The 67,818-nt window shown below is 42.0% G+C and overlaps 1 protein-coding gene across 2 annotated transcripts; it reads left to right on the top strand.

Annotated features, from left to right (window-relative positions):
• The first annotated feature begins 20,935 nt into the window (after nucleotides 1-20,935).
• Nucleotides 20,936-43,131, top strand: ENPP4 (ectonucleotide pyrophosphatase/phosphodiesterase 4). Of its 2 annotated transcripts, none has more exons than XM_063442056.1 (4): nucleotides 20,936-20,946; nucleotides 33,729-34,574; nucleotides 41,415-41,585; nucleotides 42,111-43,131. In XM_063442056.1, exons 2-4 carry the CDS (start codon nucleotides 33,746-33,748, stop codon nucleotides 42,470-42,472), a joined length of 1,362 nt encoding a protein of 453 aa, XP_063298126.1. In that variant the 5' UTR covers nucleotides 20,936-20,946; nucleotides 33,729-33,745; the 3' UTR covers nucleotides 42,473-43,131. The 2 variants fall into 2 exon arrangements, with proteins under 2 accessions (XP_063298126.1, XP_063298125.1); XM_063442055.1 differs by lacking the exon at nucleotides 20,936-20,946 and adding an exon at nucleotides 21,048-21,057.
• Nucleotides 43,132-67,818: the final 24,687 nt, after the last annotated feature.

Here is a 67,818-nt window from a genome sequence, read left to right as displayed (position 1 = left end):
CACATACTACTGACTGCACAAAAACTAATAGCTAGATCATGGAAATCTACCACACCCCCTTTGATTCCACACCTCGTCCAAGAACTAGACAAACAGATGTCCTACGAAACACAGTTTGGTAAACTTTCTCCCCATTCACGTCATGTCCAGGGGACATGGGAAAAATGGCGCAAATGGAGAGGGGTTAGCTCATCCAAACAGGGAAGTACTACGTTAGACGTAGTCTAAGACGAGACACAAGACACCTAAATGCAGAAGCACTGAACCAGTGCGCTACACTCACCAAAACAAACAAATAGGCGAAATTTTTGTAGGGAGAGTGGAGTACTTCCCAAGAGAATAGAAGTGAGACAAAGAAAGGCAGGGGGATACCAGCAGGTTGCGATGAATGGGTAGACAGGCTCCTGCGGGTAGATTGTGTAGAATGTGTACAAGGTAGCACCGAAGTTCTCAACTCCTCAGTATGTACGAACTATGTATATGTTATGATAAAGGTATAAACCATTGTATTGTGTTGTATTATCCCCCTCCCCCCCCCCCCCCTCTTCCCTTCTGTACCCTCCCCCATCCCATTTGGCTGGAAAAAACAATAAAATACAAATTACAAAAAAAAAATTTGGGGCACTACGTGTGAAGTCTAATGTGCCACCAGATAGGAGTGGTGTGTTAAGTAGTCCCCCTCATCAGGCCTTTTTTAGTTGAATGTATCGCCCACTGTCAGTCCCTTCGGGATCCATCCCTCATTCATCTTAATAAAGGTGAGGTAATCTAGAGTTTTTTGACCTAGGTGACTTCTCTTCTCAGTGACAATACCTCCTGCTGCACTGAAGGTCCTTTCTGACAGGACACTTGAAGCGGGGCAGGCCAGAATTTCTATCGCAAATTGGGATAGCTCAGGCCACAGGTCAAGCCTGCACAACCAGTAGTCAAGGGGTTCATCGCTCCTCAGAGTGTCGATATCTGCAGTTAAGGCGAGGTAGTCTGCTACCTGTCGGTCGAGTCGTTCTCTGAGGGTGGACCCCGAAGGGCTGTGGCGATGCTTAGGACTTAAAAAGCTCTGCATGTCCTCCATCAACAACACGTCTGTAAAGCGTCCTGTCCTTGCCGGCGTGGTCGTGGGAGGAGGAGGATGACTTCCACCTCTTCCCCTGTTAGATTCCCGTTGTGCTGTGACATCACCCTTATACGCTGTGTAAAGCATACTTTTTAATTTATTTTGGAACTGCTGCATCCTTTCTGACTTGCGGTAATTTGGTAACATTTCAGGCACTTTCTGCTTATACCGGGTGTCTAGTAGCATGGACACCCAGTACAGGTCATTCTCCTTCCGCCTTTTTATACGAGGGTCCCTCAACAGGCACGACAGCATGAAAGACCCCATTTGCAGAAGGTTGGATGCCGAGCTACTCATGTCCCGTTCCTCGTCCTCAGTGATCTCAATGAAGGTATGTTCTTCCCCCCAGCCACGTACAACACCACGGGTACCACATAGGTGACAACGAGCACCCTGGGATGCCTGTTGTGGTTGGTCTTCCTCCTCCTCCTCAAAGCCACATTCCTCCTCTGACTCCTCTTCCTCACAATCCTCTTCCAGCGTTGCCGCAGGTCCAGCAAGCGATGCTGATAAGGCTGTTTCTGGTGGTGATGGTGACCACAACTCTTCCTCTTCACGCTCGTCTACGGCCTGATCCAGCACTCTTCGCAGGGCACGCTGCAGGAAGAAAACAAATGGTATGATGTCGCTGATGGTGCCTTCGGTGCGACTGACTAGGTTTGTCACCTCCTCAAAAGGACGCATGAGCCTACAGGCATTGCGCATGAGCGTCCAGTAACGTGGCAAAAAAATTCCCAGCTCCGCAGAGGCTGTCCTAGCACCCCGGTCATACAAATACTCATTAACAGCTTTTTCTTGTTGGAGCAGGCGGTCGAACATTAGGAGTGTTGAATTCCAACGGGTCGGGCTGCCGCAAATCAAGCGCCTCACTGGCATGTTGTTTCGCCGCTGGATATCTGAAAAGTGCGCCATGGCCATTTAGGAACGCCTGAAATGGCCACACACCTTCCTGGCCTGCTTCAGGACGTCCTGTAAGCCTGGGTACTTATGCAGAAAGTGTTGTACTGTTGTACAATCAGATTACACACATGTGCCATGCACGGCACATGTGTCAACTTGCCCAAATTCAATGCCGCCAACACATGTTTTCCGTTGTCACAAACCACTTTGCCGATCTCCAGTTGGTGCGTAGTCAGCCACTGATCCAGGATCCGTTCAGGGCGGACAGGAGTGCTGGTCCGGTGTGACTCTCTGCTTTCAGGCAAGTCAACCTCAAAACGGCGTGACACTGCGGTATCCGGGATGTGAAATAGTACCTGGGGAGCTGGGGGGGGGGGGGGGGGGTTGATGTGGAGCAAGACGCAGCAGCAGAAGAGGACTCAGCCGAGGAGGTTATGGAAGATGCTGGACCAGGAGGAGGATGACGTCTTTGAGTTTGTGTGCTGCTTGTACTCATGTGTTGATCCCATAGGCGTTTGTGATGTGCGATCATGTGCCTTCGCAAAGCAGTTGTACCTAGGTGGGTGTTGGACTTCCCACGACTCAGTTTCTTTTAGCACGGGCTGTAAATGGCATCGCTGTTGTCAGAGGCAGACACACAAAAAAAAATGTCACACTGCTGAGCTCTGCAATGACGGCATTCTGGTGGTGGCAACAGCATGCGTTGATTGGCATGCTGTCTGATTGACCCCAGGTGCCGATGCATGCTGTCTGACTGTGCCACTAGCTCCTTGCGATGACCTCCCCCTGCTTCCAACTCGTCTCCTCCTCCTCTCTGTCTCCCCATCTGAACTTTCCCCCTGTTCTTCTTCTCTTCTAGTGGGCACCCACGGGACATCCACGGACGCATCGTCATCATCAACTGCTTCACTTCTATCTGACAACTCAGCAAAGGAAGCAGCAGCGGGTACAACATCATAATCATCACACCATACGTCCATGTGTGTAATGCTGCCTGACTGAGACATATCCCTGTTATCTACATCCTCTGGCAATAATGCTTTGCATCTCTCATTTCTACCAACTGATGTGTAAATAACTCCTCTGACATATCAAGTGAAGCAGCTGTGGTGCTAGTGTTGGTGGCGGCAGGCGGGCGAGTGGTAACTTAAGAGGTGCCCGAAGCTAAGCTGGAGGAGGATGGTGCGTCAAGGTTCCGAGTGGAAGCTGTAGAAGATTGGGTGTCCTGTGTTAGCCAGTCAATTATGTCCTCAGAATTTTTCGAGTTCAGGGTACGTGGCCTCTGAACACTGGGCATTATTCTAGGGACAAAGGGAATCACAGCACCATGACCACGACGGCCCTTGAGGGGTGGCCTGCCTCTGCCTGTCATTTTTTTTTCGATTAGTGGTACTATGCGTGCAAGCTACTGTGACAACAGATATGAGTGGCACTGTGCACTGGCAGAAGTTGGCAGAGTAGACACTGTAGGCCTGACACACACGCTTGCAGACAACTAACTGCTATTCAATCTATTACAGTCAAAATTGTATATATGTTTTTTAAATGTACACTACTGTTACACCAGATATGAGTTGCACTGGTGTGACACTGTGCCTTGGCAGGCCCTGAAACGCACACGCGTGAAGGAAACTGACTGCTATTATATCACAGTCAAATTTCTAGTTTTTTTTTTTAAATGTACACTACTGTTACACCAGATATGAGTTGCACTGGTGTGACACTGTGCCCTGGCAGGCCCTGAAACGCACACGTGTGAAGGAAACTAGCCTCACAACCGCAGACCGAGTGTTACCACACCAGCCCAGGACCTCCACATCCAGCATCTTCATCTCCAAGATCGTCTCAGGCCAGCCACACGGACAGCTGCTGCAACAATCTGTTTGCATAATCAGAGAATTTCTGCACAAACTGTCAGAAACCGTCTCAGGGAAGCTCTTCTGCATGCTCGTCATCCTCATCGGGCTCTCGACTTGACTGCGTTCATCACCGTAACCAACTTGAGTGGGAAAATGCTGAGATTCAATGGCGTCTGGCACTTTGGAGAAGTGTTATCTTCATGGATAAATCCCGTTTTTCACTGTACAGGGCAAATGGCAGACAGTGTATATGGCGTCGTGTGGGTGAGCAGTTTGCCGATGTCTACGTTGTGGATCGAGTGTCCCATGGTGGTGGTGGTGTTATGGTATAGGGAGGCTTATGGTATAGACAACGAACACAGGTGCATTTTATTGGCATTTTACAGAGATAGCATGATGAGATCCTGAGGCCCATTGTTGTGCCATTCATGCACGACCATCACCTCATGTTTCAGCATGATAATGCACGGCCCCTTGTTGCAAGGATCTGTATCTGTACACAATTCCTGGAAGCTGAAAACATCCCAGTTCTTACATGGCTAGCATATTCACAGGACATGTAACCCATTGAGCATGTTTGGGATGTTCTGGATCGGTGTATACGACAACGTGTTCTAGGTCCTGCCAATATCCAGCATCTTCACACAGCCATTGAAGAGGAGTGTACCAACATTCCACAGGCCACAATCAACAGCCTGATCAACTCTGTGCAAAGGACATGTGTTGCACTGCATGAGGCAAATGGTGGTCACACCAGATACTGACTGGTTTTCAGACTCCCCCAATACAGTAAAACTGCACATTTTAGAGTGACCTTTTATTGTGGCCAGCCTAAGGCACACCTGTCCAATAATCATGCTGTCTAATCAGCATCTTGATATGCCCCACCTGTGAGGTAGATGGATTATCTCAGCAAAGGAGAAGTGCTCACTAACACAGATTTAGACAGATTTGTGAACAATATTTGAGAGAAATAGGCCGTTTGTGTACATAGAAAAGGTCTTAGATAATTAAGTTCAGCTCATGAAAAATGGGGGCAAAAACCAAACTGTTGCGTTTATAATTTTGTTCAATGTTTATACATATATAGAGGGAGGAAAAAAGGGGGTTCGGCCTGGCAGCCGATGTATACACACTCGGACAAGGGAGAGAACGTACAGCTGGGCAGTGAGTTTAACCCTTAATAGACAACCAGATCGATTCTTATGTTTCTAGTCAGTGGGGGTTTACCCACTGCTTACACTTTAATTGCAGCGACTGCTAGTATACCAAACACTGTCTCTGTTTCACTTGAATTTGGAGTTTACTGCCGCCCTTTGCTGCAGGTGCTCTTTCTAATAAAGGAATTTGGATTACCCTGTTCTTCCGGTTTTTCTTTAAGACCTTTCGGAACAAGATCTGTTCCTGGGAGATTCCATCCAACCTAAATAATGGTTCTGTAATCTAACTGCTTCTGTGAGATTTTATCTGAGCTAGATAATTGTCCTAAGATCTCAACTGGTTTTGTAAGATTTCATCTGGGCTAGATAATTGCTCTGTTACTACGTTTATTTATTTTTCCTGAAATCTCAGCTAAATAATGTTTCTATATAGTTCAAAGCAATTCGTATTTCCAATCTTAGTGTTTCTATAAGACCCTCTACTTGAAGTTGGGTATTGGAGACTGTTTCAAAGAGTTATATATTAGACTTGTAAATTAGGACTTGCTAAATGTATCTTTGTACTGAGGGTATCTAGTTAAAACAGCCCTGACTCTGACCAACCACTGATTCAGATACGTTACAATTGTTTCAGAATTTTTGTTCCCTAGATAGTACACTGAGCTAGCTGTTTAAAAGGCAATACAAAGCTGTATTCCTGGCACTATTGCTCCTCCTCTCCCCTCTCCCCTCTCGTGTAGTTTCTCTGGAATGGCCATGTTTAACATTGCAGCACTTTGTGCAAAAGGGACACAGCAACCAGACCTCTTCAATTAGCTGAAGTGGTCTGGGTGCCTACAGCGTCCCTTTAAATTAGCAGTAGCAAACTGTATCCATGTTAAAATCATTTAATGCAGTGTTGAATACTGTATTTGGTCAGTATATGATTGCACACATGCACCGCCTCGCTCAGCAACTTTTGAAACACTTTGTATACACTTTTTCACCTGACACCTTTAGTTTGCTTCCGTTTGTTCACATTTGTTGATTCTACTCATTTATGATTTAAATAAAGTGACCTTATAAAAGGGAATATTACACTACTGGTAATTTTCTGCTAAATCTAGGCCTTATATACGGCTTACCTTCATAAGTTCTCATTGATGTTTCTAATAGCGTTTAATGCCCTTAAATTACTGTTTTAACCCTATTTAGGCATCACAGCAAAGGTTTTTTTTTGTATCTGACACTTTTATTTGCAAATATTCCAGGACAATCCATATGTTTATGCTAGCGGAAAAAACAGCCCAGCTGCATTCTTGCAGCGTTTCCCAATTGGTGTTACACGGAACAAAATTGGTGTTGCCACATCCAAATTGGACGACGCTACCTGCTGTTCCAGGAAGGTCGGAAACAGCATTGATTGCGCACGCGCCGTCAGCACCCCTTGCCATCAGAGCCCGCCCTAGTGCCCGCCCTGCCATCAGCCAGCCACTTAGACTTAGCTCGTCTGTGAGAGAGCCCGCCCAACCATCAGCCAGCCGGCCCAGCCGTCAGCCAGCCCTGCCGTCAGCCAGCCCTGCCATAAGTCATTCTCTATCACTCGTGTTAGGTAGGGACATTGAAATCTCTGTTAGGTAGGGACATAGAAGCTCTGTTAGGTAGGGACATAGAAGCTCTGTTAGGTAGGGACATTGGCATTTTCTGTTAGGAACATTGAAAGGGGCATTGAAAGACTATGTCAGGGGCATTGAAAGACTCTTTGAGGGGCATTCAAAGACTGTCAAGGGCATTCAAAGACTCTTTGAGGGGCACTGAAAGACTGTCAGGGGCATTGCACTTATCTGCTAGGGACATTAAAAGGCTCTGTAATGTGCATTGAAAGACTCTGTCAGTGCATTGAAAGACTGCCAGGGACATTGAAATTCTCTGCTAGGGACATTAAAAGGCTCTGTAGGGGATATTAAAAGGCGCTGTCAGGGGCATTGAAAGACTCTGTAAGGGGCATTGAAATTCTCTTGCTCCTAAAAAAGAGGGACATTAGGATAGAAAAGAGGGGCAGAGGTATTTGGGTCCAAAATAGGGACTGTCCCTCCTAAACAGGGGCACTTAGGAGGTATGGATCCTGGGTTGGTACTCTAGGGTCTCGCTGCTGGAAAATACATAATTTCCAAGATGAACAGCTCGAGTGCATCTTAAAACAAACAGTGCTAAACTAACGCATTTTATCCATAAAAGAACATTTCAGCGGCCCCCATGGGTAGAAATATGGGGTCCTGACAGGACAAGCAGAAAAAAGATTATCAAGAAGAAACGTGTTAATTGGTGGATGGAGCGCTAATTAGTGTATAAGCAGTTATTTGCTTACCCCTTACTGAGAAGTTGTATAGAGTCTCGATGTGGGGTGATATGTAAAGAAAAAAGGAAACAGAGCAAATCTAGTAAAGATAGTGCTTAAAAAATATTCAACACAAAGTAGCTATAAGGGTGCGCACTCACAATTCTCAGAGCCTGGAAATAAAGCTCTATATCAATGCAGACATGCTTTTTGTAGGCAGCACCCCACCTTCTTGAATGGATGAAGAATCTCAGAATAAACAAGATAAGGAGTAATGCTGCAGTATATCTGGATGTATCATAGATATAAAACCACTTTCTTTTTAAGGGGACTCGCACCTTACTGAGAGCCCATAGGTGCCTTGGCTCTCAGGTGTAAATGCCTGGTGTCAAATTATAGGGTGACACTCCCCTATCTCGAACCTGGAACAGGACTGGCTACCAAATATTGGTGGGAATCCACTATTTATTGGTAACACTATTAAAAACAGAAAGTTAACATATATATATAAAATCAAATAAAAGAAAACTTAGCAGTTAGTAGTGCAGTCCTTAGGTGCCAATACGTGTTTCGCTGGGTAAGCTTCTTCAGTTGGCTGTGATATCTTCCAGGTCCAGAGATTTGTTTAAATACCCATGTTTAATTGATTCCTTCCGGTCTACTTTTTACTGATGAATATTTTTTAAGCACTATCTGCACTAGGTTTGCTCGGTTTCCTTTTTTCTTTACATATCACCCCACATCTAGACTTTATATAACTTCTCAGCAAGGGGTAAGCAAATATCTGCTTATACACTAATTTGCACTCCACCCACCGATTAACAAGTTTCTTCTTGATAATCTTTTTTCTGCTATACGTTTGTGGTGGGGGAAGGAAGGTAAACCCTCACGGGTGTTTCAGCTATTTATCACATTGTTTTGAAGCGCCATCCTTCACACTAAACTCAAAAGTTAGTTATTTGTGCTTACTGACAGGACAAGTCTGTAAGTTTACCCAATGTCCATGTGCATCTGAGTGCTACGCTGGTTTTGGGTCAAGCATGTCATCAGTGACATCATTTGCATCACATAAGTCCTTCCATCCCATTAGTGAATGTTACAAAATCCATTTCAGTTAGGAACTCAATACAGTTGTACCATAATTTCTTTAATCTGTTCAATTAGTAGTATTAACACAGTTCAGCATACATGTGGTTAAGTCCTGATACTAATGGGTTCATAGGTTATTACTTTTAATGCAGAAATATGGCACCATAAATTGGGCTATTTCCACAATAAAACAATCCGGGTTTTGAAAGCTGCAAACATGTTTATATAACTGAAGTCACCTTGAAGTCAGTGTGTGATTTGCAAGTGACTCATATAGTCATATTTACTTAATTAATAGGGATTTATTCACTCCAGTACTAACACCCTAACACAGAGTATGGGAATAGGATGGACCCCAGGCTCCCTCCTGGCTATATAAATAATTTCTATTGTTGATTGAGATCTTTACGACACTAATGTCCCCATCTCACCGGCCTGTGATGGAGGCAAGAGTGAAGATGTTCTGAGTCTCTTACTCCATATTTTACACATTGGGTGTCCCAGTAGGAGAGATCATAGATCAGGTCCAAACTGGCCTATAGAGTGTCCTAGAGATACCAGCACCCAGACTTGGGGTGGGTTTGCTTAATTTTGAGGATGATGGATCTAATTAATTTGTTCAGATTTTTTTTTATGGTATTTTCCGTAGATGATTTTCTAGGAAATGTTCTCCTACCTGCTTGGGCATGACCTCTTAAGTGACCCTTTCTTTTTTGTTTGTTGGTTGGTACTTTAGAACTAGTGATGTCGCGAACATAACATTTTCGGTTCGCGAACGGCGAACTTCCTCAAACGTTCGCGAACCGGCGAACCGCCATTGACTTCAATGGGGAGGCGAATTTTAAAACCCACAGGGACTCTTTATGGCCACAATAGTGATGGAAAAGTTGTTTCAAGGGGACTAACACCTGGACTGTGGCATGACGGAGGGGGATCCACGGCAAAACTCCCATGGAAAATTACACAGTTGATGCAGAGTCTGGTTTTAATCCATAAAGGGCATAAATCACCTAACATTCCTAAATCACAATGGATATGGATTGACACCTGACATATGACATACTGACACCTTGACATATGGATTGACACCTGTCCTCAGAGACCCTGATACACACTGACACAGAGCAGAATAGGGACTGTTCCCCCTACATAGGGTCACTTAGCAGATATGGATTGACACCTGTCCTCAGGGACCCTGATACACACTGACACAGAGCAGAATAGGGACTGTTCCCCCTACATAGGGTCAGTTGGCAGATATGTATTGACACCTGTCCTCAGGGACCCTGATACACACTGACACAGAGCAGAATAGGGACTGTTCCCCCTACATAGGGTCACTTGGCAGATATATATTGACACCTGTCTTCAGGGACCCTGATACACACTGACACAGAGCAGAATAGGGACTGTTCCCCCTACATAGGGTCACTTGGCAGATATGGATTGACACCCGTCCTCAGGGACCCTGATACACACTGACACAGAGCAGAATAGGGACTGTTCCCCCCACATAGGGTCACTTGGCAGATATGGATTGACACCTATCCTAAGGATCCCTGATACACACTGACACAGAGCAGAATAGGGACTGTTCCCCCTACATAGGGTCACTTGGCAGATATGGATTGACACCTGTCCTCAGGGACCCTGATACACACTGACACAGAGCAGAATAGGGACTGTTCCTCCTACATAGGGTCACTTGGCAGATATGGATTGACACCTATCCTAAGGATCCCTGATACACACTGACACAGAGCAGAATAGGGACTGTTCCCCCTACATAGGGTCACTTGGCAGATATGGATTGACACCTGTCCTCAGGGACCCTGATACACACTGACACAGAGCAGAATAAGGACCGTTCCCCCTACATAGGGTCACTTGGCAGATATGGATTGACACATGTCCTCAGGGACCCTGATACACACTGACACAGAGCAGAATAGGGACTGTTCCTCCTACATAGGGTCACTTGGCAGATATGGATTGACACGTGTCCTCAGAGACCCTGATACACACTGACACAGAGCAGAATAGGGACTGTTCCCCCTACATAGGGTCACTTGGCAGATATGGATTGACACCTGTCCTCAGAGACCCTGATACACACTGACACAGAGCAGAATAGGGACTGTTCCCCCTACATAGGTTCACTTGGCAGATATAGATTGACACCTGTCCTCAGGGACCCTGATACACACAGACACAGAGCAGAATAGTGACTGTTCCTCCTACATAGGGTCACCATTTTTAGCCCAAGGCAGCTCACCTCATCAGGCCTTTTTTAGTCGAATGTATCGCCCAGTGTCAGTCCCTTCGGGATCCATCCCTCATTCATCTTAATAAAGGTGAGGTAATCTAGACTTTTTTTACCTAGGCAACTTCTCTTCTCAGTGACAATACCTCCTGCTGCACTGAAGGTCCTTTCTGACAGGACACTTGAAGCGGAGCAGGCCAGAAGTTCTATCGCAAATTGGGATAGCTCAGGCCACAGGTCAAGCCTGCACACCCAGTAGTCAAGGGGTTCATCGCTCCTCAGAGTGTCGATATCTGCAGTTAAGGCGAGGTAGTGTGCTACCTGTCGGCCGAGTCGTTCTCTGAGGGTGGATCCCGAAGGGCTGTGGCGATGCGTAGGACTTAAAAAGCTCCGCATGTCCTCCATCAACAACACGTCTTTAAAGCGTCCTGTCCTTGCCGGCATGGTCGTGGGAGGAGGAGGATTACTTTCATCTCTTCCCCTGTTAGATTCCCGTTGTGCTGTGACATCACCCTTATACGCTGTGTAAAGCATACGTTTAAATTTATTTTGCAAATGCTGCATCCTTTCCGACTTGTTGTAATTTGGTAACATTTCAGCCACTTTCTGCTTATACCGGGGGTCTAGTAGCTGACTAGGTTTGTCACCTCCTCAAAAGGACGCATGAGCCTACAGGCATTGCGCATGAGCGTCCAGTAACGTGGCAAAAAAAAATCCCAGCTCCCCAGAGGCTGTCCTAGCACCCCGGTCATACAAATATTCATTAACGGCTTTTTCTTGTTGGAGCAGGCGGTCGAACATTAGGAGTGTTGAATTCCAACGTGTCGGGCTGTCGCAAATCAAGCGCCTCACTGGCATGTTGTTTCGCCGCTGGATATCTGCAAAGTGCACCATGGCCGTGTAGGAACGCCTGAAATGGCCACACACCTTCCTGGCCTGCTTCAGGACATCCTGTAAGCCTGTGTACTTATGCACAAAGCGTTGTACGATCAGATTACACATATGTGCCATGCACGGCACATGTGTCAACTTGCCCAACTTCAATGCCGCCAACAAATTTGTTCCGTTGTCACAAACCACTTTGCCGATATCCAGTTGCTGCGGAGTCAGCCACTTTTCCACCTGTGCGTTCAGGGCGGACAAGAGTGCTTGTCCGGTGTGACTCTCTGCTTTCAAGCAAGTCAAACCCAAGACGGCGTGACACTGCCGTATCCGGGATGTGGAATAGTACCTGGGGAGCTGGGGGGTGCTGTTGATGTGGAGCAAGACGCAGCAGCAGAAGAGGACTCAGCTGAGGAGGTTATGGAAGAGGATGGAGTAGGAGGAGTAGAGAAGGTGGCAGCAGGCCTGCCTGCAAGTCGTGGCGGTGTCACCAACTCCTCTGCAGAGCCACGCATTCCATGCTTGGCAGCCGTCAGCAGGTTTACCCAATGCGCAGTGTAGGTGATTTACCTGCCCTGACCATGCTTTGCAGACCAGGTATCAGTGATCAGATGGACCCTTGCCCCAACACTGTGTGCCAGACATGCCATTACTTCCTTTTGCACAATCGAGTACAGGTTGGGGATTGCCTTTTGTGCAAAGAAATTTCATCCGGGTACCTTCCACTGCGGTATCCCAATAGCCACAAATTTTTTGAATGCCTCAGACTCCACCAGCTTGTATGGTAAAAGCTGGCGGACTAATAGTTCAGACAAGCCAGCTGTCAGACCCTGGGCAAGGGGGTGACTTTCTGACATTGGCTTCTTACGCTCAAACATGTCCTTGACAGACACCTGCCTGTGGGCAGATGAGCGGGAACTGCTCAAGGCGAGAGACGGAGTGGCGGATGGTTGAGAGGGGGCAAGGAGGACAGCAGTGGTTGGAGGTCACACTGCACTTTGGAAATAGCGTTAGTGGTATAATCCCCACTTCAGGATATGTAGAATAAGAATGCCAGGAAAAAATAAAATAAGTCTTCAAGCGGGTGTGTCAGGCCTACCAAAAATCATTTATTTTAAAATAACACAATATATATATTTATATTGTGTTATTTTAAAATAAATGATTTTTGGTTAGACAATTGTACCACTATCATTTTATATACACTATTATCATTATTTATCTTATTTTATTTTTTCCTGGCATTTTTATTCTACATATCCTGAAGTGGGGATTATACCACTAACGCTATTTCCAAAGTGCAGTGTGACCTGCACTTTACTTGTGAGTATATTTTATCTTATTTTATTCACCACCTTTTAATATCATCGGAGAGCACTATCTGCTGTTTTTATCTCCCTCTTCTCCTGAGAGTTGGACGTACCCCTTGGAGGACAAGCACCAATATATCCCATAAGCGGGGATTATACCGCTATATGCCTACAAACCCTGAGCTGGCTATAGCTCACCCAAATGTGAGTGTAACATATATATTTTCAATACTATCACATTAAGTGTATACACTCCGCACGATTAGTCCTTTCACCTTGTGTCTTCCATATTACGAGACGGTGGGAACTACTACAACAAGAGAACCTACCCCCACAGCGGAATTAGTGACTATACCTATCTTATCTCCAGACACCCATTGGAACTTACCAACTATTCTGTATTTTACCTATTTTTATTTTTTATATTTTTATTGTTGTTTTAATTTTTATCTTTATTTATTTATTTTATCCTTGGCGAAACCTTTTTTCTTTCTTTACTGTGTATCTCTTATATAGAGGGTTAGAGGGTTACCCTCTAAAGGTCGCTGCCTGTTCAATATATTATTAGCGCTAACCTTACCCCCCTTTTTTTTACTGTACCTAGGTGGGTGTTGAACTTCCCACGACTCAGTTTCTTTTGGCACAGGTTGCAAATGGCATCGCTGTTGTCAGAGGCAGACACACAAACAAAATGCCACACTGCTGAGTTCTGCAATGACGGCATTCTGGTGGTGGACACAGCATGCGTTGATTGGCGTGCTGACGGGCTGACCCCGGGTGCCGATGCATGCTGTCTGACTGTGCCACTAGCTCCTTGCGACGACCTCCCCCTGCTTCCAACTCGTCTCCTCCTCCTCCTCTCTGTCTCCCCATCTGAACTTTAGCCCTGTTCTTCTTCTTGCCGAGCGGGCACCCATGTGACATCCATGGACGCATCGTCATCATCAACCGCTTCACTTGCATCTGACAACTCAGCGGGTACAACATCATCATCATCACACCATACGTCCATGTGTGTAATGCTGCCTGCCTGAGACATATCCCTGTTATCTACATCATCTGGCAATAATGGTTGCGCATCACTCATTTCTTCAAACGGATGTGTAAATAACTCCTCTGACATACCAAGTGAAGGGGCTGTGGTGCTAGTGTTGGTGGTGGCGGCAGGCGGGTGAGTGGTATCTTGAGAGGTGCCCGAAGCTAAGCTGGAGGATGGTGCGTCAAGGTTCCGAGCGGAAGCTGTAGAAGATGGGTGTCCTGTGTTAGCCAGTCAACTATGTCCTCAGAGCTTTTCAAGTTCAGGGTACGTGGCCTCTGAAAACTGGGCATTATTCTAGCGCAAAAGGGAGTCACAACACCACGACCACGATGGCCCCTGCGGGGTGGCCTGCCTCTGTCTGTCATTTTTTTTGGATTAGTGGTACTATGCGTGCAAGCTACTGTGAGACCAGATATGAGTGGCACTGTGCAGTGGCAGAGGTTGGCAGAGTACACGCTGTAGGCCTGACACACCCGCTTGAAGACAAGTAAATGCTATTCAATCTATAACAGTGAAAAAAGTATTTTGGTTTTAAATGCACGCTATTGTGACACCAGATATGAGTGGCAATGTGCACTGGCAGAGGTTGGCAGAGTACACGCTGTTGGCCTGACACACAGACTCTTGCAGACAACTAACTGCTATTGAATCTATAACAGTGAAAAAGGTTTTTTGTTTTTAAATGCACGCTATTGTGACACAAGATATGAGTGGCAATGTGCACTGGCAGAGGTTGGCAGAGTACACGCTGTTGGCCTGACACACAGACGCTTGCAGACAACTAACTGCTATTCAATCTATAACAGTGAAAAAAGTTTTTTGTTTTTAAATGCACGCTATTGTGACACCAGATATGAGTGCCAATATGCACTGGCAGAGGTTGGCAGAGTACAGGCTGTTGGCCTGACACACAGACGCTTGCAGACAACTAACTGCTATTCAATCTATAACAGTGAAAAAAGTTTTTTTTTTTAAATGCACGCTATTGTGCCACCAGATATGAGTGGCACTGTGCACTGGCAGAGTACACGCTGTTGGCCTGACACACAGACGCTTGCAGACAACTAACTGCTATTCAATCTATAACAGTGAAAACTGTTTTTTGTTTTTAAATGCACGCTATTGTGACACCAGATATGAGTGGTGGCTTTGGGCAAGTGGGCACAGTATCCACTGTGAGCCTGACACAGACGCTTGCAGGCAACTAACTGCTATTCAATCTATCACAGTGAAAAAAAGTTTGTGGGTTTTTAAATGCACGCTATTGTGCCACCAGATATGAGTGGCACTGTGCACACTGGCAGAGTACACGCTGTTGGCCTGACACACAGACGCTTGCAGACAACTAACTGCTAATTAATCTATTACAGTGAAAAAAAAATTGTTTTTAAATGCAAGCTATTGTGACACCAGATATGAGTGGTGGCACTGGGCAAGTGGGCACAGTATCCACTGTGAGCCTGACACACAGATGCTTGCAGACAACTAACTGCTATTCAATCTATTACAGTGAAAAAATGTTTGTGGGTTTTTAAATGCATGCTATTGTGCCACCAGATATGAGTGGCACTGTGCACACTGGCAGAGTACACGCTGTTGGCCTGACATACAGACGCTTGCAGACAACTAACTGCTATTACAGTGAAAAAAATAATTTTGTTTTTAAATGTAAGCTATTGTGACACCAGATATGAGTGGTGGCACTGGGCAAGTGGGCACAGTATCCACTGTGAGCCTGACACACAGACGCTTGCAGACAACTAACTGCTATTCAATCTATTACAGTGAAAAAAAGTTTGTGGGTTTTTAAATGCACGCTATTGTGCCACCAGATATGTGTGGCACTGTGCACACTGGCAGAGTACACGCTGTTGGCCTGACACACAGACGCTTGCAGACAACTAACTGCTAATTAATCTATTACAGTGAAAAAAAAAATGTTGTTTTTAAATGCAAGCTATTGTGACACCAGATATGAGTGGTGGCACTGGGCAAGTGGGCACAGTATCCCCTGTGAGCCTGACGCAGAAGCTGGCAGGCAGGCAGGCAACTGCAATTAGATTACATAAAAAAGCAGACTGATGTTCTAGCCCTAAAAAGGGCTTTTTGGGGTGCTGTCCTTACAGCAGAGATCAGATGAGTCCTTCAGGACTGTAGTGGACACTGAATACCCTAGCCTAGCTATACATTTCCCTATCAAATGAGCAGCAGCTACACTTTCCCTCCTCTATCTAAGAATGCAGCTTCAGAATTAATCTAAAATGGATGCTGTACAGGAGGTGGGAGGGTCTGGAAGGGAGGGTCTGCTGCTGATTGGCTGGAATGTGTCTGCTGACTGTGAGGCACAGGGTCAAAGTTTAGTCAATGATGACGAATAGGAGGCGGATCGAACCGCGCATGTGTTCGCCCGCCGTGGCAAACGCGAACACGCTATGTTCGCCGGGAACTATTCGCCAGCGAACAGTTCGTGCCTCACTATTTAGAACTATAAATAAATGAGCTCTTACAAACCTATCTGCAGGGGAGACAGGGGATAAGTGATAGTCTAAATGGTGACTACCAATATTTCAGAAACTATGTCAAACTGTACTTGTTAAGTTGAGCGTCAGTGTAACAGGAGACGTACAAAAGAGTAAGACTGTATGAGTCCCAAAATTGGGAAAGTCCAACATCTCTGCCGGCTACTCACTACACCACCACTCGGAGCTTCGTGACCAGGCAGATAGACATGCAAAGTCACTATCACAGCCCCACTCAGTTATACTACATTATATGTTAAGAAAATAGTAGGTGAGACAAGTAAAGTAAAGGAGTAAAGACATACAAAGGGGAAAGGCTGGAGATAGAGCAGACAGTAGAGTGGGTACGGTGGTTAAGAGACATCAAAGGAAGGTTATGAGAGGCATACAAGGAGATAAGTGGAGATATTAGAGACACATGAACAGGGTTATTCATTATTTTCACAAATTAATTCAGAATCCCAAAGCTATTCTTGTAGGAGGTCTGGAATTGGGTCAGGAGAGGGCAAGACAGCAGTAGGAATGAGTGTCAGTGAGAGAGGGGAAGATGAAGACAAAATAACAAACAGGACAGGACACATAATTAAGTTGTTTCCCTCCAAATTCATAAGGGATAGATCTCTTGTTGTCCCTGTGTGCATCAACATAAAAATATAATATAAACCGATCTCTACTTCCTTAACATTTTCCAAAACCTCCCCCAATATTACAAGGAGACACGGACAGCAGGTGGGAAGGGGAAAACCATCACTGGTTGCTTTAATAATCAATAATAAAAAGGCTTTCAACATTTAACTGATAAAGTAAATAAGTTGTAATACTGAGTAGCTGTTGACTAGGGTGTAGGTCAGTGGTAGTCAACCTTTTTCTACCTACCGCCCACTAGTGCATCTTTTTGGTTGAAAATATTTCCTTACCGCCTACAAGTTTACGTACATTTATCTTTTTATTTCTACTTAATGCATGTTTATAATGAGAAAACAATAAAGTAAATTGAAATTACCTATACTAGTGATTAATGAGATCCTTGAGGTTGATGCTGCAAGACTAAATATTTGATATCTGGTTCGATTTTCGTAAGGAACAAACGAAGGTCTCTGTGGCAAACACAGCCACTGTATATTGTCCTTCCTGTATGTATTATGTTTATTGCATGTGTATGCCTTTAAGAACCAAGTGTCTGTAATGTGGTTCAAGCAAGCAATGGTATTCGTATGCTGGTATTTGTATGATGGCGGCAAGAAAAGCCGCCAGCCTCCCTGCAAACCGTTTCACGAACGGTGAATTCCATCACTGTTCGTGAAACAACCAAACTACCGAAGGGAGACCACACACAGGAGGTCGTGTGGCCTCCATTAAGGATTGCAACAGTGTTGCAATCGGTAATTAAGAGGATTCAGGGTGGCCGCCGTTCGACTACCGACCACGCGGCGTTCGGCCATTTTGGATCCTTTGTTAGTCCAGCGGTATTTGGTCGTCGAGCGCCTGGAACTAAAATCGGCTACTCGGCGGCACGAATACCGCTGGACTTCCAAACCGTTCAGGAGCCCGGTCTTTCGGTAATGTGGTTCCCTAAGTTCATTCAAGAGTTTGAAGGGAACTTAAATGTAAAGTGTATTTGGTACGGCGTTCGGTTATTTTAGCTGGGATCTGAGCGGTACTCTCACGAAAGGTGCGCTCAGACCCCAGCTATCTGCCGACTGTTCATTCGTTTAAATATACTGAATAAAGTAAAAGTTGTGGTTTTTAATGTGAATTGTCAGTTTTGCTGCACGGAGGGATAGTGGGAGTATCCCTCTCGTGCAGCAGTGCCTGATGGGAGAAATGCCCAGGTTATTCAGTTCCCCATGTAGTCCCCTACTGTACAACCCGTGGAATGTCTGTAGGGAAACCCCTTGCATGGGGAATCCCATAAATACTAGAAGCCTGTGAATAAAGCTCAGTTGACTCCCAGCCTATGTGTCGTCTAGTTCTTGGGAGGGAAGGATTGTATAACGCTACCTGAATTGTTGCATGCTGTATCTGCCTATTTAAATTACTATCTGCTTTCCTGTCTACCAGCGGAGACCCTGTGGATTAAACGACCTCTCCACTACAGTCTCCTCTTTCGGTGATATTCAGACGACTTCTCTGTTTGCGCATAATATGATTTCACATCAGTGCGTCAGCTCCCCTCCTCTCCCTCCTCAATTCCCCTCCCACTTTTTTTTTTTTTTAACCTTATAGCAATGCCCAGTAGGAAGGCTGAGCTAGGAATCCCACTTACTATTACTTACTATAGCTCACTATAACAGACAGGCACACATACATACATACATACAGACACACACACACACACACATACATACACACAGACAGACAGACACACATACACACACAAGACACATACATACAAACAGACACACACACACACAGACATGCATACAGACACACACAGACATGCATACAGACACACATAAGACATACATACAAAGACACATACACACACAACACATGCATAAAAAGGCAAGACACACATACACACAAAGACACACACATACATAAAAAGACAAGACACACATACACACAAAGACACACACACATAAAAAGACACATACAAAGGCACACACATACATACATACACACACATATAGACATACACATACATACAAAGACATACACACACATACAGACAGACAGACACATACATACATACATACATACAGACACACACACAAGACATACATACAAAGACACATACACAAACAAACACACACAAAATAGTTTAGTCACCCTCCTGTTTCCTACCTTTAAGGTTCACTGGGGTCCAGTGGTGGCTCAGGTGGATGGGAGTCAGAGTTCCCACTCTGACTCCCTCGTGGCTCTCAGTGTTAGCTGGGAGGAGTGACGTGCAGCAGAGAGAGAGACTGTCAGACTGGAATGGCCCCCAATAACAAATGACAAGACCCCCTCCTTCCTGCCACAAAAAGTAACCATTTAAATATGCGATACTCTTTAAATGTGTTGCTTGCGCACTAGAGGGCCCCCCACTCCCAATATGCTTATGGCAGCGATAAATAATGCTGTATTATAGACTTGGTGTAATTGTGATGATACCAGAATTGCGGATTTTAAGAAGTCAAATTGTAAGAACTCTCCAGCTCTTCTAGTCTGGACTCAAATCTGCAATTCCTTTCTCAGTTCATAAAAAGAAGATATAAAACATTTTCAGGGGATTGTATTTTGAGACAAGGTATTATTGTTACCGATAGCCCTGTATTTCATTAGTGTAATGGTTGTTTAGTGTGTAGAAATGGAGATGTATACTCAGACCCATGAATAATGAATAACTAGCAATGGAAGTGCATAGGTTTGGCCAAAGATTACACAGTGAGGATGGAGATGTTGTTTGTATAGATTATATAATGAAGATATTATGTTTATATTACCACGAGGAAGAGAAGGCTGTGTTTATACAGTAAAATGAGGATATCGTGTTTATATTATAGTGATAATACCAGGTTTATTAAGATAATGAATCCGCCCCCCGCCCTCTCCCATCTCCTCACACTGAGAGGTCTGGCCACTGGCTGCAGAACCCGCCTTTTATACTGCACAGGGCCAATCACACCGCGTCACCATGGTAACTGTCCCCGCCCATTCAAACGGTCACCGCCCGCTGACGTCGCAGACTGTCAGAAACAAGGAGGAAGTGGAGGGAGAAGTAATAACCGACCCAGGCTGGGAGTACTGAGAGTATTAATACTGTCTGTCTGTTACTGTCCTCACTGGGTGAGTATTATTATTACTGCTCTCACTGTGTGAGTATTATTACTGTCTGCCCTGTGAGTATTAATACTGTCTGTCTGTTACTGTCCTCACTGGGTGAGTATTATTATTATTATTATTACTGCTCTCACTGTGTGAGTATTATTACTGTCTGCCCTGTGAGTATTATTACTGTCTGTCCTCACTGTGTGAGTATTATTACTGTCTGCCCTGTGTGTATTATTACTGTCTGTCCTGTGAGTATTAATACTGTCTGTCCTCACTGTGTGAGTATTATTACTGTCTGCCCTGTGAGTATTAATACTGTCTGTCCTGTGAGTATTAATTATGTCTGTCCTGTGAGTATTAATACCGTCTGTCCTGTGAGTATTAATACTGTCTGCCCTGTGAGTATTATTACTGTCTGTCCTCACTGTGTGAGTATTAATACTGTCTGTCCTCACTGTGTGAGTATTAATACTGTCTGGCCTGTGAGTATTAATACTGTCTGTCCTCACTGTGTGAGTATTATTACTGTCTGCCCTGTGAGTATTATTACTGTCTGTCCTCACTGTGTGAGTATTAATACTGTCTGCCCTGTGAGTATTAATACTGTCTGCCCTGTGAGTATTAATACTGTCTGTCCTCACTGTGTGAGTATTATTACTGTCTGTCCTCACTGTGTGAGTATTATTACTGTCTGTCCTCACTGTGTGAGTATTTATTAATACTGTCTGCCCTCACTGTGTGAGTATTAATACTGTGTGAGTATTAATACTGTCTGTCCTCACTGTGTGAGTATTAATACTGTCTGTCCTGTGAGTATTAATACTGTCTGTCTGTTACTGTCCTCACTGGGTGAGTATTATTATTATTATTATTATTACTGCTCTCACTGTGTGAGTATTATTACTGTCTGTCCTGTGAGTATTATTACTGTCTGTCCTCACTGTGTGAGTATTATTACTGTCTGTCCTGTGAGTATTATTATCTGATCACTATCTGCTCTCTGTGTCAGTATGGGGGGGTCACTATCGGCTCTCTGTGTCAGTATGGGGTGGGTCACTATCTGCTCTCTGTGTCAGTATGGGGGGTCACTATCTGCTCTCTGTGTCAGTATGGGGGGGTCACTATCGGCTCTCTGTGTCAGTATGGGGGGGTCACTATCGGCTCTCTGTGTCAGTATGGGGGATGTCACTATCTGCTCTCTGTGTCAGTATGGGGGGGTCACTATCTGCTCTCTGTGTCAGTATGGGGGGGTCACTATCGGCTCTCTGTGTCAGTATGGGGGATGTCACTATCTGCTCTCTGTGTCAGTATGGGGGGGTCACAATGTGCTATCTGTGTCAGTATGGGGGGGGTCACTATCTGCTCTCTGTGTCAGTACGGGGGGGGAGGTCACGATCTGCTCTCTGTGTCTGACACTGTTGAACTATGATAGTATGAATATAGGGCACCTGATGTTTTGCTGGATATGCATGTTGAGATTTGCCTGTTCTCCTGATAAGTTCTATAGTGTGTGTGTAGAATATGTAACCCTCACAGGTTACTCTGTAAAGATGTCTGTCACATGACCATACCAGGAAATGGCAGGTTGAATAGAAGTGGGTGCAGTCCTTCTCCTGGCTCCCCGTCAACAGTAATGTGAATATGATCTTGATTTGACAACGTACTTTGCTATGTCAAAGTGAAAAAGTCACCTTACCTAAGGAACAATTACATGTTGTGTAACAAAGCTCGGTATTCACTTTACAGTGCCACATTTACACTGCCTGTGTTATTCATAGTTACATAGCTGAAAAGAGACTTGCGTCCATCAAGTTCAGCCTTCCTCACATATGTTTTTGCTGTTGATCCAAAAGAAGGCAAAAAAACAGTCTGAAGCGCTTCCAATTTTGCAACAAACTAGGAAAAAAATCCTTCTTGACCCCAAAATAGCAGTCAGATGTCTACTTGGATCATGCAGCTATTACCCCACTAATTAGAAATTATATCCCTGTATGTTTTCGCAAGTATTTATCCAATTGCTGTTTACACATCTGTTTAGGCTCTGATAAAGAGAATCCCATATCCGTATGGCTCTTACCGTAAAAATACCTTTTCTTTACCTTAGATGAAATCTCCTTTCTTCCAGCCTAAATGTGTGACCTCGTGTCCTATGTATAGCCCTGTTTATGTCAGGATCGGGACAGGGATCCAACACGCAGAGTACAAACAGGAGAAGTTACGTATACCGGACCTTAGAATGGCCGGACTAACGTAAGGAGTAAGCAAAGAATGGTCTAGAGACAAGCCGAGGTCGAGGGAACGAGAGAGCAGGTAAACGAGAGACAAGCCGGGTCAAAAAGGTAATAGAGGTAAGCAGGGTAGAAATAATACAAGCCGGGTCAGAACCAAAGAGACAAATAGAAATAAGAGCGCTGAGTGACTAGACTAGCTAGAACCACGACAGGGCAATGAACCAATACACAAAACCTTATTTTATACCCCGGTTCTAAATAGATGATCACGCCCCCGACGAGTCCTGATTAGTGCTCAGGACTTGATTGACAGGTCGGAACGGATAGTCGTCATGACGTCGGCTACTAGAGCCGCGTCATAAAAGGAGGCGGATCAGAGGCGTCCGGCGTGTAAACGGCCGAGAGGACTGCGAGGAACGAGTGAGTCAGCCCCTCTGAGAGGGCGGAATTCTAAGTGTCTCACCTCCTCTGAGGTAGAGACAGCAGGTACCCTGACAGTTTATGAATAGATTTCCAGTTAATGGTTTGTACTGGCCCCGAATATATTTGTATAATATTATCATATCCCCTCTCAGGCGCCGTTTTTCCAAACTAAAGAGATCTAAATTTTTAAACCTTTTTTCGTAACTATAATGCTCCATTCCTTTTATCAGTTATGTAGCTTGTTTCTGCACTTTTTCTAGTGCCATGATATCCTTCTTTAGAACAGGTGCCCCAAATTGCACAGCATATTCAAGGTGTGGTCTTACCAGCGCTTTATAAAGAGGCAAAATTATATTTTCATCCTGAAAATGTATGCCCATATTTACACGACAAAACCTTATAGGCCTTAGCAACTGCAGATTGACATTGCATATTGCTGCCTAATTTGTTGTATGTAACAATTCCCAAATCCTTCTCGTGTGTGGTTATCCCTAATTCACTACCATTTAGGGTGTAAGTTGCTTGTGCATTCCTTGACCCCGAAGTGCATAACTTTGCATTTCTCTACATTAAATTATATCTGCCATTTTAGTGCCCAGTCCCCCAATCTATCTAAATCCCTCTGCAGCAAAGCAATATCCTGCTCACATTTACAACGTTTTGTGTCATCTGCAAACACTGAAACATGGTTTTCAATGCCTATTTCAACATCATTTATAAATATGTTAAATAGAAGCGGTCCCAAAACAGAACCCTGTGGGGCATTACTTACTACTTTTGTCCAGCTTGAAAATTTACCATTAATGACAACTCGTTGTACTCTATCCTTAAAGGACCACTATAGTGCCAGGAAAACAAACTCGTTTTCATGGTGCCCTGAGGGTGCCCCCATCCTCAGGGTCCCACTCCCGCCGGGCTGAAGGGGGTTAAACACTCGCCTTTCTCCAGCGCCGGGCTCCCTCGGCGCTGGGGACTCTCCTCCTCCTTCGGTCATCAGCGGCTGAATGCGCATGCGCTGCAAGAGCCACGTGCGCATTGAGCCAGTCCATAGGAAAGCATTCTCAATGCTTTCCTATGGACGCTGGCATCTTCTCACTGTGAAAATCACAGTGAGAAGTGCGGAAGCACCTCTAGCAGCTGTCAATGAGACAGCCACTAGAGGCTGGATTAATCCATATGTAAACATAGCAGTTTCTCTGAATCTGCTATGTTTACAATAGAAAGGGTTAACCCTAGATGGACCTAGCACCCAAACCACTTCATTAAGCTGAAGTGGTCTGGGTGCCTATAGTGGTCCTTTAAGCCAATGTTCTACTCAAGAACAAAAATATTCATCTAGACCAATTTCTTTTAGTTTGAAGACTAACCTATTGTGAGGAACCGTATCAAATGCCTTGGCAAAATCCAAGTAGATCACATCCACTGCAACACCCTGATCTATACTTCTACTTCTTTGTAGAATGAAATTAGGTTAGTTTGACATGACCTATGTTTCATAAAACCATGTTGTTTATTGCTAATAACAAGTTCTTCCCAATGAATTCCTGAATATTATCCCTTAACAGCCCTTCAAATATTTTCCCAGTCACAGAAGTTAAGCTCACAGGTCTATAATTTCCAGGCAAGGATTTTGGACCCTTTTTAAATATAGGAACAACTTCTGCCTTCCTCCAATCCTCCGGTACAATACCTGAAACAAAATGCATGTCAATACTAGGAATTCGACCTAAATTTCAAATTGATGTGTAAGAACTAAGAACTTTGGCTAGTGTGGCCTAAAATGTGAAAATAATTTAGAATTCTCTGAAATTCCCATTTTATGTAAATAAACCTGACAGACTGTGAGTGTCGGAACAGGTTTTGTGGCTCCGGATTACTGGTTTGTACTGTTTTGTCTTTAATTTGGAGGTTTGCAGTTCAAACTGGAATGTGGATTGCTGTTAGTGTTCAAAAGTATCGTTCCCCGCTCGCAGGTTTGTTAACACATACAGTGCAGAATTACAGTGGAAATAACCACTTCTTTATAGATTTCATTTTATTATAAAATTTTATCATAATAGTTTCCTTCTTAAGGATTTTATATCTTCTGCAAGTCTCAGTAGAACCTACAGAAAATTAATTTCAATCACATATTGTGGAGATTTGACAAGAGAACGGCAGATTATTGGCCAAAATAGTTTTAAAGAGACACTGTACGAACCCAGATCACTTTAGCTAAATTAAGTAGTCTGGGTGCAGTTTACATTGCAACACTAAGTTAGCCTCTAGTGGCTGTCTACCAGACAGCCACTAGAGGGCTTCCTGAATTGAAATGGACCTTTGGTCTGGTATCTGGCGCTGGACGTCCTCGCGCTCTGTATGAGGACCTCCAGTGTCAGATTTTTTCCCCATTGGAAAGCATTGATTCAATGGTTTCCTATGGGGAGGTTTAATGCGTGCATGGCATTTGCCGCACATGCTCATGAGCAATTGTTGTGGGACGTTGGAGGGATATCAGTGCTGGGATCAGGTAAGTAAATAAAGGGTTTTTAACCCTTTATTTACCTGGGCAAGGGGTGGCAAGGGAGGGTTGAAGGCAGAGGTAGCTACAGTGCCAGAAATACAGCTTTGTATTCCTGGCACTATAGTATCCCTTTAAACAGTCACCTGGTAGCATATTGATGTAAAGTTAAGAAGACATTGAAGGTGAGAACCTATTCTGTTGATATTAATTAATGTAGAGATTGCTTTTTCAGTTATATAAAGGACCACTAAAATTACACAGATCAGTTCATCTCAATTAAGTGGGTGCAGTGGTCCTGCCATTTAAACATTTTATTGTTGTTTTGTAGAAACAGCAATATTCCCATTGAAAGGTTTAATATACCTATTGGTTGTCTTGCTGAAATCCACTTAAGGCACTTCCCAATCCAAAAACGCTTCTCTGAGCTCATAGCACTGTTTGATTGAGGAACTCAGCATTTGGAAATGAGGTGTGTAATCTTGATTTACAATGCTTCATCGGGTCCTGCATAATATTTATATAACTTAATGTTTATAAGTAAAGGGGGTAAACAGTGGTCACAGTGATAGAAGGGAACCTATAGTCTTGAAAAAAACAATATTTTCAGGTCTACAGGCTTACATTTGACATCAATGTTATTTTTATTAAAGTATCAGAACAGTCAGATTGTGATCACTTTAACATTGTAAACTCATCAGCAGCATAATTATCAAATTATTGAATTACATCGCATTACTAGGATCCATTTCCATGAAGAAGTGGCAACATTATCATTATATATATATATATATATATATATATATATATATATATAGCGCCAACTAATTTCGTAGCGCTTTACAATGGGTGGAATAGCAAACATGTAATTGTAACCAGGCAAGTTTGATGCACAGAAACAGAGGGGCTGAGGACCCTGCTCAATGAGCTTACATGCTAGAGGAAGTGGGGTAAAGTGACACAAAAGGTAAAGAAGTATTAGGGAAGTAGATTGGCAGCATAGTATTCAATTAAGACTTAGTGTGGGCTTTTTTTTTGGAGCCATTAACAGTTTAATTAACTCTTAAATAGCTACACAGGTTAGTGTACTTGTTAATGTCTCAGACGAAGGCACTTTAGTAGCGCCGAAACGCGCGTCAGGCTTTATTTTTTATTTTAATTCACTGCACATTTTAGTTGGGCACTTCTTTGTTATGGTGTGAGGATTCATATAGCATTCCATGAGGGACTATTCTCTTTTATGGGGTCAATTTAGGGCATTCTCTGCACATAGTAATGAATGGATGGAATGATGCTTTTACTTCTATGTAGTCTACAGTCTTTACTTTTTTTACTTACTCAGCTAGCGACCTACAAGTTATTTTTAAACCTAGCTAGTTGAGAAATCTTTTTTATGACCGCATTACAAGACTGACTTGGTGGGTTCATACCTCTGCACTTTTTATAATTTTTCTAGATAGCAACTTTGAAGTCGTATTTTTCTTAGTTAGTTTAGTGAAGGCTTCTCTGTATATGCTATTGTCTCTTTGTTAGCAGCTCAGACATTCTGCACAGCTACAGTGGGAAATATTGTTTCAGCATTTTTGGTTACAGTATTTGCAAAGCACATCTGTGTTTAGCTTTATAGACTTGATATGCTAGCAATAGGAGGCTTCCTTTTTCAAGTTTTTCCTGTTACATTATCCTACTAGTTTATCTGTGTCTAGTTCTATAGGCTAGCCTTCTTTTCTGAGATACAGATCTCCACTCTCTCCTCCCATCCTGTTTGTTGGTGAGGATTATGCTACAAAGGTTCCCACCTCATAGCTTCCTTCCAATTATAGTCCAGTAGCCTTCTACATTCTTACCCATCAGGTTTGCTGAGCTTATTAGCTCTCCTTAGGGAATTATATACTGTTTTTTGTTTTTTGTTTTCTATGTGATACTTATGTTCTTCAATAAATTGTGGTTTTAAATTTATAAACATTTCTTGCAAACCCTAGTGACTTTATTCTGTCCTCTGGACTTTATGTCCATTGGCCACCTCAGTGTACATTTCCAAGCCATGACTCATTTAAAATCACACACACAGCTAATAGTATCTGCTGGTGAAGTTGCCCTGAACTGGACAGATGGAGAGATGTATAGAGTAACCACATCCTTCCAATCTCTATTAGCTTGTTTTCCTGGCATCATGTTTTCTGAGTACTTTGTGTTCTTAGCATGTTCTGCTTATGGTGCTTTTGTTCTGCTGTTTTTAACCCTAAAAAGACATATAAATGAATATCTTTTTTTTTTTTTTCTTTTAAATGCCTAAATATCATATTGGCACCTTTTTAGTGAAACACATTTCCATGGACACAATATGATAGTGTGCTCCGCTAAGTGTGGTCTCAGGTGGCATAAAGCTTTCCCGCCATTGGACTTTGGAGTAGTGGAAACTTGTTTTCTGATCTCTGGATTCATAAATACCCCTTCAACGTCTGGTAATTCATCGGTCACACCTAGGGTCCGCAAATGCCAGTAGAATGCTGCGTGATTGCATAGTGCCAAGTGCAAATATTGGTGGGGCAAGATTAAAGGGATTCTATAGTGCCAGGAAAACAAACCCGTTTTCCTGGCACTATAGGCTCCTGCAGTGCCCCCCTCCCTCACGCCCTCCCTCCCGCTGTGCTGAAGGGGTTAAAACCCCTTCAGTCACTTACCTGAACCCAGCACCTGAATCCAGCTCCGCCCACGCTCCTCCCCTGCCGATGTCAGCCAGCGGGGGAGACCTAATGCGCATGTGCAGCAATGACTGCACTCACATTAGGATTTCCCTATAGGAAAGCATTATTCAGTGCTTTCATATGGGAAAAAAATCTGACGCTGGAGGTCCTCATGCAGAATGTGAGGACGTCCAGCGTCAGATAACGGACCAAAGGTCCATTTCAATTCTGGAAGTCCCTATAGTGGTTGTCTGGTAGACAGCCACTAGAGAAGGAGTTAACCCTCAGAGGTAATTACACCCTGTTCCAAATTATTATGCAAATTCTATTTAAGTGTCACAAAGATGAAATATTTTGTTTTTCAGTTTGACTCATGGATCGCATTGTGTCTCAGGGCTCTTTTGATCACTGAAAACAATCTCGGACACCTGTGATAATTAGATTGCCAGGTGAACGCAATTTAAGGAAAAACTACTAAAGGAAGGTGTTCCACAATTATTAAGCAGAGCACCATTTTCATGCAATATCTCTCTGCTGCCGAAAATAGTGAAATAGTTCAATGGACGAGGTATGAGAACATTATATATTTCACGAAAACTTAAGCGTGATCATCGCACTATTAAGAGATTTGTGGCTGATTCAGAGCACAGACGGGTTTGTGCAGATAAAGGCACATTGAGGAAGATTTCTGCCAGATCCATGCATCGGATCAAGAGAGCAGCTGCTAAAATACCATTACATAGCAGCAAACAGATATTTGAAGCTGCTGGTGCCTCTGGAGTCCCACGGATATCAAGGTGTACAGTCCTCCAGAGTAGAAACATAGAAACATAGAAACATAGAATGTGACGGCAGATAAGAACCATTCGGCCCATCTAGTCTGCCCAGTTTTCTAAATACTTTCATTAGTCCCTGGCCTTATCTTATAGTTAGGATAGCCTTATGCCTATCTCACGCATGCTTAAACTCCTTTACTGTGTTAACCTCTACCACTTCAGCTGGAAGGCTATTCCATGCATCCACTACCCTCTCAGTAAAGTAATACTTCCTGATATTATTTTTAAACCTTTGTCCCTCTAATTTAAGACTATGTCCTCTTGTTGTGGTAGTTTTTCTTCTTTTAAATATAGTCTCCTCCTTTACTGTGTTGATTCCCTTTATGTATTTAAATGTTTCTATCATATCCCCCCTGTCTCGTCTTTCCTCCATGCTATACATGTTAAGATCCTTTAACCTTTCCTGGTAAGTTTTATCCTGCAATCCATGAACCAGTTTAGTAGCCCTTCTTTGAACTCTCTCTAAGGTATCAATATCCTTCTGAAGATAGGGTCTCCAGTACTGTGTACAGTACTCCAAGCGAGGTCTCACCAGTGTTCTGTACAATGGCATGAGCACTTCCCTCTTTCTACTGCTAATACCTCTCCCTATACAACCAAGCATTCTGCTAGCATTTCCTGCTGCTCTATTACATTGTCTGCCTACCTTTAAGTCATCAGAAATAATCACCCCTAAATCCCTTTCCTCAGATGTTGAGGTTAGGACTCTATCAAATATTCTGTACTCTGCCCTTGGGTTTTTACGTCCAAGATGCATTATCTTGCACTTATCCACATTAAATGTCAGTTGCCACAACTCTGACCATTTTTCTAGTTTACCTAAATCATTTTCCATTTGGCTTATCCCTCCTGGAACATCAACCCTGTTACATATCTTAGTATCATCCGCAAAAAGACACACCTTACCATCAAGACCTTCTGCAATATCACTAATAAAAATATTAAAGAGAATGGGTCCAAGTACAGATCCCCACTGGTACAGTACCCCACTGGTGACAAGCCCAAGCTTCGAATATACTCCATTGACTACAACCCTCTGTTGCCTGTCACTCAGCCACTGCCTTACCCATTCACAGTCTTGCAACTGTGCATAAACCTTCTATTCGGCCACCACTAACCAATGCTCACAAGCAGAAACTGCTGCATTGGGCAGACAAATACATGAAGACTAATCAGTCCTGTTCACTGATGAGTGCCGTGCAACCCTGGATGGTCCAGATCGATGGAGTAGTGGATGGTTGGTGGACGGCCACCCTGTTTCAACAAGGCTGTGACGTCAGGAAGGTGGTGGTGGAGTCATGTTTTGGGCTGGAATCATGGGAAGAGAGCTGGTCGGCCCCTTTAGGGTCCCGAAGGTGTAAAGATGACCTCTGCAATGTATGTGGAGTTTCTGACTGACCACTTTCTTCCCTGGTACAGAAGGAATAACTATGCTTTCCGTAATAAAATCATCTTCATGCATTACAATGCACCATATCATGCTGCAAAGAATACCTCTGCATCAATGGCTGCTATAGGGATAAAAGAAGAGAAAGTCATGGTGTGGCCTCCATCCTTCCCTGATCTCAATCCTATTGAGAACCTTTGAAGCATCCTCAAGCAAAAGATCTATGTGGGTGGGAGGCAGTTTACATCCAAACAGCAGCTCTGGGGGCTATTCTGACATATTGCAAACAAATTCAAGCAGAAACTGTCCAAAAGCTCAAAAGTTCAATGGATGCAAGACTTGTGAAGCTGCTATCAAATAAGGGGTCCTATTTTAAAATGTAACGTGACCTGTTAAAATGTTTAAAAAGTTAAAATGTTGTTATAAGTTTAATTGAAATAGCTTTTGATTGCAGTAAATATGCTGCAAACACAACAAATGACAATTTTCAGTTCTTTACAACCTATAAAGTGTTTTGAAACTTACTGTGCGTAATAATTTGGAACAGTGCCTTGTAAGTTTTTTATGTTTAAAAAAAATACTGTTATAATTTGGAGGTTTGTGCAATACAATTTGAATTGTACTCTTAATAGTTGCTAACATGAGAATTCTGCTGACTGTTATTTACATCAATTATTTAGGTAACTGAGAAAATTATAATTTGCATAATAATTTGGAACAGGGTGTATTGCAGTTTCTCAGAAACTTCAATTATTACCACTGTAGGGTTAAGGAACATGTGACATTGCACCCAGACCACTTCAATGAGCAAAAGTGGTCTGGGTGCCTACAGTGTCCCTTTAATATTCTAGAGATGTTTTCATGGGTCACACTATGCCCCATAGTTCTATGAATGGGGCATTTTAACCGAAGCAAGCAATGACATGTTAAGCAATTGTGTATGTCCAGTAATTTGCCGTTGTGCAATGTGAGGTCCACTTGTTTGTTGAAATAATTGAGGAATAACTTGACTTGCTTGCCCAGAGCTCTGATCTTAGCCCTGCGGAATACCTTTGGGTTAATATCAAAAGCATACTGCAGCAATGTTCCAAAATAGGAATACCAGAGAACGTCCGTACTAAAGTAGGACTGTTATTTCAAGAGTCTGGAATGCGATATGTTATAATCAAGTGTCCATATACACGATCATGCAGCATATCATGTATTTTTGCTATATTTCTATTTATTTTTTCTTCTTACAGAAATACAGTTGCATTGCGTCTGTTTGATACTGGAAACCTTCCATAGACTGTGGCTTTAAGTTAACTTGAATATACTTGCAGTCTAGGTTGGCATTGGCTGCGAGTATAATAGGAGTTGTATTCTATAGTAGGTTGAATGCCACATGTTACTTGTGCCTGGCTGCCCTTGGTAAAGCGTCTTAATAAGAAAGCAAGGAAATGCGGATATGAACATTTGCTTCCATCTGTGACCTACGTTTTCACTTTTTAGAAAATAAAACCAGTTGCATTGGGTGTAGAGAAATATAATTGTAATTACATACACTAAATATGATTCCATTATACTTTTTTTTTTTTTTTTGCTTCACTTTGTATGTAGAATATATGAATTAAAAATAATAGACTACTTTTAAAACATTTAATTATCACTATTTATCTATATACAGTGCTTTACCTATGTACACCTCCTCTGTGAATATTTGGAGTAATATTGAAATGGCAGACCGTAATGTTGTGTTCTTTTTGGTATTATGTCAGCAATGCAAGCTTTTCATTCGGTTTATTTGTCAATCTCGTACTTATTTTCTGCTTCGGATAATGTGTATGTACATTACGAAACTTGTTTTTTTTTTTTTTTTTTTTTCGAACGTGCAATTCTTTTAAACACTGAGCAGGTGAAAACAAATATTTCTGTTTCTCTTCCTCCAAAGCAATGTGTGCCAGGGCCAACCTGGATTGTGTTTTGTTTAGGTTTTTTTTTTGTTTAGGTTTTTTTAAATCTTGCATTTGAAAGAGAATGGAGCCTCACACGAGAAAAGGGCAACACAAGTTATAGGTGGTTTTCAGTGTTTTATTCAGTGGTCTAATTGCTGGAGAAGTTATGGTTCTCTTTTAACTTTTGTTTAATAAGTGAGTGTTTATGATTTGATATTACAAGGTGGAAGAAAAAAAAAAATTGTCCTCAAGGGTTTTCGATTATAGCGGAGGTTGAAGTTTACACGCAGTTAAGTGCATGTATTGCGCTAATAAGTGGTTGATGTCTCATTAACCTGTCCTTTGAAGTGCGTGTGTTTCAGTAAGCTAACTCTAAACATACATTTAAGGTATTTTTGTTCTGTAATACTTTGCTATGTTATATTTTAGTAACAGTGCTTATTTGTCCGTTGAATAGTTAAATAATAAGACATTCTTAAAATGCTAAACTTATAACAGCCAGTTAAGAAATTGGGGGAAATGAGACAGAATTTGCATGTGTGGAGTCCTTTTGAAATCATCTTTCTTTCTGGATGGCAGTTTAGGTTTTGAGGACATGTTTACATTAAAGGGAAACTATAGTAATCAGAACAACTACAGCTTAATGTAGTTGTTCCTGGTGAGTATAGTCCGTCCATGCAGGAAACACTTCTGATGATGAGCCAAGGAAGCAGATCATCTGCTAGTTTTAGTCTTTGTTGATTGTTGCAAGTCAATTTTTGTTACCTTAGTATTTAGGGGTTCTTTAAAAGTAGTGTTTACTACTGTTCTCATATTTATCATCCTGAATTCTCTTCCCAAACTTAAAGGACCACTATAGAGCCAGGAAAAAAAACGTGTTTTCCTGGCACTATAGGGTCTTTAGGTCCCCCCCCACCATCAGGGTCCCACTCCCGCTGAGCTGAAGGGGTTAAAACCTCTTCAGCCACTTATCTTTCTCCAGTACCGGGCTCCCTCGGCGCTGGGGAACTCTCCTCCCTCTGCCGACATCAGCGCCAAATGCGCTTGCGCATTCAAACCGCCCATAGGTAAGCATTTCTCACTGCTTTCCTATGGACGTCCAGCGTCTCCTCACTGGGATTTTCACAGTGAGAAGCGCGGAAGCGCCTCTAGCGGCTGTCAGTGAGACAGCCACTAGAGTCTGGATTAACCCTCAGTGAAATATAGCTATGTTTTCAGCTGCAGGGTTAACACTAGAGGGACCTGGCACCCAGACCACTTAATTGAGCTTAAGTGGACTGGGTGCCTATAGTGGTCCTTTAAATATGCAAATTGTAGTTGACCTTGACCTTTGGATAAACCAGCTGACGTGTCCTTGTATCGTGTCTCATCACTAAACTCATGTCCGCCAAATTCTTAAAATCATTAAGAGTTTGAAGTAGGTAGATAACCCAACACTGCTAATATTAAAGAAAATGCTTTATTGAGCTCAAAACTGTTCACAATGCTATGTAGCCCTAACATGGTTTGCTTATATTTCCAGGTAACTTGAATTGGAAGATGTCTCGAGTGATTGCCATATTAATGTTTCTGCACGGACTGACATTCTGTACGGGGGATCAGTCAAAAAGCAACACAACATCCAAATTAATCCTGGTTTCCTTTGATGGATTCAGGGCGGATTACTTGTCAAAGTTCTCTTTACCTAATCTCCAGGAGTTTATGAAGGAAGGCGTGCTTGTAGAAGAAGTAAAAAATGTGTTTATCACAAAAACTTTTCCCAATCATTATTCTATAGTGACAGGCCTGTATGCCGAAAGCCATGGAATAGTGGCTAACCAAATGTATGATTCAGAAAATAACAAGACGTTTAACACCTCCACTTATAAAGATTCCTTCTGGTGGGATCAGGCAACTCCCATTTGGTTGACAAATCAGCTCCAGGGTCATAAAAGTGGCTCTGGAATGTGGCCCGGCACTGATCTGCTCAATCATAATTTCACACCTTCCTACTATCTCAATTATGACCCTAATGTAAACTTTTCTGAGAGGGTAAATAACCTCACCAATTGGTTCATGAAACCAGACAATCCAATCAACTTTGCCCTTCTGTACTGGCATGAGCCTGACTCTAGCGGACACCGTTATGGACCTGATGATGCCTCAAACATGTCAAAAGTGTTGAGTGCAGTGGATGCGAATGTTGGCTACTTGATGTCAAAGTTGAAGGAGTTTAAACTCTGGGACACGGTCAATGTGATTATAACCAGTGACCATGGAATGGCCGAGTGCTCAAAGGATAAGGTTATCAAACTAGATGATTGCATTAGTCGTGATAAATACATACTGGTGGATTCCAGTACGATTGGAGCTGTGCTTCCAGTTGGTGGTACGTATAGATGAATTACTTGTTGTTTTTGACATTTCATTGGCTTAAATTTCCTTACATTACTTTTAGAATAACTTGCTGACTGGTCATGGTATGTTTAGTTTGCTCTTAGTGCTGTTTACTAACATTTGTCAAGCCCTGATTTAGAATGTTACCTATTTTAGACATTGCATTGTATTATGTGGTTGGTTGCAGACAGAGACAGATGGGAACATGGTTGCAGAGAACACGATTGGCTAGATGAGCACATGGGTTGCAGGGCACAAGGATTAATGAGGAAGAAAGGGAGTATATTTGTAGCAACAGAGGGGTAAGTAGGGTGGGAAGACCTTGGCGAACAAGTGGCAGCTGTGAAAAAACGTTCGTTTGTTGAAGAGGAATGAATACCTGAATTACACGTTACCATTATAGTAATCTTATCAGCCAGTAGCAATCTAACTTGATTAAAGATCGTGGCCTGTGACCAGAAAATGCACAGATCTCAATAGACTAATGGCATCCTTCTCCTTCTTAGAGCATTACGCAAGTTATCTGACACTTACATACATTGTGACTTTTTCACATTATCGTCTTCATGTGTAAAAGCAACGTAGTTTTAAAGAGGAACTGTCACTTTGTACATTTATCATAACCTAATGGATAATTAAAAATTAGCTTATGCTTGTGCAAAATAGTTACGTTTTGCAGTTCCTATGGTCTGTTAGAAGCTGAAGCCCACATGTACATGACTAAGGTATCATGGGGCGATGATGTTACCTCAACAAGAAAATGCAGTAGAGGTGAGTATTTTTTTACTCTGCCCCGCCTAATTATTCACCCCAGTAAATGTTTTGGTACTCTATTCACTGTCCTTTAACCCCTTAAGAACACATGACATGTGTGACATGTCATGATTCCCTTTTATTCCAGAAATTTGGTCCTTAAGGGGTTAAAGGCACCCAGATAACCTCATCTCATTAGTGTGGTCTTGGTGCAATTAGTGTGGCCCTGTCTCCTTAACCCTGTAAGTGAAAACATTGCAGTTTTCAAGAAACTACAATGTTTAAATTTCAGTTTTAAGACCGCCACTAGAGTTGATTCACATGGGAGTTTAACTCCTGTGAAATGAAGCTGGACGTCCTTATGTTTTGCATGAGGACGTCTGTAACGGACCGTTTCATTTACAAGAGGATAAAACCCAGTTTAGGCGATATGCCCCTTTCTGAGAGACAGGCACAGCTACTGCAGAACACCAAACTCTCGAACCGGATACAAAATAGCACTCCAAACTGGAACCTCACGAATAGCTGCTATCAGACGAACAGGAAAAGCAGACATCAGCTTACACTCCTAGCAATCAATCTCCAACAGCATACAGTGAATCCCCCCAAGAACGAGACAAGGCTCCGTGTTGAGAGTCAAGCAGTGGTCTGAGGTGCTGCCACACCCAGCCTGGTTTTTATTACAAGTGAACACATTAAGGCCACACCCAGGGGGAGGCATAAAATAACCAATAGTATCACGGGTGCAAACCACACATCCCCTCCCCTTAGTGTGTCACATAATCCCATTATACATACAGTTAAAACATACTTTTTACCCAACTTTCATAACTCTAAAACCATACATCACATTCACATAAAAATCCATATCCACAATCAATCCATTCAGGGGAACAACATATTAAAAATGGCATGATTCAGACCAGGGGTTCAAAAGTTAGTAAAGTATCTTTTAAAACCGCTGGCAGCATGGCAAAATCTGTCTCACACAGGTTTCACAGAGGCCTCTATCCTGGAGACAATGGGGGGAAGTAATCCAATTATCCAGGGATAGAGGCAGACTCCATTGAGCACATGGTTACACAAAGACAGTAAAACACTTTAAAATACAGTTACTTTTTATACATTAAACACAGACATGTAACATATCCCCAGATAGCTCAGGTCTGCGTGCACATTATTAGGTGAATGGCACGCAGACCACACAAATACAGTTTAATTGCCATGGAGCCAAAGTCTTTCCCATAGTCTTTCATTATATGGCATAGCTATCTGGGGGTATCACTGCTCACACAAGGCAAGTACCGAATGGCCCTACTGTATTTAAAGGGCCAGAATGAGTGACATGCACTCTGTTAGGGCCGAATACTGTTTTTAAAGGGCCCAATCTCCCAGGGACCATAATCACATGGCAAGAGGCTGGCAAGCAGTCCTCTCCAGGCCCAAGTGGCGAAGGGCACTTCGTCATACATCTTCCCTTTGGGGGGAAGACTAAACAGGTACCTGACCTTCTGCCGGTCAGTACCTAGGTTAGTCGGGCAGCCCACCCACAGTAAACAGTTCACAGAGTAACCCCCCCACAATAAATGGTACTGGCCTGTGGGTTCCAGGTTGTAGTGGGACAGTTCAGCCTCCTCGGTCTCCCTGGCGCAGCTAGGCAGACAGCTGGGGTTACTTGGGGGGCAGAGGCCAGCGGCGCTCTGCTCTGCTGCCAGCTCTTCCGCTGGTTTAGCCTGCGGTAAATCAGGCTCTGGACCAGGGAAAAAGGGAGGGCAGAGGCTAGCAACACTCTGCCCGGATGCCAGCTCTTCAGCTGGAAGGGGGTCAGTGGGTATCGTAGGCTCATCCACTGCCCCCAGGACCCGGTCGGGATGTAGCAGGGGAGGGGAAGGCTTGCTTACCTCCTCCTGGTATCCCTGCGGGGAAGGTTGGGGATCTGGACCGCCCGTCGAGCATCCCTGTAGGACTGGCACAGAGACTGCGGTCCCATCTGTGCCAGTGTGGTTAGGGTTGTTTTCCCCCTCAACCGGTATCTCCTGCTGCGGTGGGAGGGGGAGGCCGGCTGCCCCCACTCCCCAGGACGCTGGTTGCTGTAAGGTGGAGGGATCCACCATCACCTCCTCCTGGAACTCAGGCTGCCGCTGGGAAGAGAGACCGGTTGTCTCCTCTACCTGTGGGATGCACTGCCGCTGGGGATCTGGGCCGGGTACCCAGCATCCCTGTAGGGCCGGTGGAGAGACCTCGGTCCCATCTCCACCTGCCATCTGTGTGTGTCTCCAGGACAAATCTATGGGGTCCACTACCTCAGGTACCTCTGGCTGGTGGAGGAGAGGGAGGCCGGTTGCCTCCACTCCCCAGCACGCTGGTTGTTGTAAGGTGGAGGGATCCACCATCACCTCCTCCTGGAAATCAGGCTGCCGCTGGGAAGAGAGACCGGTTGTCTCCTCTTTGGCTAAACAGCCCGGTCGCTGGGGGGCAGGACCGACCATCCCTACCCCCTGTGCTGTATGTGCAGAGACCACGGTCCCATCTGCACAGTTGTGGGGCTTACTGTCTCCCACTGGTGAGAGGGGCTGCTCTCCCAGGAAGGGCATCCGCAGGGCCACTTGCTTCTGCAACCGCTGCTCTTCACTGGGGAGACTCTCACCCCGCTGGTATTGTACATCCAGGGCCTGGTACCAGATGCTTTTCCTTAATGCATCCCGGCGATCCAGGTCCTCCTCCTCGTATAACACTGCTGGTTCCATTCTGTTGCTTTTAGAGTCGCTGTACTGGGACATGCGTTGCCCCCACTTGTAAATCCAAAGAAATGGTGTTTCCTGTAGCTGTCCTTCTGGCTGTAGGAACGATCCCGCCGCTTGCCACCAATTGTAACGGACCGTTTCATTTACAAGAGGATAAAACCCAGTTTAGGCGATATGCCCCTTTCTGAGAGACAGGCACAGCTACTGCAGAACACCAAACTCTCGAACTGGATACAAAATAGCACTCCAAACTGGAACCTCACGAATAGCTGCTAGCAGACGAACAGGAAAAGCAGACATCAGCTTACACTCCTAGCAATCAATCTATTCAGGGGAACAACATATTAAAAATTGGCATGAATCAGACCAGGGGTTCAAAAGTTAGTAAAGTATCTTTTAAAACCCCTGGCAGCATGGCAAAATCTGGCTCACACAGGTTTCACAGAGGCCTCTATCCTGGAGACAATGGGGGGAAGTAATCCAATTATCCAGGGATAGAGGCAGACTCCATTGAGCACATGGTTACACAAAGACAGTAAAACACTTTAAAATACATAGTTACTTTTTATACATTAAACACAGACATGTAACATATCCCCAGATAGCTCAGGTCTGCTTGCACATTATTAGGTGAATGGCACGCAGACCACACAAATACAGTTTAATTGCCATGGAGCCAAAGTCTTTCCCATAGTCTTTCATTATATGAATAGGCTCCATGGCATAGCTATCTGGGGGTATCACTGCTCACACAGGGCAAGTACCGAATGGCCCTACTGTATTTAAAGGGCCAGAATGAGTGACATGCACTCTGTTAGGGTCGAATACTGTTTTTAAAGGGCCCAATCTCCCAGGGACCATAATCACATGGCAAGAGGCTGGCAAGCAGTCCTCTCCAGGCCCAAGTGGCGAAGGGCACTTCGTCACAACGTCCAACGTCTTCAAAATACCCATAGGAAAGCTATGATTCAATACTTATTTGGAAGGCCTAATGCGCGCTCACTGAGCATGTGCATTGGGATGTCCAACAGCGTGACATTGCTGGAGGAGGAGGTAAGTGGGGGGAGGGAGGAGAATGGTTTTCAACCCTTTTCCAATTTGTGCATGAGGGTCCTAGTATGTGAAGGATAGGAGCTTACTATAGTGTTGAGAATACAGGTTTGTATGACTAATTCTATAGTTAGTAGACTTACCTTTCCATTCATTTTTCCCCCCATAACACGACTGTATTAATTTAAAAAGTGTCATGTTCTCAACCTGCTGTAGTCAACGAAAAGTGAGAGTGTATGTAATCAACGATTTATATTTTCAAAAATCCAAATCCTGGGGGGCAGGGTCTGACAGCCAAGATGGCCGGTCGAGCTTTCTGAGGGCTCCTGCAATAGAGGGCACAAAAACGCCAATCCTACACAAACTATTGGGGTCAACAGCAAACTGAGCCCGGAGAACGAAACAGGAACATACAGGGCACACAATGATACCTGACTCGCACCGAAATTGCATGGAAATACCTGCACCGGCCATGAGGCCTACTTCGGAGCGGAGCCTGCAGCCTGGGGGAGGCGGCCGATCCCCCAGCACAGGACACGCTCGCAAGCGAACAATCTACACATAGCCCTGCAAACCCCCCCCCCCCCCCTCTGGAACTGGCGGGGGATATCCCGGTCCTCGCTGGGGGCGATTACCCCCGCAGTACAGCCTGACACCCAACGGCTCCGGAATGCCCCTGGGACAGCGGCTATAATGGCGCTCAAGAAACCAGGAGAGAGCACGAAGGAGCCAAACACAAGCCTCACTGACCAAGCTGGCTACACAGCACGGCTGGACAAAATCTTCGCAGCATTCTGGCTCAGACTAGAAAGACGCCTGCAAACTCAAGCCGAAATCAACTGTGGGATTCACCCTTCACCGCAACCACGAGGAGGGCACAAAATGGCCACCGCAAAGCGAGCACAAGGCAAAAATTCCTGTCTACCCCAGCATGCCCGACAGAGATCCCACTTACCCGCTCGGAACAACAAATCTCCTTCTGGGCAGGGAAGCACAATGGAACAGAATCTGACCCACCATCCACACACTCAAAGGAACATTGGGAGAGCGAGGCTCCGGAGGGCCCACGGTCCCCCCAAGTATGGGAGAGGGACCCGAGGACGCAGGGAAGTGCCCCCTGTTACAACCCAGGCTGGAGGATCCGAGCATCAGCAGCCCCGCCACGGCAGCCATTCAGGATGCGACCAAACAGGATGTACGCCCACAGCACCCCGGAGAGACCGTACTGCCCTGCAAGCAGATGACCAAAGCAGCTCCCAGTCATGGACACAGCAAGTATCCACTAATGATGCCTGACACAGGCATAGGCTGACAATCTCCCTACAGGCAATCCATAGCCCCCATCTGGCTTGCACTATTTACTTTCATTTTATAGTCACTCTGGCGATATTAAGAAACCTGTCCCACGTGATGCCACCTGGTGGACTCTTGCCTCATGTATCTGAGGATGTAGTGATATATCTTGTTTATTTTTATCATCAGCTTTAAAATCTCTGCTCCATGATTCATAATTCTTAATGTTATATATAAAAAAAAAAAAAAGTGCAGTTCATCTACAAGCCATGATCATATTATACATTGTCTGTTATTACTAAAACCTTACCTATTGTTGGTAGCCATATTGTTATTACTTAAATACAAAGTTATGTTTAGTTCAAATGTTCCCACTTCGGATGACTAGACAAGAATGTACCCTGAAACATGTTAGCTTACACACTAAACCTGCAATGATAAGACCGTTAATCTGCACAGATCTCAGGTAGCCCACTGTGACAAAGGTAGTTGTAACATATGCCTAGCCTGTAAAAGTCTCATTACCATATAACTTCTTTTGTAGCTACATGCCTGTGAACTTACCTGCATAACACAGAAGCCTACTCTCACTAGTACCACTAGACACGCTAGTCCAAACTTGTGCCTTATTATCAGAGTGAGACACCCTTTCTTTTGTATCAGCCTGCTCAATACTTGACTTGTAACATGATCTGATTATCAGCGTACAAAGCAACCTACATTAAAGCCAAGGTTCCAACGTTAACAATTCCACGTTATATTATATGTAAGCAACGTAAATCCATACTGTGTATAGCCCAAAAAATGTGCTTGTAACATCACGTACCTCCATGTCTAACTGTTTTAATGCGCTGGAGGACTGCCTTTGGGGTACCTCACATGCCACTGTTATATCTCTACGCACAACACAAATAGAATAAAAAAAAAATAAAAAATCCAAATCCTGGTTTTATGTTCAAGTGACCTGGCTCTTATAAATGTTCTTTCCATAGATCCGCAGGATGTATACAGCAAGCTAAAGAACTGCAGTACAAACATGCAGGTGTACCTGAAAAAGGACATACCCGACCATTATCACTACAAACATAATAGCCGTATCCAGCCTATACTTCTAGTGGCAGACGAAGGCTGGTTCATCGTGCAGAACGGATCACTAAAAACATGTAAGGTTTCTTGTTCACCATTACCTCGCTATTAATGAAGATCTTATAATTCTAAGACTATATATACACATCATGGTTTTCGATGTGTACTGATTATTCTATGTGCCATAAGTATGGGGAACCTTCAGCTTTTTTACCAATGTGAAAAGGGTGCAAGGCTCTTTTACCAACCTATACTTTTGCTAGCAGTTACTTAGCACAACTATGTTAAATTTGTTTAGAATTGACTGGAAAATGTCAATTTAAATTAAATGCGCTGTACACTCGGTCTGAAAATCCAGGTGTACACATGGCACATCTCTTGTATATTAAGTCTGTGAAGCAGTAAGGTGCAAAAAGAAACTCCTAGAGTAGAACTGTATGCTCCTTAAAGCACATTATTTTTCTATAACATGCTTCTCTTAGCCCACATTGTTTTGTTGCACTTAGTTTATGTCTTTGAAAACTGGGAATAATTAAATGTAAAATGAGTGGTGGAAAATACAGCTCTGAATGAATGATAAGTAATTTCTTCCTATATTGCAGTGGGAAATCATGGCTATGACAACCGCCTACCTAGCATGCATCCCTTCCTGGCTGCCCGCGGACCAGCATTTCAGAAGAATTACAAAATTTCCACCATAAACATGGTGGATATCTACCCTATGATGTGTCACATCCTTGGATTAAAGGAAATGCCCAACAATGGCACGCTGTCCAACACCAAGTGTCTGCTGGTTGATCAGTGGTGCATACATGTCCCAGAAGCCATTGGGATTGTGCTGGGTTCTTTAATGGTTCTCACCACACTGACATGTATCATAATAATGCTGAGAAAGAAGATTTCTTCCCCGCGTCAATTTACAAGGCTTGAGTTCCAGGATGACGATGATCCTTTAATTGGGTGAATCAGGGTGTTCTAGTGCAGGCGCCTCAAGTGGAACCCCCCCTCCCCCCCCGGCTTGTTTAAAACTACAACTCCCATGATGCTTTGTCAGACCTAGGGAATTTCCCTTTATCACTTATGGCTGTCAAAGCATTATTTGTAGTTCTACAACAACTGGTGGATCACATTTTACCTGGTTTTAGAGTTTCGGCAAAGCACAACAGAGTACTTTAAACCAAAGATTCCCTGCTAGTAATGTGGAAATATTTTCTGAAGCAGTTTTGTATGTCTGAGGTTTGATTGTTTCTTTTTGTGTGTGTGTGTGTGTGTGTGTTTGGGGTGTGGGGGGGGGGGGGGTTAATACACCTGCTGTGTTGAACTAAAACTCATGTTATTCTGGTCTGTTGGTCTGCTGCCTCTGTAGTCAAGATATATTTTTATATTTCTTACAGGTATTTCCCTCTTTGGGAAGTATGTGTTTAAATATGACCTTTTTTTCTACTGTATACTTAAAGGGACACTCCAGGCACCCAGACGACTTCTGCCCATTGGAGTGGTCTGGGCGCCAACTCCCACCACGCTTAACCCTGCAAGTGTAATTATTGCAGTTTTTATAAACTGCAATAATTACCTTGCAGGGTTAAGTCACGCTATGCATGAGGACCTCCAGCGTCGCCGAAATCCCCATAGGAAAGCGTTAGGTCTCCCCTGCCGGCTGACGTCGGCGGGGGAGGAGCGTGGGTGGAGCCTGACCTAGCGCCTAGGGACATCGGCGCTGGATTCAGGTAAGTCACTGAAGGGGTTTTAACCCCTTCACCAACATGGGATGGGAGGCGGGAGGGAGAGGGTCATCGGATCTCCCTTTAATAGGAGAATTTATCATTAAAAGTGAGCAAAAGCAGCACTTCTACTGGCTGCGACAGAAACATACAAACCATATTTAATTTCTGCACATCGCTTTGTCTCACCAGGACAAACTCTAAACCCGCCTGCAGCCAGTAAGCTTAGCTACTTACTGACTGTAGGTATGTGCTGGTTATCACACCACTGCCTTAAATAATGGGCATTTCTTAGAAGCCTTCCCCCAGATGTGTGCAGAAACGGTTTTGTTCACTAAAATTGTATATTAAAAAAAAAAATTATTTTAAATATTTTTAAGCCTAAAATCCGCTTTAAATCATACTTGACCTCATTAATAATTAATAAGAGGAAACCGCTGTGTAGATGATACGAATTGCACTGTTTTATTCTTCCATTGTATATTTAAATGATTCAGACTGTGGTGTTGGCAATTTGCACTGTTACAGCAGTAACTCTTCTCCTTAATGTAAATGTTTCAGGGTAATGTCCATCTATGGATTTGGGTGGGTAGCCATTTCTGAATTGCTGATATTTTTTTGTTTTTAAAACGTGTACATGAAAAAGATTAAATTGATTAGTATTTTTGTTAGTGTGAATTATTTTATTATGTATGCACTTTTATTCTTTATTTTTCATTGTGTTTACAGCATTTGTGGGAATGTTGGTAATTGATAAGTCCGTTTGTCAAAAATAAGACGGGTGACAAATGGCGAGCAGTACAGACCACTCACATATATTTATAGCTTTATAAGGAAAACACCCCCCTGCTCTTGGCATTTCTAAACGCAGTGTGATTATCTTCATTAGTAGGAAATCCTCTTCCTTTGAAGGTTAATCTAGTAAAGAAGATATTTGATTCATCTTGGTCTCTAATAGTAATACATGTATTCTCTATTTACTAGAACGTGATGAGAGTACCCAATAACGTTATATAAAGTATGTATGTAGATAGATATAGCAGGTTCATTAACTCCATAAATCTCACAATCGCTTTGGATATGACATGTCCAGGGCTGGCTCAGATTGATGGGAGTCACATGCTGTTTTACAAAAGTCCTTGAGCAGTGCTCCCCACATTCTCTTGTGTCTGAGGTTGCGCTCGCCCCTGCCATACTATCAGCATGTTCTCACACCACCATTACAGCAATATATTAGTAGCATTCATTGTGGTGACGACAATGTCACAATGTGTATATCTGACAAATAATCTGTGCAATACAGCGAAAAAGTCATTATGAAATAATCAGTCATTTGACATTTTAGCATACATGCACATAGACCAGGGGTGGGCAATCTCTGGCCCTCCAGATGTTCTGGACTACATCTCCCTTGATGCTTTGCTAGCATTATGGCCCTAAGAGAATTATGTGAGATGTAGTCCAAAACATCTGGAGGGCCGAAGATTGCCCACCCCTGACATGAAGACAAAATGAAGAAATGTACTATAGTATATACACTGGGCCTGCAGCCAGCACACTTACACTAAAGTAACATACGTGGGTTCTCGTGCTTAGAGCCTCGGGATGCTCCATGCTATGCTAGTACTAACAAAGATGGGCTGGCAATTTAGCTGTTCTTTGGTTTTAGAGGACTTGATATCCTGCATCTATTGTTTTAATGCGAGATGCTGTCTCTGTGTCCAGTGAAGTTGAAATATATCAGTTTATTTAATGAAGCAGTGAATGTAAACGAAAGCGATATGGTTTGCTGGTATTCCCAGCTCAAATTATTCCCAAATGGAAGGTTAATTATTAAGACGCAAACCTCACTGGGCTTTGTGAGCGCTTCTTCACAATTTGTTGTTGCTTAATCCTTGTTAATTGTTTTTGGTTTTATTTAATTTTTCTCTTTTTCGAAATAACCTGTCTGTACGTGGTTTAGACCCACTTCCTGAGTGCAGCAGCACTGGAGGAAGTGTTACGGCCTACTGCTAAATACAATACTATGCATAAGTGTACAGGCACCCATAACGAGCTTTATTGATATTCTATAAAAAAAAAAAACTCTACGTATTTAAATGCACTATTTAATTGCTAATTTAAACTGACTGATAAAAATACAACTGTAAATATGAAGTTTAATCATTTGGGCACCGTGTCACTGCTTGGCTACATTGACTTAAGCTGAAAAAGCTGCATGTAGCAAGGTAACAGTCTGTCTGTCTGTTCTTGTTTTAGGAATCTCCCGGACTTTCCTGTTATAGAATAATTCTAGTTCAGAAATATTTGTTGGTTGTCTCACATGCCCTGTGCCTGAGATCAATCATAAGATCAGCTGGTCCTGGAGAGCTATCAGAAGCTCCTTGTCGATCGCAGATTAGTTGTTGAACTGTTAGCAAATGGGTTTAAATACTTGCATGATCGGATGTGAGGGCACTCCTGGCACCATAACCACTACAAGTGCTGGAACTGTCACCCCTTAACTAATGATCTAAGAAATTTTAGCACATGCCACATTTCTTGTTTTTTTTTTTTTTTTATAATTGTTTTTAATATTCTTCAAAGTCCACAAATAACTAACTATGAATTCTAATTTATAGAAAAATGTTGCATTTACATTTATTCACTGCAGAGATTGTGCAGCTCTGTAACTCTTTATCTTTTTAAAAAGACAGAAGATTTATTAAACTTTTGACTGTAATGGAATTGCTTTGAATTTCCAACACAGTCTAAACATATACATCAAACAAAGTAGGGATATTTGGCAAAAGATGGAGGTTATGCCACCTTTTTCTATCAGGCGTCATTTGCTTCCAGAAACTTGCCACTGTCAACTTTCCTCTACCTACCCACTAGTAAGCTTACAATCCCAAGGTTAAATATCAGCTCGGCCAACAGTGAAACACAAGTGGAAATTAAACACAAATATATAGATTTTTACACTATGAATCAGAGTAAATTGTACCTTCTAAAGACACTTAAAGGGTTACTCCAACACTTTTTGGCTTTTTTTTTTGTTTCCAAATAATGCCCTATTGGGTATTATTCTTTAGTCGTCGTCCCCCCTCCTCCAAACATTGAAATACGTAATAGAATATGTTTCTACTTCCTTTGGATCCAGAGGCAGGGGAAACTCCTGGCGCTGCCCAGCACTCCCCCATTTGACTTCATGGGAGCTGAGCAGAGGTCCATTCAAATGTTTCTCATAAATTTATTGGACTATATAACCGGCTCAGAGCGCATGCACATGCTCTGAGCCTGCGATGGGAGAAGGAAAAAAATAGCGGAGGGTATAGGGAAGGCTGCAGTGAATTGGGGAGGGATGGAGGTGACGGATGTTATTGACATTTGGCAGGTTATCTAAGTCACATCTGCCGAGGGTGTAACAAACCCCTGGCACACTATTGCAAATATCTCTAAACGTGCAGCATTTTAACCAGAAGTGGTCATGGTGGTTGGATTGACCCTTTAATGGTCAGAATAGCTGTGTGTGGATAGATATTTTAGACATGTTGAAGGGAGCAGCTCCTAAAAGCTTGTCATTCTGAAATACTTTTATTTCATTAAACAAGGTATCACAAGATACTGAAGCTGTCCGTTCTAATAGACACTCTGGTTTCTAATAGATGATTCTTTATGGTGGCCCTTAATGCCAAACGTTCTGCTTTGTTAAAAAATGAAAACCAGAGGTTACTTTCTTAAATGTTTTAATTTAAGAGCGTCCTTAATGGAAACAGAAGGAAATAATTATTATATATAAAATACTGTGTGTACATATCTTTGTACGTAAATTATCCTAGAATACACCCAGAATTTAAAATACAAATTGCTTTTAAATTCGATATTTTTCTAACCTATTCTTTATGGTACTGATGTTATTTTATTGTTTTAATAAAAATGGATAAACTGCATTGTCTGTTGTTATTATTTCACATTTCATTTTGTACAAAATAAAAAGGGGGGCAGGTTCGTGCCCAAACCTGGGGAAAGAATTGGGGGGGGGAGTGGGAACACTTGAGGAATATTGATACCATATGTATGTGTAATAGAGCAGTAGACTAAATGTCAGTGTATTTTTTCAATGTTTATGTCGAAACAAAAATTAATATTTGAATAACACGGGGTTAGCTCAAGTCCAAGAAACTAGGAAAAGTCAAGGAAAGTGGAAGCAGTTAGAGACATTTTATGGCAAAGTGAGAATAACCTAAAATGGCCAGAGCTTACTCTAGAGAGCTACGGGATAGTTAAGGGACACCATAAGCTCCCTGGACATTTCATCTCAATGAGGTGGTGTGGGTGCCATGCCCCCCTTGTTTTAACCTGCAACTTCAAACAGCAATGATTCTCTGCATTGTATGAAAGCCTTTAGAGGCTGTCACTCAGGCTTCAGAAGAAATAGCACTGTAAAACTCAGAGACCATCTGATTGGTGCAGTGCTGTTTTTTGCAGCACATGTGTATTAGCCTACATTGGATTGGCTGAGATCATCAAACCCTTATGATCTCAGCCAAGGAGGCAGGATGGCAGCACAGACTCTGGCAATGCGAGTGAGAAAAGGTAAACTCCCCCCTTTTTTTCTCTCTACAGGTGTGGGCCAGAGACCTAAATGGGTACCATGGCACTGTAGCGTTTCTTTAGGTAGGAGATCAGTTTATCTCCTGAAATGAGGAAAGCAGTGTCTCCATAAATGTATCTAGTGCACAATGTAAGAATTGAGTTTCTTGCCTGTAAAAGCTTAGTAGAGCATAAAATGTATTTACTACTGCACGCTCTACCAAATCCAAACCTAAGTAACCTAAAGTGAGAGCTGTGCTGGTCAGATGCCTTTTGTTGATATAAAACTAATGAAATACTAAATGAAGATATACTGTATCATGAATTGTTTTAGAAAGAGACGCAGCTGGTAAAAAAATATTTTTAAAATGGGAAGGATACCCCTCACCTTTAATTATACCAACCCTGCCATTAGGTTTGCCTGGCCAATCACATCAACTAAACAAACGATAACACATTTTTATAAAAACTTTAGCAGAACCAGTAGCTAACTTTTAGCTAGTTATATTGGTTGTGCGAAACGAAAGTTAGTGACACTTCTGCTTCCATACACATTTAAAAAAAACTGGACATCACGTAACACTAGCTATATTTATTTATATATTGTTTAAGAAGAGAGTGTTGGAAATTGAGAAATGGAGAGTCTTATAATTAAATAGACTTACAAAACACAGGCATAGTCACCTCTAAATGTCAAACCACTTACAAGCACATCCTGTTCTACCCAGTGCCAAAGCAAGCTTCAGACTAAGCCAGAAGTGTTGTAATATAGAGGTCTGTTTCTTAAACCTTAAGCAGCTCCACAATGGGCAAATTATCTGCTTATGAATTTACTCCTTGCTCTGCTAACATGAATTCAGGGATCTCGACTCCCTGGGTAAGATCTGGGTTGAGAGTAGAATTCAAATCATGCAGTTTTTGTTGAACTTGAGTACAGGAGGGCACTTTGGTTTCAGAAGTTCGACTAAAAATGTTAATGTTTTTCTGCTCAGTTTAACTACAAGGCAATTCTGATGCCTAGGGGACACTATAATCACCAAAACAACTTTAGATTAATGAAGCAGTTTTGGTGTAGAGATCATGCCCCTGTCTGACTTTTAGGAATTAATTCACTTTGTTTATGCAGCCCTAGTCACTGCATGTGACTTGCACAGCCTTCCTAAACACTTCCTGTAAAGTGAGATCTAATGTTTAAACTTCCTTTATTGCACATTCTGCTTAATTTAGAATGTATCTCCTGCTCTGTTAATAGCTTGCTAGCGCCTGCTCTAGTCTCCTGTGTGTGATTGAAGATCAATTTACAGAGCAGGAGAAAAAAAAAAATGACAGCAAGTTACATGTGATTAAAAATGAAACCATTTCTTGTCAGGCAGGCTGTGTGAGTCACAGCCAGGGGAGCTGTGACATGGGCTGCATAAACAGGAACAAAAGTGATTTAACTCCTAAATGGCAGAGGATTGAACACTGAGACTACAGGGGCATGATCTACTCTATACACTAAAATCACTTCAATAAGCTAATGTTGTTTTCATGCCTATAGTGTCTCTTTAACCCCTTAATGACGGAGGCAAGTGTACACGTTCTGATCAAAAAAAAAATTTAACCAAAACCTGGAATTTGACAATATGTCTGTTCAACCATAAATCACCTCTTTTATATTAAGTACACCCACACACTTATTATATATTATTTTGCTCAGATGAAACAGGGCTTTAATAAAAAAAAAAATTAGATATGAAACCTAATTTAATATGAATAAAATCTAAAAAAGTGAGAAGTTCTTTAACTATGAACAGGGCCGCCACCAGAAATTTTGGGGCCCCTGACAAAGCACAAGGTCTGGGCCCCCCCGCCCCATCCCCCCCGGCCCGCCCCATCCCCCCAGGCCCGCCCACGAGTCCGCCCACAGGACTCTTACCTAGTCCGCAGACAATGATGCAGGACTGAATGTGGTGTGTATAGTGGAAGTGAATTAGAATGTGTGTAATGGATGTAGTGTTTGTGTGTATTAGATACTGTTTGTGCAGTGAATGCAGAGTGTGTGTTTGTGTAGCGGATGCAGTGTGTGTAGTGGATGTAGTGTGTTTGTGTAGTGGATGTAGTTTTTGTGTGTACTAGATGCAATGTGTTTAGTGGATGTAGTGTGTGTTTTAGACGCAGTGTCTCTGTATAGTGAATGCAGAATGTTTAAATGTGTGGTGGATGTAGTGCGTGTACTGTGAATACAGGATGTTTGTGTAGTGGATGCTGTGTGTATAGTAAATGCAGAGTGTGTGTCAGTGTAGTGAATGCAGAGTCTGTGTTAGTGTAATAAATTCAGTGTGTGTGTCAGTGTAGTGAATGCAGAGTGTGTGTGTCAGTGTAGTGAATGCAGAGTGTGTGTGTTAGTGTAGTGGATGCAGTGTGTGTGTTAGTGTAGTGGATGCAGAGTGTGTGTCAGTGTAGTGAATGCAGAGTGTGTCAGTGTAGTGAATACAGTATGTGTGTGTCAGTGTAATGAATACAGTATGTGTGTGTTAGTGTAGTGGATGCAGTGTGTGTGTTAGTGTAGTGAATAAAGCATGTGTGTTAGTGTAGTGAATAAAGTGTGTGTCAGTGTAGTGAATAAAGCGTGTGTGTCAGTGTAGTGAATACAGCGTGTGTGTTAGTGTAGTGAATACAGTGTGTGTGTCAGTGTAGTGAATACAGTGTGTTAGTGTAGTGCATACAGTGTGTTTAGTAGATGCAGTGTGTGTGTTAGTGTAGTGAATGCAGTGTGTGTGTTAGTGTAGTGGATGCAGAGTGTGTGTCAGTGTAGTGAATACAGTGTGTGTGTCAGTGTAGTGGATGCAGTGTGTGTGTCAATGTAGTGGATGCAGTGTGTGTGTCAATGTAGTGGATGCAGTGTGTGTGTGTTAGTGTAGTGGATGCAGTGTGTGTGTGTTAGTGTAGTGGATGCAGTGTGTGTTAGTGTGTTTACTAGTGTATGTATGAATGTAATGAACGTTATTCCCCCCTCCCTGTTTCTTACCTTGTTCAGGGAGGGGGGAAGATTCTTTGATCCCTGGTGGTCCGGTCCGGTGGCATTCTGGGCCCCCCGGCTCCCTGTATTTGCAGAGGGGGCCCAGCGGACTGCAGGAGCACTTTCCAGCATTTGCCTGTCTCTAACTCCCGCGAGATGTGGTTTGCGCGTCGCGCGGAGCGTTGCCATGGTAACCCATCGCAACGCTCTACCGACCGCACATCTCGCGGGAGTTAGAGACAGGCAAATGCTGGAAAGTGCTCCTGCAGTCCGCTGGGCCCCCTCTGCAAATACAGGGAGCCGGGGGGCCCGCGGCTGCACATATATATAGCGATGATCGCTATATATATGTGCAGAGTGTAATTGTGGGGCCCTGGACTGCCAAAGCAGTCCGGGCCCCCCAGGACCGCCGGGCCCGTGACAACCGTCACGGTTGTCACCCCCTGATGGCGGCCCTGACTATGAATGTCATGCTACTGTTAGCTGTTACTGCAATAAAATACACATATTTGTATTCAGCCTCATGTACAGGTTTTATGGTGTTTTGGAAAAATAGCATGTTAAATGTTTCAGTTTATACACATTGAAATTTGCCAGACTGGATATGTTGCCTTTGTGACTGTACTTTATCGTAGTCCAGGAATGATAACCCAAGGTATTGCAAATGGGGTATATAGTCTTTTTTAATAGCCACTTAGTCACAAACACTGGCCAAAGTTAGGATTTATATTTGTTTGTGTGTGAAGAATTCTACATTTAAATGCTAATTTTGGCCAGTGTTTGTGACGCTATTTCTCCCTCCCTACCCAATCAGCCTGGTTAGAAAGATCAACTCAACCAAATCTATACTTCTAATCAAGTGACAAAAAGGGATCAGCATATGGAGCTATTCTGGGTCAAAGTTTTAAAAGGAGAGCAGTCGCCATAGAAACCAGTGGAATGTTGATTGCTGCATGTAACTGTACCTGAATTGCTATTTAAATATAAAGGTAAAAGTCCGGCAATGACCAGCGTTCCCTCTCTTTATTAAGGCAGCTCCATATGGTTACAGATAGGATTGCTGTATTAATCAGACTTGCTATATGTAATCAGTACAAGTACTCACACTCATGCACTAAAAAAACATTCCATATAAGGAGCGTGGGCAAAACAGGCACAAAAACGTGTGACACAGGCAGAAGTGGGCAGAGTTTGGGCAGTGGCAGGCAATGCTCGCTGTATGCCCCCTGCTGTTCTAACAGTTACTGCACTGCAAATCATTATTTGTTAAATAATGCCACAGTTGCACCCATTAAATTAATGTCTCTCCCCCCCCCCCCCCCCCCCCCAACTTCTTGTATAAATATGAAATATTGTTTTTAATATCTCACAGATTGTCTTGTGGCACAGTTAATAACCTTTGCAGAATGTTATACAGAAAAATAGATTTTAAAAATAAATTGTAAGAAAAATTACTTCTTTTTTTTTTTTACTTTACAAAACTCCAACTTAAAATGTACATAGAGAATTTCCTATATCTACGTACACACTCACAAGATTATTCACTAACGTGAGAATTCACAGTGAATCTCAAAGTCAAGGTAGAAATAGCCGAACTAGAAACATTCTCTATTAGCTGTGCTTTCCATTCAGATACCCTGATCTTAAAGATGAAATTCATTTGAATTCACTTTGAATATTCCCTTTTGTGAATAAACCCATCAGTGTTTATAATTTAGTGTACTACGTGAGTACTCTTTCCAAATACAATTCTAAAATCGTCCTATAAACCAATCACTCGGAGTAATGTTGATGCATAAGTAAAATGAATCATGCTTCTTCTGTATGGCTTATCCCCTCATTAAAATCTTTATATGGAGAATACTTGGAGAAGCCTATAAAATGCTTTATTTGTTGTGTACACACGTATACATTGAGACACAGAACCGGTTCTGCAGGACTAAACCTCCCACATTGGCAATAAGAATGTGACTGGCTGAATTGGAACATGCCCTTTGTAGTAAAATTGTGCTGGAACCTACTTTTTCTATACAGTCATGTTGTGATGTGTATTGACGGTGGCCTTGTAGCCCTAAACTAGTAAAAAAAAAAACACTCCCGGAACATGCATTTCTCAGTAGTGGTGCTGGCGTGAAGACCATAATTCTTTACAAAAAAAATACCCCAATATCGGTGGGTCCTACACTAATCTTAACATGGGAGGCAAACATGCTAACTGCAATACTTACTGCTTAAAGAGACACTGTAGGCAGCCCAGACCACTTCAGCTCATTGAAGTGGTTTGGGTGCCAACTCCCATCACCCTTAGCCCTAGAGTAGTAATTATTGCAGTTTTTATAAACTACATTAATTGCCTGCTAGGTAGACAGCCACTAGAGGGACTTTTTGTCGCCTAAATGACACTGGACGACCTCATGCTCTGCATGAGGACTTCCAGAGTCACCGGAATCCCCATAGGAAAGCTGGGGAATGCTTTCCTATGAGGAAATCCTAAGGCCGCGCATGCGCATTAGGTGTCCCCCGCTGGCAGAGCTGAGCCAGCGCCGAGGGACATTGGCACTGGACCCAGGTAAGTGACAAAAGGGGTTCTTTAACCCCTTCTGCACCACAGGGGGAGGGGGCCTTGACAGAGGGTGAAGCTATAGTGCCAGGAAAGCGAGTTTGTTTCCCTTTAAGGGAACACATATCTGTTTTCCTAACACTACAGCCCTGATGTGGCTGTTTAGTATATGCTCCCCACAGGTTTTTAAAAAAAATGAAATAAATGAAAATAAAACGAATTACTCGCCTTTTCTTCTGCGCCGATTCTCCAACAACACTGCCGCAACCTCCTCCTTAAGGGATGTCCGTTGACGGCCCAATCCAATGCTCATAATAGAGAAGCATTGGGGACCTTAGGCACATAGAAACATAGAATGTGACGGCAGATAAGAACCATTCGGCCCATCTAGTCTGCCCAGTTTTCTAAATACTTTCATTAGTCCCTGGCATTATCTTATAGTTAGGATAGCCTTATGCCTATCCCACGCATGCTTAAACTCCTTTACTGTGTTAACCTCTACCACTTCAGCTGGAAGGCTATTCCATGCATCCACTACCCTCTCAGTAAAGTAATACTTCCTGATATTATTTTTAAACCTTTGTCCTTCTAATTTTAGACTATGTCCTCTGGTTGTGGTAGTTTTTCTTCTTTTAAATATAGTCTCCTCCTTTACTGTGTTGATTCCCTTTATGTATTTAAATGTTTCTATCATATTCCCCCCTGTCTCGTCTTTCCTCCAAGCTATACATGTTAAGATCCTTTAACCTTTCCTGGTAAGTTTTATCCTGCAATCCATGAACCAGTTTAGTAGCCCTTCTTTGAACTCTCTCTAAGGTATCAATATCCTTCTGAAGATATGGTCTCCAGTACTGTGTACAGTACTCCAAGTGAGGTCTCACCAGTGTTCTGTACAATGGCATGAGCACTTCCCTCTTTCTACTGCTAATACCTCTCCCTATACAACCAAGCATTCTGCTAGCATTTCCTGCTGCTCTATTACATTGTCTGCCTACCTTTAAGTCCTCAGAAATAATCACCCCTAAATCCCTTTCCTCAGATGTTGAGGTTAGGACTCTATCAAATATTCTGTACTCTGCCCTTGGGTTTTTACGTCCAAGATGCATTATCTTGCACTTATCCACATTAAATGTCAGTTGCCACAACTCTGACCATTTTTCTAGTTTACCTAAATCATTTGCCATTTGGCTTATCCCTCCTGGAACATCAACCCTGTTACTTATCTTAGTATCATCCGCAAAAAAGACACACCTTACCATCAAGACCTTCTGCAATATCACTAATAAAAATATTAAAGAGAATGGGTCCAAGTACAGATCCCTGAGGTACCCCACTGGTGACAAGCCCAAGCTTCGAATATACTCCATTGACTACAACCCTCTGTTGCCTGTCACTCAGCCACTGCCTTACCCATTCAACAATATTGGAATCCAAACTCAAAGATTGCAGTTTATTGATAAGCCTTCTATGTGCAACAGTGTCAAAAGCCTTACTGAAATCTAGGTAAGCAATGTCTACTGCACCACCCGTATCTATAATTTTAGTTACCCAATCAAAAAAATCAATAAGATTAGTTTGGCATGATCTCCCTGAAGTAAACCCATGTTGTCTCTGATCTTGAAATCCATGTGTTTTTAGATGTTCAACAATCCTATCCTTTAACATGGTTTCCATCACTTTCCCCACTACTGAAGTAAGGCTTACTGGCCTATAGTTGCCCGACTCCTCCCTATTACCTTTCTTGTGAATGGGCACAACATTCGCTAACTTCCAATCTTCTGGGACTACTCCTGTTAACAATGATTGGTTAAATAAATCTGTTAATGGTTTTGCTAGTACACCACTAAGCTCTTTTAATAGCTTTGGGTGTATTCCATCAGGTCCCATTGACTTATTTGTCTTTACTTTTGACAGTTGAAATAGAACCTCTTCCTCTGTAAACTCACGTGTAATAAATGACTCATTTATCCTTTTTTTTAACAGAGGTCCCTTTCCTTCATTTTCAGCTGTAAATACCGAACAAAAATATTCATTGAGGCAGTCAGCTAGACCTTTATCCTCATCTACATACCTTCCTTCTTTTGTTTTTAATCTAACTAATCCTTGTTTTACTTTTCTTTTCTCATTTATGTATCTAAAAAAAGTTTTGTCCCCCTTTTTCACTGACTGTGCTATTTTCTCTTCTGTGTGTGATTTGGAAGCTCTTATAACTTGCTTAGCCTCTTTCTGCCTAATCTTATAGGTCATTCTGTCTTCCTCACTCTGGGTTTTTTTTATAATTACTAAATGCTAACTTTTTGTTTTTTACTATTTTGGCCACATCTGCGGAGTACCACAGTGGTTTCTTGAATTTTTTGCTTTTACTGACAAGCCTAATGCAATTTTCTGTTGCCTTCAGTAGTGCAGCTTTTAAATAATCCCATTTATTTTGGACTCACTACGATGCACCGAAGATTCTGCCATATAGAATTATTGAATGCAAAGAATGAATTTTACAAGGTTACTTAAAATCAACTATCCCAGCAAAAAATATTGGGATTCTGTTTAACCATAGGCCATATTGTGTTAGGCCCACCACAACACCACAGTACCCCAATACCAGTGGGTCCTACACTAAATTTTGCATGGGAGAGAAATTAAATAGTGCTAGTGCTAAATGAATTACAGTGTGTTTCATTAATCTTTTGTAAGAGCATTGTGAATATATATAGATAATTAAACAATTAAAGTGATAGTGTTTAGCTGTATATACTCACAATGCATATCATAGATCTGCGCTATATTAAATTAAAATTATTATTAAAGTGATATTGCTATCGAAAGCAAGAAAGTTTGAATTGAGATTTTGGACAGCAATTTCACTTTAATAATAATTTTATTTGATATAGCGCAGATAAGAGGAGGTGCAGCTGTATTGTCACCACTGGTGTTGTGATGTTGTTGAGTTGTACTGTCACACTGCGGAGGTTGTATATTCACATTGTATCATTGGGCTGTCTTGCAGTACAGTACCTGTTTTACCTTGTATCACATTGTGCAGTGCCATTATTGTCACATTGTGTCCTGCTCTGCAGTGGTGGTGATACAATGTGACACTTTATGTACTACATTGTTTTACACTGTGGCATCTCTAATGTTACATGTTTCAAAGTAATTATTCAAAATTCAGTTAAAGTTTCACACCATGGTAGTTATGGTGTTACAATCAGATTTGCTCACTAAACTCCAAAGTGTAGTGAATTAACACGTGAATGGCTATAGCCTTGAAATTGTTTGTAAACATGCTTGAGTTTGTGTGTGTGTGTGTGTGTGTGTGCTATATTGTTTTTGTGTTAAATTGTGAAATGTTGTGTAATGCACAAGGCAATCATTATGTTGCATTGAATCACACTATGACAGCTATAGTGCTACCTGATCTCACCGTGACAGCTACAATGTTCATGATGTCACAATGTGGCAGCTGTGATATTACATGATGTCACATTGTGATAGCTACAATGTTCGTGATGTCACAATGTGGTGGCTATGATGTTCCAATGTGATGTTACATGATGTCATACTGTGACAGCTATAATGTTACATGATGTCACAATGGGATGTCACACTGTGATAGCTATAATGTTACATGATGTCACACTGTGATAGCTATAATGTTACATGATGTCATACTGTGATAGTTATAATGTAACATGATGTCACACTATGATAGCTTTAATGTTACATGATGTCACACTGTGATAGCTATAATGTTACATGATGTCACACTGTGACAGCTTTAATGTTACATGATGTCATACTGTGACAGCTTTAATGTTACATGATGTCATACTGTGATAGCTATAATGTAACATGATGTCACACTATGATAGCTTTAATGTTACATGATGTCACGCTGTGACAGCTATAATGTAACATGTCATACTGTGATAGCTATAATGTTACATGATGTCACACTGTGATAGCTATAATGTTACATGATGTCATACTGTGAAAGCTATAATATTACATGATGTCATACTGTGATAGCTATAATGTTACATGATGTCATACTGTGATAGCTATAATGTAACATGATGTCACACTGTGATAGCTATAATATTACATGATGTCACACTGTGATAGCTATGTTACATGATGTCATACTGTGACAGCTATAATATTACATGATGTCACACTATGATAGCTATAATGTTACATGATGACATACTGTGATAGCTATAATGTTACATGATGTCACACTGTGATAGCTATAATGTTACATGATGACATACTGTGATAGCTATAATGTTACATGATGTCACACTGTGATAGCTATAATGTTACATGATGACATACTGTGATAGCTATAATGTTACATGATGTCACACTGTGATAGCTATAATGTTACATGATGTCACACTGTGATAGCTATAATGTAACATGATGTCACGCTGTGATAGCTATAATGTTACATGATATCACACTGTGATAGCTATAATGTTACATGATGTCACACTATGATAGCTATAATGTTACATGATGTCATACTGTGACAGCTATAATATTACATGATGTCACTGTGATAGCTATAATATTACATGATGTCATACTGTGATAGCTATGTTACATGATGTCATACTGTGATAGCTATAATGTAACATGTCAAACTGTGATAGCTATAATGTTACATGATGTCACACTGTGATAGCTATAATGTTACATGATGACACACTGTGATAGCTATAATGTTACATGATGTCACACTGTGATAGCTATAATGTTACATGATGTCACACTGTGATAGCTATATTACATGATGTCACACTATGATAGCTATAATATTACACGATGTCACACTGTGATAGCTATGTTACATGATGTCATACTGTGATAGCTATAATGTTACATGTCAAACTGTGATAGCTATAATGTTACATGATGTCACACTGTGATAGCTATAATGTTACATGATGACACACTGTGATAGCTATAATGTTACATGATGTCACACTGTGATAGCTATAATGTAACATGATGTCACACTGTGATAGCTATAATGTTACATGATATCACACTGTGATAGCTATAATGTTACATGATGTCACACTATGATAGCTATAATGTTACATGATGTCATACTGTGACAGCTATAATATTACATGATGTCACACTGTGATAGCTATAATATTACATGATGTCATACTGTGATAGCTATAATGTTACATGATGTCACACTGTGATAGCTATAATGTTACATGATGTCACACTGTGATAGCTATAATGTTACATGATGTCATACTGTGATAGCTATAATGTAACATGATGTCACACTGTGATAGCTATAATGTTACATGATGTCACACTGTGATAGCTATAATGTTACATGATGTCACACTGTGATAGCTATAATGTAACATGATGTCACACTGTGATAGCTATAATGTTACATGATGTCATACTGTGATAGCTATAATGTAACATGATGTCACACTGTGATAGCTATAATGTTACATGATGTCACACTGTGATAGCTATAATGTTACATGATGTCACACTGTGATAGCTATAATGTTACATAATGTCACACTGTGATAGCTATAATGTAACACGATGTCACACTGTGATAGCTATAATGTTACATGATGTCACACTGTGATAGCTATAATGTAACATGATGTCACACTGTGATTGCTATAATGTTACATGATGTCACACTGTAATAGCTATGTTACATGATGTCATACTGTGACAGCTATAATATTACATGATGTCACACTATGATAGCTATAATGTTACATGATGTCACACTGTGATAGCTATAATGTTACATGATGACATACTGTGATAGCTATAATGTTACATGATGTCCCACTGTGATAGCTATAATGTTACATGATGACATACTGTGATAGCTATAATGTTACATGATGTCACACTGTGATAGCTATATTACATGATGTCACACTATGATAGCTATAATATTACATGATGTCACACTGTGATAGCTATATTACATGATGTCACACTATGATAGCTATGTTACATGATGTCATACTGTGATAGCTATAATGTAACATGTCACACTGTGATAGCTATAATGTTACATGATGTCACACTGTGATAGCTATAATGTTACATGATGTCACACTGTGATAGCTATGTTACATGATGTCACACTATGATAGCTATAATATTACATGATGTCACACTGTGATAGCTATGTTACATGATGTCACACTATGATAGCTATACTATTACATGATGTCACACTGTGATAGCTATGTTACATGATGTCATACTGTGATAGCTATAATGTTACATGATGTCACACTGTGATAGCTATAATGTTACATGATGACACACTGTGATAGCTATAATGTTACATGATTTCATACTGTGATAGCTATAATGTTACATGATGTCACACTGTGATAGCTATAATGTTACATAATGTCACACTGTGATAGCTATAATGTAACACGATGTCACACTGTGATAGCTATAATGTTACATGATGTCACACTGTGATAGCTATAATGTAACATGATGTCACACTGTGATTGCTATAATGTTACATGATGTCACACTGTAATAGCTATGTTACATGATGTCATACTGTGACAGCTATAATATTACATGATGTCACACTATGATAGCTATAATGTTACATGATGTCACACTGTGATAGCTATAATGTTACATGATGACATACTGTGATAGCTATAATGTTACATGATGTCCCACTGTGATAGCTATAATGTTACATGATGTCACACTGTGATAGCTATAATGTTACATGATGACATACTGTGATAGCTATAATGTTACATGATGTCACACTGTGATAGCTATATTACATGATGTCACACTATGATAGCTATAATATTACATGATGTCACACTGTGATAGCTATATTACATGATGTCACACTATGATAGCTATGTTACATGATGTCATACTGTGATAGCTATAATGTAACATGTCACACTGTGATAGCTATAATGTTACATGATGTCACACTGTGATAGCTACAATGTTACATGATGTCACACTGTGATAGCTATGTTACATGATGTCACACTATGATAGCTATAATATTACATGATGTCACACTGTGATAGCTATGTTACATGATGTCACACTATGATAGCTATACTATTACATGATGTCACACTGTGATAGCTATGTTACATGATGTCATACTGTGATAGCTATAATGTTACATGATGTCACACTGTGATAGCTATAATGTTACATGATGACACACTGTGATAGCTATAATGTTACATGATTTCATACTGTGATAGCTATAATGTTACATGATGTCACACTGTGATAGCTATAATGTTACATGATGTCACACTGTGATAGCTATGTTACATGATGTCACACTATGATAGCTATAATATTACATGATGTCACACTGTGATAGCTATGTTACATGATGTCATACTGTGATAGCTATAATGTAACATGTCATACTGTGATAGCTATAATGTTACATTATGTCACACTGTGATAGCTATAATGTTACATGATGTCACACTGTGATAGCTATGTTACATGATGTCATACTGTGACAGCTATAATATTACATGATGTCACACTATGATAGCTATAATGTTACATGATGTTGCACTGTGATAGCTATAATGTTACATGATGTCACACTGTGATAGCTATAATGTTACATGATGTCACACTGTGACAGCTTTAATGTTACATGATATCATACTGTGATAGCTATAATGTTACATGATGTCACACTGGGATAGCTATAATGTTACATGATGTCACACTGTGATAGCTATAATGTTACATGATGTTACACTATGATAGCTATAATGTTACATGATGTCACACTGTGATAGCTATAATGTTACATGATGTCACACTGTGATAGCTATAATGTTACATGATGTCACACTGTGACAGCTTTAATGTTACATGATGTCACACTGTGATAGCTATAATGTTACATGATGTCATACTGTGATAGCTATAATGTTACATGATGTCACACTGTGATAGCTATAATGTAACATGATGTCACACTGTGACAGCTATAATGTAACATGATGTCACACTGTGATAGCTATAATGTTACATGATGTCATACTGTGATAGCTATAATGTAACATGATGTCACACTGTGACAGCTTTAATGTTACATGATGTCACACTGTGATAGCTATAATGTAACATGATGTCACACTGTGACAGCTATAATGTAACATGATGTCACACTGTGATAGCTATAATGTTACATGATGTCATACTGTGATAGCTATAATGTAACATGATGTCATACTGTGATAGCTATAATGTTACATGATGTCACACTGTGATAGTGATGTAGATTAATTTAGAAATAAACAAATATGTTTAAATGTCTATCTGTTCCTGTCCAAATCTGAGATGATTAAATTGCGTATACGCAGAAGTAAGTTCACACTGACACATGGAGTTCAGGTTAAAAGCACTTCAGAAAATGTAATGGCATCTGGTTAGAAAACGGGTATGCAGACCCTTTTAAAGGCAAAATGACATCATCATTGAATATCAGATAATAACAAATAAACATCATTAATTGGATTAAATGTTAAGTGACTATATCAGTGTCCACCCATCAATATTATTAATTGGCTCAGGGATTTGAGTGACTAGCTAGGTGTCCTCCCACCGGGAGGTGGTATTGTTCTGGACACGGGTGTGGACAGAAGGCTCAAGCGCCATCTTTCCCAGCATGAGGTTTACTCGGTGGAAAGGGGGGCTTGAGCGTCATTTTACACAGTCAGTGATGTCAGGTCTTGTGGTCAGGTGCAAGGTTCTCTTATGAATAGAACATTTCATTATTACAGTGTTCTCATGGCCTTCAAATTATACTATGTTGCAAGTTAAAGGAAATTCAGCAGTTCCTGGGTTAGTCATGTCTTTATAGAAAATACAGTCTCTGTTCATTGTGTTAAATGTTGCTGGGAAATTCTGTCATGTAATGTAGTTTAAAATGGATTAAAATGGAGGATCTGTCAGGTAATGAGGACAAAATGGAGGGTTTGTCACAGTGTGAGGTTAAAATGGAGTTAGTACAATAATTCAGTACAAGTTCAATAAAGATTTTTTTAATAATTCTACATCAGTCCCCCCTATGAAATGTTAGATTCTAAGAGATAAACTTTATTGGTTAGTTTCAGAAGACAGGTTAGCCCAAAGGCACAAAACCCTATGAAGTAATGGTTCTTAAAGTCTTCTTAGTTCTTCAGAGGGACATCACAAAATAGACAAGCTTACATTACCATATGGACCTGTGTTATCTGGAGTATAGGCACAACAAGTCATGGTGACAGGTAAACGTTGTTGGTTGCGATAGATATAATAAATGCAAATCAAAATATTATTATTATTAGCAGTGACGGTTGGGAAAATGGACTCAAACTTTCCTTTTACTGCAAAATCATCTGGTACCCCCCTTGGCACACCTATGGCATCAATATATATATGTGTCAAACTTTCCCTTTAGAGGGGTGCTCCTCTTTATGTTCTGAAGCATGAATGTGGTGTGTCAAGAGTACCTTGTCATGTATTATGTGTATGGACATAATAACCTTGGCTAGGGCACATTTGCTTATGCATTGTAGTATTAAACCTGTCCCACGCTACATCAGCGTAGGTGGACTCGGATCATTTAGTCAATATTAATATCACCACAAACTCAGGATGGGCAAATAATCCTGAGGAAGCTTGGCATTTGGATCTCCTTAGCTTCACGAGGTCTCCTTTTGGGGTCCTCGGCTTTCCATCGATGGCAGGTGGTCAGGCATTATTATGGCCATCAAACACCTACTTGTTGGTATCTTTTTTTTTTTTTTTTTTAACAAGTCATTTTTTCTTTAGAGTCAAAAGTGTGTCAAAATCAACAAATGTTACTTCTCATGTTGCAGAGAGAGAGAGAGTCTTGAATCTGGAACAATGAATCCACTGAGTGATCTCTGCAACTTTCACAATGCACTATTGGGTATATGGTCTTGGTTGTCACATTGATGACCGGCTAGGCTTCTGGCCATCCTGACAAAATGTCTATTATAACTAGTGCATATTTGACCCAGCAGCTCTTTGTCACCTGGATTCTTGAAAGGGATGGTGAGAGTTAGCTGGGTGCTTAAGATTCTCCTCCTCTTCTGCCTGAGCTGTCCTTGGCACAAATAACACAGGATCGGCAGTAACTGATGATTAGAGGAGTAATTCTAGGTGCTTTAGAGTATTTAGAGATCAAAGAGTTCATGAGGGTCTTGGATAGGTATAAAGTTCCATGGGCCCACTGCCCAGTACATGTTTTTTGGGTAAACAGAACTTGAGAGTGTTGGAGTACAGCCCGTCTTCAAGGGTTGCCCCTTTCTGTTTTTCCAGCTTTGTATTTCTTCATGGTCATTCTTTCAGAAGCTTGAGATCTGTGGGTAGGGCCTACATGGTGAGTATAGAAGTTTCTTTAGCGGACACCCTTCTGTCCACTTCCCTTGGTGCACTTGTGGCTTGGTTGGCAGCTTTTGGTCAGCTGAGTGGTGCTTCTTATCTTCCAGATTGATCCAAAATAATGTGCTGCACCCAGGGCATATCTTGAGTCAGTGTAGGTATTGGCATGTCTTCCTTCAGGCATTTTGTATGCCACTGGGAAGGCTGTCAATTCAGCGTCTTGAGCAGATGTGGGTGAGGAAAGTGAAGATGCTTGACGTACCTGATCTTCTGTAGCAACAGCAAATCCAGTATGGTACCTTTCCTCTTTATCCGCAAACAGAGTGGAGTCAGGATCTGGTAAAGCTACTGCATGCTCTGTTGAAAGGTGTCTTGTTTCTTCTTTCATCTGTTCAAAGCAACCATGAGGAGCAGTAGAAGAGGTTTCCTCACCTATTTCTGTGTGAGATTGGGGGGTATTTGTCTTTCTATTCACAGTTCTCTTGCTGACCCCCCTCTGTAGAGAGTTGTAAATTGATTGTTCATGTTTTGTTCTAATGAGTCAGGTTCCTTTCATGAGATTTCTGGGGACTTAGTGAAGAAAAAACATGAGGGACAGCCACCTCCCTTACAGGTGTCTTACTTCCATGGGAATCTGGGTCAGGACCGCACTATTTCCTTGAGAGTGCCCAAAACAGTTCTTTCATGATGAAGTGCACCTCCACCAGTCTGAATAATGTGTGGTATTCCCCCCTGGGAAGTGGCGGAAGAGTGGCCAGAGCAACTTTTCTTCAAAATATAATGTTGTCAGGTAGAGGCAGAGTTGTCTATGAGCGGAGGAAATTGGTAAGGAATAAGAAGGGAGGAAGCATATAAAGGATATAGATATGGTAGTGGGGAGATGGAAGAATGAGTAGTGGATAGAGTGAGAGGGGAAGAAGGTGGAGTAGGAGGAGGAGAAGGTGGAGTAGAGGGAGGAGTAGAAAGAGGAGAGAGGAGTAAGAGCAGGAAGAAGGAGTAGGAGGAGGAGAAGGTGGAGTAGAGGGAGGAGTAGGAGGAGGAGAAGGAGGAATAGAGGAGAAGTAGGAGGAGAGAGGAAAAGGTGGAGTAGAAGGAGAAAGTGGAGTAGAGGGAGGAGTAGGAGGAGGAGAAGGAGGAATAGAGGGAGGAGTAGGAAGAGGAGGGAGGAGTAAGAGCAGGAGGAAGGAGTAGGAGGAGTAGAGGAGAAGCAGGAGGAAAGAGGAGAAGGTGGAGTAGAGGGAGGAGTAGGAGGAGGAGTAGAGGAGAAGGTGGAGTAGAGGGAGGAGTAGGAGGAGAAAGTGGGAGGAATAGAGGGAGGAGTAGGAAGAGGAGAGAGGAGAAGGTGGAGTAGAGGGAGGAGTAGGAGGAGGAGTAGAGGAGAGGTAGGAGGAGAGAGGAGAAGGTAGAGTAGAGGGAGGAGTAGGAGGAGAAAGTGGAAGACTGTAGATGAAGGGGAGGGATCGGTGGAAGGAGTAAGCGGGGGTGGGCAGGTAAGGGAGCAGACAGGTGATGTAGCAATGAAGGATACATCAGAAATCAAGACTAGGTAGAAATGCAATGGAGGCTGCAAATAGCCCATGTACAACAACTATTAACTGGCCCTATGCTTTCCCTAGAGAAAAATAATAAAAGGCTGACATGCTCATCTTGTCTGCACAGGCCTCGAACGTTTCACTCCGTGGGTGTCCCGCAGTGGCTAGCCCACCACATCTCCCACACCAGACTTGTGCCCGTGGAGACAGACGCTATCCCTGACTCTCGTTCTTTATTTTGTTAATTTATATCTAACATCTCAAAATGTAATTCCTACTCATATCACAAATATACATTATCACAATTTTATGTCTCGCAAATGGGATAAAATTTATTCTACTCTTCACTGATAATGTATTTTTGAAACATACAAAATAGACAAATAACATTGTCTTCTGCAAAATAAATGGAAAAGATAATGGAGATTTTGTTAAGCTTATAATTGGCTATACATTAATTCACATTTCTTGTTCTCCAGTTTCTGGCTGTTAATGACAATGTACAATGTAATAGAGCAGCAGAAAATGCTAGCAGAATGCTTGGTTGCATAGGGAGAGGTATTAGCAGTAGGAAGAGGGAAATGCTCATGCCATTGTACAGAACACTGGTGAGACCTCACTTAGAGTACTGGATACAGTACTGGAGACCATATCTTCAGAAGGATATGGATACCTTAGAGAGAGTTCAAAGAAGGGCTACTAAACTGGTTCATGGATTGCAGGATAAAATTCACCAGGAAAGGTTAAAGGATCTTAACAGGTATAGCTTGGTGAAAAGACGAGACAGGGGAAATATGATAAAAGCATTTTAAATACATAAAGGGAAACAACACAGTAAAAGTGGAGACTATATTTAAAAGAAGGAAAACTACCATAACAAGAGGACATAGTCTCAAAAACAGAGGGACAAAGGTTTAAAAATAATATCAGGAAGTATTACATTACTGAGAGGGTAGTGGATGCATGGAATAGCCTTCCAACTGGAGTGGTAGAGGTTAACTCAGTAGAAGTGTTTAAGCATGCGTGGGATAGGCATAAGGCTAAGCACTTGCTGCTAGTAACAGATCTAGAATCAATACACTATAATGCCCAAAGTCTCAATTCCTATGCATATGCAATAATAAAATATCTGGGCTTACAACAAAAATTATGTTAGTCAGTCTTTTAATCTTGGAGGCAAACATTATCCAGTAAAAAAACAGATTGGAACACACTCCCACCTTATTAATTTGTTAATAGTTATGCTTATAATGTTAACTGGTTCCTTTTCAATTAGATCAAAACATTTTGAAACCAATCCTTAATTGTATTACCATTTGTTCAAGAAATCTTTGTTTATTAGAAATTTATTTTAGTAAATGTTCTTTAAGATAACCCCTCTTCCAGCATGTTATCAATTTTTGTACACAAAGTTAAAACACACTTGTTACTTATACGTGAATCGATAGACATATATATTCTATCTACATATTAACCATTACTTGTCACAGACACTTTCCTGATATAGGGAAACTAATAGTAGGATTATTTTAGTAATTGTAACTTTTTTGTTCATAATATATGGGAATTAAGGAAGACAGCATGTCTTAGGATAGGATGAGCGTGGTAGAAGTAGATCTCGTCAGCCTTGGATGGCCAGAATTGACACGATATATGGGCAGATATGACTTCACTAAGGGCAGAGTGAGGGCAGGAGGAGGCGTGGGTACTAAGGACAACCTTCTTTTGTTCTAGGGGCCATCTTCTTTTAGGGCATTTCAGCTTGCAGTAGCTTTACACTAAATTATAGCTTAATAAAAATAAATCAGAGAAGCAACATTCTGTTAGACAAAATGAAATACTAAACTATGGACAGACTTGACGGATTAAATAAGACAAATGAAAACATTATACATTTAACAGCCCGTGAAGCTTTGGAATAACATGGTGCAAAAAATAAACTCACGGGATGCAACTAACCTCCCCAATCATTCACCAGCTATTAATCACTTAACATGTCCAAATATATATAACGCTACGGAAGAAACTAATCTGAATCTGCAAGCACGCAACCCCCCCTCACGTCTCACAGAAAGCAAGAGAGAGAGAAAGGCGGGGGAAGTGGGAGAGAGAGAGACTGCCAGCAGAATCTCTTTAACCATGTCAATGCTGTACAGTAACAAGACAGAAGGATAGCCACGTTACAGTTATTGCAAAAGCAAGGAGACACAAAAACACAACATTTAGTAATACTCTCAGTGAAACTCAATACAAAACCCCCACCCTCTACCAGGGTAATGGCTAACACAAAATACAAAAACAATTATTATGATATACATACATTCTTAACCCTTTGTGATCTAGTTCTTCCTCAACCCAACCTTCCTGCTGAAGAGCATTGCTACTCTGTCAGTAATCTACGCCAGCTTTCTGGCTGCAATCTACCACATGAAGGCACAGCAATTTTACACACTTTAGCAATCTCTATCTTCA

This window comes from Pelobates fuscus, chromosome 2 (assembly GCF_036172605.1).
Source record: "Pelobates fuscus isolate aPelFus1 chromosome 2, aPelFus1.pri, whole genome shotgun sequence".
Lineage (NCBI taxonomy): Eukaryota > Metazoa > Chordata > Amphibia > Anura > Pelobatidae > Pelobates > Pelobates fuscus.
Note: the sequence above shows the minus strand (reverse complement) of the source record. Positions and strands in the feature narration are given on the sequence as shown.

What these genes read in the sequence shown, in the direction of transcription:
- ENPP4 (XM_063442056.1), top strand. Translation starts at nt 33,746, where the DNA reads ATGTCTCGAGTGATTGCCATATTAATGTTTCTGCACGGACTGACATTC. An exon ending in AGCTGTGCTTCCAGTTGGTG is followed by an intron (nt 34,575 to 41,414) that starts GTACGTATAGAT and finishes TTCTTTCCATAG; the next exon opens with ATCCGCAGGATGTATACAGC. An exon ending in GAACGGATCACTAAAAACAT is followed by an intron (nt 41,586 to 42,110) that starts GTAAGGTTTCTT and finishes CCTATATTGCAG; the next exon opens with TGGGAAATCATGGCTATGAC.